General features: G+C 41.2%; 6 protein-coding genes across 7 annotated transcripts in view; 1 reads left to right on the forward strand and 5 right to left on the reverse strand.

Moving 5' to 3' along the window:
- Positions 1-4,346: 4,346 nt before the first annotated feature.
- Positions 4,347-21,630, reverse strand: LOC103369588 (immunoglobulin superfamily DCC subclass member 3). Its single transcript, XM_008298334.1, has 14 exons — positions 21,620-21,630; positions 12,571-12,890; positions 11,967-12,111; positions 11,584-11,714; positions 11,287-11,424; positions 11,048-11,206; positions 6,860-7,025; positions 6,425-6,675; positions 6,064-6,228; positions 5,513-5,701; positions 5,306-5,413; positions 5,102-5,225; positions 4,795-4,885; positions 4,347-4,427 (listed from the first exon to the last, which is right to left on the reverse strand). The coding sequence occupies exons 2-14, from the start codon at positions 12,800-12,802 to the stop codon at positions 4,347-4,349; spliced, it is 1,980 nt and encodes a 659-aa protein (XP_008296556.1). The 5' UTR covers positions 12,803-12,890; positions 21,620-21,630.
- An 818-nt stretch (positions 21,631-22,448) lies between these two features.
- On the forward strand, positions 22,449-26,841 carry polr3glb (RNA polymerase III subunit GL b). The gene is made up of 8 exons (XM_008298335.1): positions 22,449-22,617; positions 24,571-24,759; positions 24,958-25,087; positions 25,314-25,382; positions 25,467-25,523; positions 25,606-25,691; positions 26,299-26,421; positions 26,513-26,841. The coding sequence occupies exons 2-8, from the start codon at positions 24,643-24,645 to the stop codon at positions 26,597-26,599; spliced, it is 669 nt and encodes a 222-aa protein (XP_008296557.1). The 5' UTR covers positions 22,449-22,617; positions 24,571-24,642; the 3' UTR covers positions 26,600-26,841.
- Positions 26,842-32,415: 5,574 nt separating this feature from the next.
- LOC103369590 (thioredoxin-interacting protein) lies at positions 32,416-36,705 on the reverse strand. The gene is made up of 7 exons (XM_008298337.1): positions 36,346-36,705; positions 35,449-35,524; positions 35,206-35,353; positions 34,641-34,853; positions 34,399-34,545; positions 33,366-33,671; positions 32,416-32,865 (listed from the first exon to the last, which is right to left on the reverse strand). Exons 1-7 carry the CDS (start codon positions 36,611-36,613, stop codon positions 32,818-32,820), a joined length of 1,206 nt encoding a protein of 401 aa, XP_008296559.1. The 5' UTR covers positions 36,614-36,705; the 3' UTR covers positions 32,416-32,817.
- A 4,033-nt stretch (positions 36,706-40,738) lies between these two features.
- Positions 40,739-48,929, reverse strand: bnipl (BCL2 interacting protein like). 2 transcript variants are annotated; one of them, XM_008298338.1, is made up of 10 exons: positions 48,356-48,929; positions 45,340-45,420; positions 44,178-44,245; positions 43,796-44,047; positions 43,525-43,725; positions 43,066-43,168; positions 42,836-42,967; positions 42,620-42,706; positions 42,413-42,511; positions 40,739-41,291 (listed from the first exon to the last, which is right to left on the reverse strand). In XM_008298338.1, exons 1-10 carry the CDS (start codon positions 48,397-48,399, stop codon positions 41,267-41,269), a joined length of 1,092 nt encoding a protein of 363 aa, XP_008296560.1. In that variant the 5' UTR covers positions 48,400-48,929; the 3' UTR covers positions 40,739-41,266. The 2 variants fall into 2 exon arrangements, with proteins under 2 accessions (XP_008296560.1, XP_008296561.1); XM_008298339.1 differs by having other exon boundaries at positions 46,571-48,437.
- Positions 48,930-49,072: 143 nt separating this feature from the next.
- Positions 49,073-56,957, reverse strand: prune (prune exopolyphosphatase). Its single transcript, XM_008298341.1, has 9 exons — positions 56,701-56,957; positions 53,377-53,484; positions 53,097-53,299; positions 52,828-53,012; positions 52,474-52,632; positions 51,999-52,090; positions 51,447-51,605; positions 51,222-51,312; positions 49,073-51,142 (listed from the first exon to the last, which is right to left on the reverse strand). Exons 1-9 carry the CDS (start codon positions 56,737-56,739, stop codon positions 50,922-50,924), a joined length of 1,257 nt encoding a protein of 418 aa, XP_008296563.1. The 5' UTR covers positions 56,740-56,957; the 3' UTR covers positions 49,073-50,921.
- A 1,246-nt stretch (positions 56,958-58,203) lies between these two features.
- myo1eb (myosin IEb) overlaps positions 58,204-60,853 on the reverse strand; it is a 15,928-nt gene continuing 13,278 nt past the window's right edge. The window contains exons 22-27 of the mRNA XM_008298342.1: positions 60,477-60,623; positions 60,098-60,255; positions 59,950-60,024; positions 59,681-59,870; positions 59,252-59,415; positions 58,204-58,904 (exon numbers count right to left, since the gene is read on the reverse strand). Coding sequence (XP_008296564.1) covers positions 58,828-58,904; positions 59,252-59,415; positions 59,681-59,870; positions 59,950-60,024; positions 60,098-60,255; positions 60,477-60,623 — 811 coding nt within the window. The 3' untranslated portion in view covers positions 58,204-58,827. The remainder of the gene's footprint in view (positions 58,905-59,251; positions 59,416-59,680; positions 59,871-59,949; positions 60,025-60,097; positions 60,256-60,476; positions 60,624-60,853) is intronic.

The following is a 60,853-nucleotide window of genomic DNA, read 5'->3' on the forward strand; positions in this document are numbered from 1 at the left end:
GAAGGCAGGATTGTGTGTGTGTGGCGGTATCGGATCGGCCAGTTACCACTGTGAAGTAAATCATCCGATACCGTAATTTCGTCCAGTATCGGCCCGATACCGATACCCAGTATCGGATCGGCGCATCTCTAGGAATAGTGTATTAATGATTTACTTTCAGCTGTAGTTGTGAAACAGAGATCTGTCTCGACAAACATCGAGTCGCTCATCAGTCACTGTCTTTCAGCAGCTTTGGACAAAAAAGGGCGAGTGGAGACTTGATTTCTACTTCAAATCAGTTTTATTTGGTTTTTATGTGTCTAAAGAGCAGAAATAGAACAGACAGAAATATAACCTTTCAGATGGTGACAGAAACTTTGAAAAGATCATCTCTAAAACACAGAGAATCAAACCTGAAAAACAAACCGCAGACACTCAGGATGGTTCCAACCATACTCCATTCAAAGTTTGTTTAATTTAAGAGTTCAGGCATAAATTTGGTTTTAGATCAAAACTTCCATATTTCTTTTTTGTCTTCCATCTGTTCTGTTTTAAAAGAGTTTAAAGCTTTGTGTGCTTTTATCTTTATGACACATTATTAAAAGTAAATTGTTTTAAGAGAAAAGAAATCAGTAACATTAAAGCATCACTTTTCTCATTGGTTCTAGCCTTCAGTCACTAACATCTCTACATTTTAGTTTCTACAGCGTGTCGACAGCAGGAGGTAGTCTGAGTTTAAACTAACAATACAATCACCAGGTTTTATAGTAAACAACAGTATGGCTTTGACATCACTTGTATGGCTCATTGTTGAACATGGCTTATTGCTGAATATGGCTTTATTGTTGTATATGGCTAATGTCCTTTGTAAAAGGTCTAAATTAAATCTTAGAGCGAAGTTTAATCAGAGGCTCGACCTTCAGCTGAAAACAACTTATATCAAATTCTAGAAACATTTTCACATCATTCAACTACAAACAGAAAGAATCAGAAAGAGGCAAACAATATAAAACAGGGAGGGAAACATGGGATCAAATGGGAATAATTATAATATTATTAGCAATAATAATAAAAATTTAAATGGTCTTCATTTTGGCAGTTTCCTCTTCACCACCGACGGCAGTGACGGAAAAATAACACTGAACTGAAAGAAGAAAGTTCTAGAAAAAGAACAGCCGAATTTATCATCAACACGTCAAACACTTCAGTTTGTTCTGGTTTAAACCTTCAGAAACACTCGACTCGGTTCTGGGCTGAGACAAAGGCAGCGAGTCACTCCGACCGACTCAGACCTTCAACCTTGGACCCTGAGGACAGCAGAGAGGATGAGGAGACTCAAAAGACTCGATGTGACCTGAGTAGATTCTGTCAGACTATATGATTCGAGACCAAATACGGTTTCAAACCAAACGCGACTTTATACTTGATGCAACTTGATGAGACTAAACGCGACTCAGTGTTTCAGTGTAACTCGACTTCAGTGTCACCGGCATGACTGATGACCTGAACTGAACATGACTCGATATGACCTGATGACTTATTGAGTCTTACTGATGTGGTTTGAAACTGGGTGCGACTTGAGACTTGCCACAACTCAATGAGAATAAATGTGCCTTGATGTGACTTAAGCAATATGTGACTTAAGATTTGATGTTATTGATGACCAGTTAAGTCTCACTGATGTGACTTAAAACGACTTGATGAGACTCAACATGACTTCAAGGCTTATTGTAGCTTGTGACATATCATGTCTATACAAGACTAATGTGACTCAGTGTGAGTCTTATTGACTTGTGACGTGATGAAAACTGAATTCAACATGACTAACTGACTTGACCTGATGACTTTAGTCTTGATGTGACTAGAAGTCAGCGAAACACTAAACAAGATGGGACCTTGAAAGGAACTGATGACTAATCAAGTCTCACTGATGTGACTCGATGAGAACTACATTCAATGTGACATGACTTGGTAAGACAGAACACGACTTGAACCATCACATTTACAGTGGCAGCATTTCTGCATCTGAAGTTTGGAGGTTAAAGTTGCAGTTTGCAGAGTTTTACAGGTCCTCAGGGTCGCCGGTTGACGAGTCAATGAGTCACTTGGCAGCAGAGATCGAAGCCGCAAAGACATTCAACCACACAACAAACTCTCTGTGACTCTAAATACAAACATCATATTAGTGAATCACTGCTGAGCTTTTGGTAAAACGTGTTTCTATAATTATTTGGTTAAACTCATCCTCATGTTTATTATATATGAAAATATATTTTCACTTCTCCATTTTCCAGAGTTTTAATTCAAAATATAAACTGTGACGGCGAGTAAATCTTTTGGTTGGTTTGTTCTTCGACACAGAGTGAAAACAAACAGGGGAAACTATTATTCTTTCTTTGGATGATATTCATCTTGTTTTTTTAAAGGATATTTGGCTGAAACTCTACAGACTACGTGTGCTCTTCATCTACTGGAATCAGTTCACATATTATAAGACATCAGAGGTCGGTTCAAACATGGCTGACTGGGCCGCAGGACGTGGCCACAATCACCAAAATAAAACTTCAAAACTTTCACAAACACTCGGACAGAAAAGGGCCGAGACATCCCGACTGAGACGTCATTGTCCAAACTTTCCTGTTTCACCTGTCTCGCAGGTGTCAAGTGTTCGATGACTGAACTCCTCTTCTCAGGTGGAGGTGAGATACCTGCAGAGGAGGGGACATCTTCATGACATCCATCCTTCAGCCTATCAAACACCTTTAACTCCTCTGCAGGTAAATGTTTGGTTCTCCAGTAAGCTTCAGGACCCAAACGGACTGTGGTTGGTTATTGTTAGCTGTTTTCTGTAGGCACTAACATGAGCCACAGAGTTGAAGCCGATCAGGTGTCTAAAGACCTGCATCATGTCTGTGGAGGTCAGGACTAAAGATCAGAACTGAATAAACACATTATCAGAATGACTAAGATTTACTGAAGAAAACCAGGTTTAGAAGGTAAAAGCTCAGATCTGCAGGATGCTGGTGGATCCTAAACTGTGACAAATAAAATGTGATCTTGTGAATGACCTGGAATCAGTTTCTGGAGTGTAGAAGGTCAAGCTGTAGGGCATGAGCACTGACTCTGAAGGTCAGGTTCCTCACATTCTGCGGCTCAGGACATGGGAAATTATACGAGCTTGGAAAGTTTTTGGAACATTAAAAGTTAAAATATAAGACAAAAATTGCTGTTGGTTTTCTGCTGCAGACAACAATATCTGATGAAGGTTTTCTGACTGTTGAAGGTCTTTGGTCCACCTGCAGAAGGTTGTTTGATCTTTAGTTTGGATCTTTATCAGTTTTGCAAGCCTTTGGGGGACCTGAAGCAGTACTGTACAAAGTCAGGAGGAGTCAGTCCGAAGCTTCCTCTTAGCTGGGATCCTTTTCCCTTCGTTAGCTTTTCTATGGACACATCCATCGCTGGAGGATGTTCAGAGGTTTCAAAGTGAAGGTCAGGCTTCGGTGATGGGACGAACAGGCAGAAACATGGCAACTGGCCCCACAGGGAGCTTTTGGTTTTGAGGTAGGTTAGCTTGACCAGCAGCAGGAGGCTAACGCCTGCCTGTAACTCAGGTGTTTGGCGTTGAGCCGGAGGTAGCTCTCTTTGGAGGTAAGAGTTTGGGGGAGGAGTTGGGGGGTAAGGGAGGCATCCAGCCGACAGTCGACCTCCTGAACTTCCTGATCTGAGGCGAACTCGGTGAGACAGACAAACACTGAAAGGCTAAAGCAGAGTAGAGGAGTGCTAACATCCTCCACAGTCACCAGCCGACCAGAGAAAATAATCTTTCGCTTTGGCTCTGGGCCTCAGAGGACCAACGCTCAGGTGAACCACCTGTCCAGATGTATCCTCTGAGGACCCGACTCTGGTCAGACCGGTGAAAGGCCTCATCGTCTGCGGAAACTTGGCACCGTTGGTGACTAAATTAAAATTAGCCCAAACTGAAAATATAACATTTTGGTTTCAACAGGAGTCGACCAGGACGCAACAACATCAGCATTTGATCCCACAGGGAGCGAGTCATGTGACCGACCGCAGCCGGTTCATTTTAAAGTTCGAATCAGGAGCTTTGGTTTCAATCTGACATCATCATGAATTGGAGTCGAAGCAGGCGGACATCTAAGCTGGTTACAGTTGGTTTGGTGTTTGAAGGTTTTGGTTCTCTGTGGGATCAGATGCTCACTGGACGCTCCTCAGACAAACATCATCACCATTGACAAACATCATCATCATCATCATCATCATAAAGGCTGAAGGCTGTCAGGAAGAGAGGAGGCGACGCCGGCTGGTGGGGTGGGGTAGGGGTAGGTCAGGTGGGGAGGAGGTGGAGTTTATCCGGTGCCTGAGCCGGACTGGACAGGTGGAGTCGGTTCTACCATGACCATCACTGGAGGAGGAGCACAGTCAGCTCTCTGTGGGTGGAGAAAGGGGCAGGAGTTATTGATGACAGGTAGGTGAGCTGCATCATCAGCTCAGGTGTGTTTCCATCAAAAGGAGACTGCAGGTTACTTTAGTTACTCAGATTGTTGATATGGTTCAGATAAAGTTTGAGTTCATCTTGATAAGAATCAGAACTGCAGCAGGTTCCTGACCTGTCAGGTGAGGACTGTGTTGCACCTGTAGAGGCCCCTGACCAGGTGTTTAACTTCTGGACTGAACCATCTTTCATTCATATATGTAGTAAATATAATGCTCATCTCAAACTGCTGGCAGGTTTTGGATTCACAAAATCAAATGGACCTAACATGATAAAATGGATCATCCGGATCACCGAGTTACCTGGCTGAGCTCGATGCTCTCAGGTTTAGGACCTCTGACACCGCTCAGGGTGGGCGGAGTCTCCCAGCTAGCTGCTTTCCTGCAGAAAAGACTGAACAGAGAAGAAAGCGATGATGATAATGACAATGTCCTCACTGGATGTAGATCAGGCAGCTGAGGATGGGGATGAAGATATTGATGGTGATGATGAAGGGTCTACCTGCATCAGTATCCCAGCAGCAGCAGCAGAGGTTGATAAGGACTATGATGAAGAAGATGAAAAAGATAATGATGATGAAGGTGATGATGATGACGAAGGTGGTCCTACCTGCGTCGGTATCCCAGCAACAGCAGCAACAGGCAGCAGAGGATGCAAGCAATGCCGCTGTGGATCCCGACCAGCAGAGTCGACATGGATCCATCAGACTGGGCGCAGTTACAGCTCTGACCAGCTGGGGGAGACATAGCAGATTAGACTGGTTCTACAAGGTCTACTGTTTCTGCTGGTTCGGCTGTAGGTTCGGGCTCCTACCTGTTGCAGAGTTTCCAACTTCTGCCAGAGACACCAGGCGGCGAGTGGATGGACTGTCTCCGTTCCCATTAAATGCCACCAGCTGGATCTCGTAAACAGCCGCCGGTTCTGCAGGAGAACGTTCTGATTATCACCAGTTCAATGATGCATCAGAATCACCAGAAACACTAGTTTATACTAGAAATTAGTGTGTTGTGTTGCTCTGACCCAGGTGTGAGATGGTGTGTGTGTTGATGTGTCCTGGGAAGGTGTCCAGCCTGTGGACATCAGGGTTGGAGACCCCTCGGTACTCCAGTCTGAAACCCTCCAGTTTGCCAGGCTTGCTGGGCAGCTCCCAGTACACTTGCATGGCCGTCTGGTTCAGGACCTTGGTGAAGAAACTGGGAGGACTGGGAACTGTGAGAAGGACAGAGAGGAGCATCTTTAGACCTCCATCTTTTAAATGGGAAGCTGTATTCTGCTGTGAGAGCACCCTCTGGTGGACAGGAGCGTTTACTGCATCCAGCTGTCAGAGAACCACATTACATGCAAATTCTAACAATGTTCTAATCTAACATTCACAGGACATTTTAATGATATTTATTATTTCCAACAATATTCCACTGAGGTTAAAGGTGAAATAAAGCAGAACGTTTCTAATTGGAGGCTGACAGATGCAGATTTTAGTGTTTCCCTCTCCATACAAACAGTAAAGACGCAGACTCAGGTGAAGTTTCAGGTGACAGTCTCAGGTTCAGGTGAAGTGTCAGGTGACCTACCGCCTCCCATTGTGGTGGCCGTGATGCTGTTGGACTGCTGGCTGCCTCCCAGAGCGGAGTAGGCCTTCAGGTAGATGGAGTAGGTGGTGGCAGCTTCCAGGTTGTTGAACTCGTGTCTGAAGGTGGTTTTACTGACGGCCTCCTGCAGCTCAGCGCTGTCTGGCTCTGAGGATGTCACACAGGTGAGACAGGTGTCAGAAAGGTTAGACAGTTGCTGGGTAATCCAGCTCCTACAGCTGCAGACTGATAAAATAATTTTGTCTGATCTTGTTTTGCATAAACACAGTCTAATAATCTCAGGTTTAATCCCTGGTTTTTTCCCAGGTTAAATCTCAGGTTTAATCCCAGGTTTTTATCCCACCTCCCAGCTTCCTGATGTGCAGGACGTATCCGATGATGTGCTGGCTGGCTTGTTCAGTCGGCTGCTCCCAGATCAGCTGCAGGCTGGTGGCACTGAGGGCGGTGGCCTGGAGCCCGGCAGGAGCCTCGGGAAGCTCCGCGCCCTGACTGATGGCGAGGCGGGCGCTGGCCTGGTTGGTCCCGGCGCTGTTCTCAGCAATGCACTGATAGATGGCCTCATCCTCTGCAGTGATGCGGGTGATGGCGAGTGTCCTGCAGGTGGAGTGGGGAACATTTAGAAGTCATCACCATGGAAATGACTTGCATCAGAATTAAACCTCTGACATCTATACAGCTGTTTGAGCTGTCGAGATACAGTCTGGGTGGTCAATAGATTGGTTAACTGATCGGTTAATCAGTCGATTATTCAATCAATCGGTTGGTTGGTTGGGCTTACGTGTTGCCGTTGGTCAGCTTGACGTTTCCGCTAGGCGTCAGCAGTTTGCCATTCTTCAGCCAGATGAGATGCGGTTCCGGGGCACCAGACGCTGTGCAGCTGAAGACAGCGCTGCCTCCTGCTGGTCTGGAGGCGGACTGCGGCCACTGAACGAACTCTGGAGGAGCTGCAGGAACGAAGGTCAGAGTGGGTTTAACAAAAAAAAAAAAAAGACTCAGAAAACATTTTATATAAAGTAAGAAGATTCAAAGTGCAGTATGATTATAAACTTAATTCTGTATCATTATTATTATTATAAGGAGAGGAGCTGCAGCAGGAACTGAATAAAAATACTACAATACAGCTCTGCTTTATGTTTTAAAGTCATGCATACTTCCTGACACTGACCATACAGTTAAAACAGTTTCACTGAAGTAAAGCTGATGATATAATTATAGGATGTAATTAGAAGAATTTATCACTGGATTCACAACAACATGTTAAGCAAGCTGTGCTACTCTAGGAAAACTGAACAAAATACTAGGAACTTTTAATAAAATGCAACATTTATTTTGCACCAAATGTTCCACTTGAAAATTGGAACCAGACTCTGTGATTCACTTGGTTATAATAAATTCTTTCACTTTGTCATCAAACAAACAGCAAACTGAGAGTAAATGTCGGCAGCTTCTATCTACATGAATGAGACGTTAAAAGAAAGAAAAGTTAAAACGTTTCTTATTAAAGTCACAAAGCCTGCAGAGGGTTCAGCTAAAATAAAAAGTTATTTTTCAGTCAACATAAGTGGTGATTCTGTGAGTTTAACAGTTGAAATGCTGCAGCTTCAGAGTGTTTTCAGGCAGATGTTGTACAAAATACATAAGAATTAAAAGAATTGATGCTGCTTTTTCAAAAATGAAGAATCCTGAACCCTGTGATATAAAATAAGTTCAGTGAACAAAGAGACAGAAGGTGGAAACAAAACATGTGGCTGCAGCTGTTCTGTTGCATTTCTCTGCAGTGTCCAGCAGGAGGCAGCAGAAGCTCACAGAACAGACTCACATAATCTGATTCACTTTGTGTTCAGGACGAAACGTTTAAACAATAAACAGAATAAATCTCAGAAATCCCACTCTGACTGTGACCCTGAAGGTGATGTCACATGTTTCACTATTTCAGGTTTGATCTGTTATTTCTGATTTTAAGAGTCAAAGTTTTTATTTCACAGGGATCCAGTTTCATATTGTACATATATTTTCTAAATGACATCACATACTACTGAGTGGTTAGTCATCTTATTATTACTTTAATTATTATGAATCATTTTCATCTTTTTAATTAAATGTCTCTGCTGAGTCTCATACAGATAAAGTTGTATTTCACAGAGCTGTTTAAACTTAACTGTTCTTTTTTAAAATTTTATTTGTTTTCTATAAGTTACACTGTCATCACTCCATAGTCAATAAATCTAATGATTACTGCAATTATTATTTATGTATATTTGTCCTGTTTAAACAGAGTTTTATATTTACTGATCATTTCTGTCTTTAAAAAAAAAAAAAGAAGATTTTTCTTTCTTTTTGTTCTGTTTAAATAAAGTTTCCATCACTAATAATCTGCGTGTGAAACTCTTGAACTTGAACTCGTCATTGACCTCTGACCCCTCCTAGCAGACAGACAGGTGCTGTCTCGCCTCCGTCTCCACGGTGACACACCATCCATAGAAACACTGTGTCTCCATCACCTCACATGACCTCTGGAAGTACCTCCCCCCTCTCTGACTGAAGAGGGGGTTCAGAGTTTCATCATCAGATAAATGAAACTGATTTCACACACTTCAAGAGCAAAACACACACAGACTCACAAAGACACACAATTACATTAGTCTCAACACATAATCTGTTTTCTATAACCAGCTTTGAGCATCAGTATTATGGGATGTATCATAATTTGAAAAAGTAAAACTGCAGCAGTTTAATGTCTATGACACAGAAAAGAATTAAACATTGGTACCCTGGATGTGTTTTCTGATGATTCGCCAGAGAAAATTTAAAAATGGGCATTTTGGGTGAACTTCCGAGGCTCATATCAGCATGTGTGATGGTAGTTGGTCAGAAGAAGTTATAGCAAATGAAAGGTCTCAGTTTTTTGGGGTTTTTTTAAAACTACATTTGACACCAGGATCATCTTCTCGACACAATTCACTCTGTGGAAAAATAATTTTCTCATAAAGTCATAGTTTAACTGAATGGAGCGTCTGGTTTCGCGTCGCTGTTTAAACTATGATACATCCCATAAAATTGATGCTCAAAGTTGTTTTTTTATCAAATGAACAAAAGCCAGATTCAGTCTTAGGTCTGTGACACCTGGATGGATGTAAAACTGATTTGGTTGCAGGTTTTAACAGAACTCAGATGGGTTTTTCAGCCCTGATGAAGTCACTAGGCTCAGAAATGATGGAAAAAATTTAAAAAGTCTCACATTTGGACCCACCTCTATGTACTTCAAGGGCCTGTAGCTCTGAAAATATTCATAGTATGAAGGTAAAACTTTGCATGGCTTCATTAAATGTAGTAAAGTTATGGCAGATTAAAAAAATCAGTTGGTTCTGAGGGAAACTTGGTTTTATATCTTATAGGAACTGACCGTGTTCGTTCTGCAGATAAAAAATTCCTGAATATTTGTCTGCTTCAATTAAACCCTGAGAAACTGAATTAAGGCAGATCAAGCTCCTGACAGACGGAGTTCGGGGTGAATAAAGTCCTCATTGTGAAGTGCGACTCTTATGCTAATACAAATTATAATGAAGCTCTCGTACGGTCACACAAAGACACACACAGACACACAAAGAGCTGCTGACCTCTGACCCCTCCCCTCCTCCTCTGACTGTCTGAGCTGCAACTGAGCGAAACAAGTGCACCCTGAACCCACGGTCCCTCAACACACCACAGCCAAGCTTATCACCATGTTGTTTACATGTTTACACCATGTTTGCCTGTTGTAAACATGATGTAAACATTTTTCGGACTTTCTTTCTCCCCATCAGCAGCTCATACAAACCTTCCAGTTTTACTGATTTTTTTCTTCTGGCTGTTGTCCGTCATAATGTTTAAAATTAATATCTTCATCAAAAAATCGGTTTCTGTAAATAGTAATTTGTTCTTTTACATTTGACTGTATAATTACACATTTTACTGTATTTAAATCAATGAAAAACATAATTTTACAGATATTTGTTGGCATTTTAATTTTGTAATATATATTTACAGCTTTTTACTGATTTGTTGATGTGTCTTTTTTTTTTTTTTTTTTTTAAACTGGATGCAAACTCACAGGATCAGCACTTAAAACCTGAGAAACAAGACTTGAAGCTAAAACATCAGCAGCACCTGATTGTAGAGCTTGACTTGTGCTGAGAATCAAATTAATATTCCATAAAGGTTTTTTAAATGTTGTGTTTATTTTCCCAAATGTTCCAAACAGATGAGAATCTAAAGGTTTTTGGTTTGAATTTCTGCAGAAATTAAATAGTTTTCTACCATCAGAAGCTGAGGATGTCGAAGGTCAACAGACCCACAAACTGACACACACACACACACACACACACACACAAACATCATGAGTTCAAGTTCAACAGTCCGTCTGCTGTCCAATCAGACATCAGTGTCTCTGCAGACTTTATTCTTTGTGCTGTTTCACTGAACTGTCGGATTCACTTTAATCTGATTTAAAGCTGCAGTTTCTGGTCATTTAGGAATTGCAAACTTACAAAATGCGTTTTGTTGCATCATTCTGCTTTTACACTGTAAAATTATTAATTCAGGTTTCTATTCTGTTCATTAAACTCACAGCTGCAAGATGAAAAATCTAATTTTCAGATCAAGCCTTTAGGTTTAAAACATTATTTGGATGATTAATGCAATAAAGTCGCATCAGCTTAGAATTAACTGTAATTTAAACTCAGATTTGTTGGTTGTTGTTTTCAAGATTTATGCACAACTGCAGCTCAAAAACAAAAAAGTTAGGACAGAATGTTGTTGTATAAATTAATTTGCTAAAAGCTGTTACATGAACTAAAACTGATGAAGAAAGTCTAATTTCCTCAACTTCATTTATTTGCTGACTGTCAACTTAAAAACTTATCCATTTTTATTTTACCTCAGTGTGGGTTAAACACGGAAAATAAGTTGGTGAGCTGCAGAACTTTACCTTGAACCACGAGGCGTCCGAGCGCCGTTCTCCTCGACCTGCTGCCCGGCCGATTGGCTGAACAGACGTAAACACCTGAGTGCTGCAGAGTCGCATCAGAGATCATCAGGTTCCCTGTTCCCAGGACCTGGATCCCCTCAACGCCGATGGAACGTCCGTCTGCAGGGACACAGACAGATCATCAATACATCTGATCGATACCTGATCAATAATTGAAAGATGATTGGTCTGTCTGTTACCAAGGCGACTCCAGGACACGATGGGCCGGGGGTTGCCTGTGGCGATGCACTCCAAGATAGCAGTCTGGTGGACGTTGATGGTGAGGTTCTGGGGCCCCGACAGGATGACGGGTTCCTGGTAGATCCTGAAACCTGCAACTGGACCAGAACCAGAGAACCTGATCAACACAGAGACCTCAGAGACCTCCTGGAGGGTCGACAGGTGAAGGCAGGTGGAGCTGCCGTCTCCACACTGACACAGACTTTAACCTCAGTTTGGTCTAAGTTTATTATTTTTTGCCCTCAGTTTCGTCTTACCGGTGACAGACAGCTGGGCCTCGTGGCTGTAGCGAGTGTTGGCGATGTTTGAGGCAACGCAGCGAAACAAACCACTGTCGGTACGACGGACTCCAGTGATCTGCAGGATGCCATTCGGCAGCAGCGTGTACCTGAACATGACAAATACATGCTAAGGTGTGAGCACGATCCACCTCTGATAAAGCCCAGGACAGCTGAGAGAAAGTACCAGAAGCTTTTTCTACAAATTCATGGCCACGTTAAGCACATATTAAGTTAAATATAAAATAGGTACTAATTACATGTTAAACACACGTCAGTTACACGGTAAAAACACGTTAAAACAGGACTTCATGGACTAAACATCTTCATCATACGTGTGTTTTAGCACATGTGGATCATACCTGGGGTCAGTGTTGCCAAGTGGACGGCGGTCTCTCTGCCAGGTGATGTTGGCCTCTGGGATCCCGTTTACCTGACAGGTGAGTCTGGCCACGCCCCCTTCATTCACCACCACGGACTCAGGATGAGACAGGAACTTAGGGAGGGCTGGGGAGGCAGTCACAACATGTTACATGTATGTTTGCCAATATTTCACTCATATTTGTTGCATGTTTACGATATGTTTGTACATTATTGGTATGTTTACTGTTTGTTAGTTGTATGTTTTAGCTATATTGGTTGTATATTTGGTTTATGTTTTATTTATGTTTGTTGGTTGTTTTGTCTATATTAATTGTATGTTTGTTGGATGCATCATGTATGTTTCATATATGTTTATTGTACATTTGTTGTATGTCTCATGTATGTTAGTTGTATGTTTGTTGGATGTTTCATGTATGCTATCTGTATGTTAGTTGGATGCATTGTGTATGTTTCATGTATGTTTACAGTATGTTTGTTGTATGTCTCCTGTATGTTTGTTGTATGCTAACTGTATGTTTGTTGGATCCATCATGTATGTTTACTGTATGTTTATTGTATGTTCCTTGAATGTTTGTTCCTTACATGCGAGCTGCACACGGGCCTTGCGGCTTATCAGCATCCCATAGCGGTTCTGGGCTGCACAGTCGTACTCGCCGGCGTCCGTCTCATTGCTTTCTCGTTTCTTGGAGAAGTTTCTGATGAGCAGTGTGCCATTGCCCAGCACCATCGCCCTGTCGCCAGTCGCCACAGGAATACCATTTCGTCTCCAGGTGATGGAGATGGGCCCCTCCCCCTCCACCTGGCAGTCCAGCATCAGGGGGCGGTCCCTCACCGCGATGACATCATTGGGCTCCGTCAAGAAGGCGAGCTCTGAGGCTCCGAGCACACCTGAGGGGACAGGTGAGTCCGTCAGAGTTCACATCCAGGAAGTACCGATCGAACTACTGATTTTTTTCATTCATTTACTGTTTAATATCTTGGTTGGAAAATGCTGTTAAACTTCACTCATTTTATCTAAATAGTTAAAAATTGTAAAACTCAAAATGTACACTCAAACTGTTAATATTTTTTCTCTGCACTGATTACACCTGACTTTTGTTCTTTCTCACCACAGTTACGTGTTTTCTCTGTGACTTTGTGTTTTCTGATTGTTTTGCAGAATTTCTTGTTTGAATAAACTTATGTGACCAAAAATCTGATTTTGATTCACAAACCTCAAACTTAGTTTCCCTAAAAAGTCATAAATGTAGCTTTCAGTTTGTAATATTTAACCTTCACTTCATCAGAGAATCATTATTTGTTGTTATATATGGGAAAAAAAAATCTTCACATTTCCCAGCTGAAAATAGAAATGATCAAACAAATTTGCTTTCATCAGTTAACAGATGATCAGAACTGCTGCAGATTGTTTTATTTTGTTGATCATCAGTTCTTCACAGCTGAGACTTAAAAAAATATTAACTGCAGGTTGTTTTATTTCTGAGGATCAAATTGGTTTTAAATGACAGAGTTTCAAAAACTTTAATGTCACATCTTCATCTTCTGTCTCCAGTCAGGCTGGTGACCAATGAACCACCACTGATACTCACTGAGAGGAGGAGGATGAAGGTGAAGATGAGGGTGAGGATGAGGGTGAGGATGAAGATGAGGATGATGTCACATGGTCTCTACAGGATTCACTGTTGATCAGAAACAGGTGGGATGAGAACAAACACCTGCAGTCAGAACTCAGGGCCTAAACCTCCTGATAGAATCGATTCAAGCTTTAATTAAGGTTCCTGTTTGGTTCCTCACAGGAACAATAAAGATGAAAACAATAAACATCAGAACCAGCAGAAGAACATCCAGCTGAACACAGATGGAGGTACCAGAGGCTGCAGGTAGATCACCTGAGCTCTGAGCTCAGCAGGTAACATCCTCTACACTGAGAACATCAGAGATTCTGGGTTAAAGCAGAACCAGGATCTTTCCTGAGCCAAAAACCAGAACCAGAGCCTGAACAGAAGTAGAGATTTAGATTTTCTCATTATGTTTGTACAGAAACACAATGAGCAGCAGGGAGTTGGTTATCTAAACCAGATCTGACAGCTGACTCTGTGACTGAACTCCAAAAGTTAAATATCTGGAAGTAATAAAGTTCCAAAAAATAACTTCTTAGCTTCTGCTTGATATTAAAAGTTCAGGTTCTGTACATCAGAATCTTGTAGTTTTTCATATTTGAGGAGTTTGACTTGATGCATCGCAGTGAAACAGTGGAAAAAAATGGGGTTTTTTTGTTTGTTTTTTTGTTGTTTTTTTTAAAGGACAAAAGATTAAAGAAAAGAAAGTGTTATTTTTTATCAGCATCTGAGAAACTCAAACTTTCACTTTTTAACGTTCAGAGCATGTGGAGGTCTTCAGTGGATTCTGGTTTCTCCTGTTTTACTTTCTATTTCAAAAACTGACTTGATAAGTTCTTCCTGTTTTCTCGTTTGTTCTGTTTTCCTGATAATGTGCAGAACTTTGGAAAAAAGACTGGATTTGATTGAAAATCTACAAATATCCTTTTTTCTGTTTTAGGACTTTCAGCTTCTTATTTTATAATTACCATTAAAGTTCAGCTGCTGCTGTGAAATTCAGATCAGAAAATAAACCGATGAGCTCCAGAAGAAATTTACTTCAGGTTTAACTGAATCAGTGAAACTTCTGTTTTCTTTATATTTACGTTTGTGTGTTTCAGGTTGTTTTTGTCTCCCTGCAAATTTGGTTTATTTTTATATTTTATGTGATTTAATCAAAGAATTTTTAATTTTTTTTTAGCTGATATAAATCGTGTTTTGCTGATTGGATGGTTCAGTCCTCCTCGTTCTTCTTCTGTTCTTTTGTTCCTGAAGCTGCACTTGAACTCTGGGCAGTTTGATTGACAGCTCTGTAGCCCCCACCCACTCAGGCTGAATGAGTTTGCAAACAGAGGGAGGTGGGGGAGAAGTGACCTCTGACCTCTGACCTCTGAGCAGCTGATGTCAGACCCGACGTCTGTCTCTGGTTTATTTGTTTGGTTTCACTTTTTATTTCCTCACATTTTAGTAAAAGCAGATTTGATTTGTTCCTTTAAATCAGTTTCAGACAGTAAACTGGAATTAAGAGTTTATATAAAATCTGTGATGTTAGAGCTGTAGTTGTTCTAAGACATTAAATAGAGAAATGCATGACTAATAAGTGTAAAGAACAAATCACTGTAGAATGATGGAGGAAATTTTGTAGAAGAGAAAATAAAAAAATATGTTTGTATGTATTTTAACTGACAAACAGCTGATTCAGATCTTTGTGCTGCTGATTTCAGTCAAACAAAGAAACTGTTTCTAGTTGACATCAAGGCATTTCGGACATTTTAAAAAAAATTTTGAACAAATTTCAAGTTATTTGGTTTTCAAATGAAGCATTTTAATGTCAGATTGTATCTACATGGACTGTTTTCTATGAGCAGATCATTTTCAATAATATCTGAACTGATATTTAACTGTGAGAAACTAAAATCCTGATTTAGATTCTATGAACTGTGCAGCTAATGTTTCTCTCAAGTTCAAGTGAACAATAACAACAAACCCTGTTCAGTTAATTTAAAAAACTCCCTGAAATCAGACTAAATGATGTTCCATCAGACCTTCATTCACAGAAAATCTGCTTTATTTTGTGTTGAGCAGCAGAAACAGTTTGAGCCTGAGTGACTTCATTTTAAAACTAAACCTGAACTCAAGCAGGAACAAACCTCAAATCAACCTCTCCAAACCAACAGCAGCAATTCAATAAACTGTGAACCTGTCAGAGCTTAAAACACGACATCTGAGTTTCTTTATGAATAAATATATGTGAATAAATTATGAATCTGTTCCGTCTGTCGGTCAGTGAACTCATCGTTTTCTTTGTCGCTTTTCAACTTGAACTTGGTCGACTTTCCCAGGCTCCCCCCCATCACCTCTCCTCCCCCATCTCATCATTCAGACGACAAAGTCGCCCCCAGGCTCCCCCGGTACCCCCAAACACCACGACCACCTCCACCCTGATCCTGAACCTTGAACCTCCAGCAGCCTGCAGAGCTGAACCCTGCAGCTCCTCCATCACTCTGGTCCCAGCTGCTCTTTGAGAACATCATGTGGGAGGAGACACGAGACGACAGCAGGACCCCAAATAAAAAATCACGAATCCTCCCCCAGAACCTCGCCCTGAAACTCCTCCGTCTGCAGCGTGAATGAAACAATCAGCACAACAAAAGTGCAGCCAGACACAACAGACACAAAAACCTGCAAAACACTGCGACGCTGCAGCTGCTTCACTTCTGACGATCAAGTTCAAGTTCAAGAACATTCGGTCCTGAACTGTCTCTGCAGACAAACTAAAGCATCCATCTGTGGTTCCTCAGACTGCAGCTCAGTAAATCCTACTTCTACTTCTGAAGAACTTCAATTTAAAAATAATTCGGTTTGCATCAAACCTTGAGTTCAAACAGCTTTAAATTAAATTTGGTTCAACTCACAAACTTCTATGAGTTAATGAGGAATTAACTTTTCTTCTACAATCAACGGTTTGTTTAATAAACGGTTTGTTCAGACTTTAAAGTCTTTCTGAAGTCGATGTGAACAAAATTTCCGTTTTTAAGTTATTGCAATTTAAATTTAGTTTTGAAGCAGCTGCACAGAATTTTTTGTTTAAATTAGACCCAATATTAAGTTGATTCAACTTTATTATGTCTAAATATTTCAGTCGCTGAGGTTTTTCTGGACTAAGAAACTACATTTGTGATCTTTTAGGTCCGTTTTTAATCACGTGATGAGAACAGGCTCCTTATTACTGTTTAGTGTTCACTGACCCCGTTCTGGTTCTGGACCACAGCTGAGCTCAGTGCCACCGAAAGAGTCCATATAGATGCAGGTGTGGTTTAGAAAACAACAACAACAAAAAACAAACCAACACATTCATGTGTTCAGATTCAACATTCCACACATCTAAACCAGAACTGGATTCATTTCATTCAGACAGAACCTTGACTGGACAAATGTTCTCCAGGTTCTTTATTGTCAGAGTTTAACACTGGACTGAGAGAACCCAACAGAACCTCTGTGTGAAGGATTCTGAAACCAAACTGAGTCTCAGGATTGACTCAGTTTTCAGCTGCATCTTCTTGTTTCTGTCAAAACCAGATAAAAATATTTAAAAAAAAAAAAAAGAAAAAAAATGTAATTCCAACATTCTACATTAAATATCCTGGTCTGATGCCAGAACTCCAGTAAATCTAATTTACAGACATAAAGTTTCAAACATATTTTGATGGTTGATGTAATAATTTGCTGTTTGTACTTTAAACTCAAATTTCTGCATCAGTCGATTATTACAACAGTTGAAGATGATCAGTTGACAACTAATCGATTATTTTAATCATCAATGCAGCTTCACATCTTGGACATTTGTGCTTCCTTTACAGTCAGTCTATGTGTCGTTTTGTGTCTTTGTCGTCATGTCTGGTTGTGTTTATGCACTTCCTAAAGTCCAAGATAACAAATGTCTTGTTTTTTTCCCAGAGATATTCTGTTTACTGTCACAGAGGAGGAAAGGAACCAAAGAATATTCACACTAAAGAAGCTGCAATCACAGAATTTAGACTGTTTTTTATTGATAAAGGTATTGAGTTTACTTAATGAGTTAATACTTGATTACAAATCAATTACTGGTTGCACTTCTATTCTGTACCACAGCTGGCATCAACATCAGCCAACAAACACCAAAATCACATCTGCTTCGACTTTATTCTTACATATCAGAACTCAGTCAATCAATAATCAATGAGCAGGTTATCAGTCTGACACGTTTTAACTGCTGAACACAGAAAACAGTCTTTGAATTCCATGAAAACATCAGTAGAACTTCAGAAACATGAACACGTTTGAGCTTAACATTAAAACCTGAATCAACCTGATGTCAGATAAGTCAGGATCAGAGACTACGTTTCCCATGATGCCTGCAGAAGAGCCGTCTGTGTCACTTCTTCGATATTTGGCTGTTTTCAGAGCTGTGAAGTTCAGATGAAACAGAAAGCTGCAGATTCAGAGGACATGGAGGTGAAAATATTTGTAATATTTTCCGTGTTTAAACGCTGAATCTATTCAGCTGCTGCCATGTTTTAACTGAAGGGAAACTCAGAGCTCCAGGAATCTGTTCTTAGATCTCTGGTAGACCATCCACACACTGTAGGATCAGGTATTCAGATTGGTAGAAAACAAGAACTGAACTGTTCCTGCAGCTCAGGTACCAAAAAAAGATTCAAATAACAAAAAATAACCATAAAAATATCGTGATTTTTATGTTTACATGTAGTTTTTCAGTATGTAATGAAAGATATTTACATGTAAAAAAAAACATATAGAAACAGATTAGAAACATATAATCAGATAGATCTAATATAAATGTATTATAGAGATAAAAACTGTACTTTGACAGTTAATCAATGCTTATTAATTTAACTGATGACAACACATGTATTTAATATTTCTGCTATAAAAACTTCAGTAGTTATATCGGAAATCTCTCATTTAACAAACAGATCTGTGAAATTATAAAACCGATACCTTTTCTGTTTATTGTAACTAATTAATTTTAGCAGCATATTTACAGTGATATTGTGTTTCATCTAATAAAAGGAAAATATATATATATATATGAAAAATTTGTGTTTTAACTTCTTTCTCTTTTAACTTCTTGCCAAAATCTTTTTTCTTTGTGATGTTTTTTTTGTAATTTAAATAATATTTTTGTGTTTTTCTGTGAAAACATGTCAACTAAAGAGCAAAAACTACATAAAATTACAGATTTTTAACACCTAAAGCAGCAAATATTCTGTTAACCAACAAAGTGAAGATGGAGACTGAGGCCAGGACGACCTCATGAATCCTCCAGCGGATCAGCTGCTGGATGAAGCTGAACATCGTCTTCAGATTCAGGATTAAATATATTGCCTCCATCTGCGTCCTCATTACAAAGGCTGGAGGGGGGAGCTTCATTTAAAACAGCAGACTGACTGACCCCCCCATCCACGCTCCATTCTGACCTCTAAATCCCGTGAACGACCCCCCCTCCCCTCCTCCCAGGCTAAAGGTCATGAGACTGATATCGAACGTGAACTTCACGCTTTCAATGACACCATCGACCCCCCCAGAACAGAACAGAACAGAACAGAGCAGAACAGAACACAGTAAATCCTTCAGAAGCCTGAGAACCAGACTGAGGTCTCAGGCTAACCCACCACACACACCCCCCACCACCCACCACCCCACAGCAGGTCACATGTTTCCCTTCGTCCATACAATTACTCTAATTGGATCCAATTAAGAAGCTGCTCAGTCATTACAAACAGCTAATTAACCTACATAATCTGTTATCAGAGATCAATAATCTGATCAGACTGAAGGTATCTGCTGTGGATTTGTCCGTTTTCTGCATTCCTGGTTTAAAGTCTGATTTTTCAGCTGGTTCATTGGCTCACTTCATTGTTTTCACCCTCAGTTTGTTGTTTATGTTTCATAAACTCTGCTGCACCTGCCAGAATATTTACTTTCATGTCTAAACAAAAACAAATCTGTAATTTTATGGATTTTTTGCTTTTCATCTGATAGAATCTGAAAGAAAATATGTTGGTTTTATCTTTTTACAGATTTGTCTGTTAAATTACAGATTTCTTACATAATTACTAAAGTTTTTACAACAGAAATATTAAATACATGTTTTCATCAGTTAAATCATGTGATTATGTGTCAAAATACAGTTTTTATCTTCATAAATCATCTATTTTTACATGTACCTGATTATATAATTCTAATGTGATATTGTATATGATTTTGTAAGTCATTTAATAATTTATTTTTATCAAACATTGAAAAGCCACAATCACTCCAGATAAACTTGAATAAAACCTGCAGCTATCCTCATCTATTCATCTCTTTCCTACACTCACTTTATTCTGTTGGCTTCACAGCAGTGTTGGTACACATGATTCTGTGTAATATTAAGGCTAGTAACATTTAATATTATAAATGGATGTGTTCTTGTACGGTTATTTTCTGTTACTTGAAGCTTTTTTTGGTGTCTGAACTGCTGAAATATTTCAGTTTTTTTTTAATCCTGGATAGCAGCTTGATACTGCAGTGTCCACCTGGAGATCTCACAGATCTCAGTGAGCCATTATTATAGTTAGACTTTGTTTAAACTGTTGATGTTTGTAGTAATTTATTTAATTTTTGGATCTTATTTACTGACATTATCTGTTTTCACTGTGAGGCTCTTTGGACGTTTGTTTTTAAAGGGTTCTGTTTTAAATGTGTGAAAAACGGACTCGATGTAAATCATTAATGGAGACTGAGTTTCACACCAACAATGTTTTCAGGAAGAGAAACTCTCCATGAAAATCACACAAATGAATACGAATGAGGGACCTTCTGCTCTGTTCTCACACACACACCTTAGCTCAGGTAAATGTGACCTGAAATCATCAGAACAATATTTTTTCTGTGACTTAAGTCAAACCAGTACAACAGTGTGGGGTTCGTTAACAGGAGCAGCTCTGAGCCAATCAAACTACAGCATCTCCCACACAAACAAACAAACAAACAGCTGGGAGAGCAATAAAATCAGTAATAAAACTGATAGAAGCAGACATAAAGGATTCAGAAAAGTCTGAAGGGTGAAAGAATTAAAACAACAGCTCAGCAAAGTTCAGCTCTGAACCAACTAAACGCTTCCAAACTAACAAACAGTCTGTAAACAAATAAACAATAAACTGAGGAGAGAAGGAGGAACAATTGTAAGAAATAATGAATGATGGAAGAAAGAAGAAACAAATGAGAAAGAAAAGACTGAACCACAAAAGGTAGAAGAGGAAAGTTTAGATGGAGAGACCAAGTGAAGGAAAAAAGACATGAAAGAACAGAAATGGAATAAAAGCAAAAAAATAAAGAAAGGACGGCAGGAAGAGTCACAGAAAAGAGAGAAGAATAAAGATTAAGATGGAAAAGAAATAACTTGATTTAAATAAAGAGCCAGCAGCTGTTTGATCCTGCAAAACATTAAACAGTTTCATTTATTCCATGTTCATATTTCGGTGTTTTCAGTAAATCTTGCTGAGTTTTAAAATTGATATTAAGTGTTTAATCTGCTCTGAGGGATCAGAGATTATTTCAACAGCTTCATATCTGAATTTCACATTTTCTCAATGAGACTCTGGAACATCCTTCTGCAAACCACAAACTACCCAATATTAATCATGATGTTAATATTATTATCAATAATAATGATTAAATAAAGAGTGACAACAGACTACAAACAGAAAACAGCTTTAAAAACTAAATTCAAATGTGAAACATGCAATTGCAGCAGTTCTTTTGAACACTGACTGCAGTTTTAAATAGAATGTTGGTCAGACGTGTTCATAAAATAAAATTAATTTGTCTTTATTCTACTGTGTCACATTTCATGCATTTTATTTGTGATGTTGGATTCAAAGCTGTAGCTGGAATATGAGTTTATGTGAAGCCTCTCTAAATAATCACAGTCATGAAGTAAATATGAGAAGAGAGTCAGACCTGAGCAGCAGAGTCCCTCCAGCAGCAGCAGCAGCAGCAGCAGCTTCCAGCTCCACATCTTCTTCATCTTCAGTAAATCCAAATCATCAGAGACTCAAATATCCAGTCAGATTATAAAATTAATCCTCTGTTTCGTCTTCTGGTTCTTCAGTTTCTGCTTATTTTTCGTCTTCTTTTTTGTAAACTGAGACTCTGAGGATGCAGAAACACTCAGATGCTGCTCATACTGTTGGACTGATTCACACTGATGCTCACTGATGGAGCGGAGGGGCGGGGTCTCTGTCTGAGGGGGGCGGGGCCTGTGACTGATAGACCAGGGGGAGGGGGGAGGGGCTGACCCTGGGGTCGGGTGGTGTGTGTGGGGAGGGTCACCTGAGGTCAATGTGGAGCTGCTGGATTATAACGAAGAGGAATTATACAGAAAGATGGAGGATGGGAGCTGCTTTATGCTATAATGAATATTCCTATTAAATAGATAAATAGGACTTTATGAAATAAATCCTGAACTAAAGAAATTAAATCCTTTATTTATTTCAGAGAGTTTTTATTTTGCAATGACGCATTTATTTATTTCATAGGAATATTTATTTGTATGGCTTTATTGGATATTGAATAAACTGCGATCGAAAGGAGCGACTTTAGACAAGAATAAAATGATGAAAAAAACAGAAGATGGATTCAAAGAAAGAACAGAAGAATGACTAAAAGAGTGAGGGATGGATCAGAGGGACGACAAACAACAAAGAGAAGGAGGCAGAAGAAGCATTAACTGTGTGTAAATCTGACTGGACTCTGGTGTGTGCAGGCTGCTGTTCCACACTGTAACCTGCAGGGGGCAGCGGACCGCACACCGACACCACAGAAGAAGAAGAAGAAGCAGTGATGGCGCGGAGTGGGATGTAAACAAACAGGAGGTAAACAGTCCGGTAAAAACGGACAGAAACTCCTGTTAAAGGTCTGAAGAGATGATGATCCGGTGCGGAGGAAAACCCGATTTATCTGCGGAGCAAGGGACGGATTGAAGGTCAGAGAGACGATGATCAGACTGAGCTGCAACCGAAGAACACAGCTAACAACACTGAGCTAACTGAGCTACTAAAGCTGTATAACTAACTTAACAAATATAGCTAACAGTGTTACTATTACTAATAAAGCTATCTGAACTGAACTTACCAACAGAGCTAATATAACAGAGCAAATAGAGCCAAAGCGAATATACCGAACACAAGTGAACAAAGCTCACACATGATATTACTGTATAACTACCAGTTAATATAAGTGAAAATGCTAATATAGCTAATAGTTAATATAAGATCATTTAAAGAGCTAATAAGTGACAAAGTTAATATAATTACCAGAGTTGATGTCACTAACAAAGCCAATAAAGCTAATAAAACCTACGGCTGCTAATAAAACTAACAAAGCCAATGTAACTAAAGCGAGCTAACAGCTGCTAACAGAGCTAATAAAACTAACGAAGCTAACAGAGCTAACAGTCAATAACAGAGCCTTAGTTTGCTCCTTTCAGGTATCAACATAAACTCGGTGATCTAATTGCTAATAAACTGGTAAAGTTTGAACCCAGCACATCATTTTAACACAGTCACCTCCTCACAACTGATTTTATATAATATAATGACTCTGAATATTCTGTTCACTGAATGAACAAGATTTAGCACTCGGTTAATAAGTCGTGACTCAGTTTTGTGTTCAGACATCCTTTACTGGGTCTTAAAAAAGGTTGAGACCAGTGTCCTCACTAAAAACTGCTCCAACAGATTCAGTACATGTCAGGGAGTAAATGTTTCTGCACACCAGTGTCACCAACATACTTGAGGAGCTACAGCAGCTTTGATGTAACCCTGATACCTGAGAGAACACATCCACTGACTGCAAAACAGCAAAACGTAGATTCAGTTCATATAAATAAACCTTTAACATCAGATAAATACATTGAAAAAAAAAAAAACATTAATAAAATGTAATGACTTTACCTGGACAGGTATGGAGTCTCTTTATATTCCTTGTGTGTTTCTCATCAAGCAGAAACTAAAGTAGAGCATGCAAGGAGAACATGAGCTCACAGAGTCCAACAGAACAAAGGCAGCAGAGCAGCAGGTGCAGCTGCTCATCAAGGTGAGCAGCTGCACCTGTGGGGGGGCGTGGTCTCTACCAGGTACAGGTGAACTCACCTGGAGAGACAGCAGGAGGCAGCAACAGAGGAAATATCAGAGTCAGAGCGGAATAAAACCAAATCCAAAGTGGTTCTGATCCACTCACATTTCAGTGGATTAAAACCAGTGTGTTTGTATTTCACTGATGCAGAAATAGATGTTTCAGAATCAGCTGCTCCTGATCCAGTTAAAGACACAGTTGGTCATTTTCCTGGAAGCTAAACAGGACTTTGTGCCATTAAATCTGGGTTTAATCAAATCCATCTGTTGTTCCAGAGTGACTCAAGCAGAGCAGAACCTTCAGAACCACACAATCAGGATACTTCAATTAAATACATTTTCATAAAACAACAAATTGTAAAGTTTTACAAACTCTAAGAGGGCTGAAGAAGGTCTGTAGATTACTGTATTTACAAGGTGCAAAAAAAACAGTTCTGTCAAAGTCTGTGGGTTTCTGAGGAACATCTGAGATTCTGTTGTGTTCTATAGATTTAAAACAAATAGCAGAACTTTATAAATCAAAAATGTAAGACATATGTTTTCTTGTCTGTAGAAAAATCCATCCAACCTGACTGTACAGGGAACAGAGAATATCTTCTGCTGGTTCCTCAGTGTTTAGGTTTGAGTCAAAGATAAGAACCAGTTTAGGTTCTAAAGGGTATCATCAGAGTCCCTGGTGGAAAACATGATGCACTGGTTCTGTTCTACTTTAAAGAAGTGACACCTTCTGTGTGTTTCATGGTCTAGCACTGCTCTGATATGTTGGTGAGATAAATAAAGTTGTGTTCTGTTGGTTCTGTCAGGATCCAGATTCACCTGAGGCCTCTCTGATCTGGTCCTGGAGGGTCAGTTCTGATCTGGTCCGATCAGCAGCCATGATGGCGAGTCGTGGGCGGAGTCGGAGAACTCTGAGTTTCAGTGTGGACTCAGTCGGCATCAACAGAGGAGAACCTCTTCCTCCGACCCTGCAGCAGCCCACACCTGTGTTCCCTGTAAGACCCGTTCATATGTGTTCTCTGAACCTGTTCACATGTGTTCTATGAGTCAGCTGACACAGACAGGTGTGTGAAGGTGTGTCAGAAGTTACTGCAGTCAGTGATTCTGTGCAGACAGAAGCTGCTTTAAACTGACAGTCTTACTGAAAGTGAATAAAAACAGGCTGAAACATTGACTGCCCTGTTGTTGTCCAGGTGATGGAGCAGAAGCCCCTCCCCCTGACAGGTGGGGAGGAGGCCGAGTACCTGTTGGCTCTGAAACAGGACTTCAGAGGAGCCATGAGGAGTTTACCCTGTTTCATCCAGCCAGCTGCTGCACACAGAGGTCAGAGACACTCAGATGCAGCAGGGTGTAGAGCAGTTACTGTTTTAAAGTCTTATGTGGTGAATTATTGCAAACTGCAACAAAAAATCTACAGACATCCTGTGCTATATCCACACACACAACTACTAATCAGATCAATAACCAATATGTTCCAAGGAGATCAATCAGTTTATATGTGAAACATACACAGAAGGATTATTAACAATCAGTTGCTGTTCCTGTCCAGATGTGGAGCGTTACTCCGATAAATACCACAGCAGTGAGCAGACAGACGGCCTGATGGACTGGACTCCAGGTGAGACTCCACCCGACCAATACATCCTGATCAGTGATCTATACGTCCTGATCAGTGATAAATATGTTTTTGTTGTTGTTTCAGACTGGAAGAGGTTCCCCAGAGAGCTGAGGATCCACGTCAGGAAACCTGCCAAAGACAGTCAGTACTCTCAATGACCTGATTATGCTCAGTAATCTGATTACAGTGTCCGGTATGGTAACTGGACTCTGTGTGTGTTCAGGTGTGTCGGTTGCTCGCTCAGAGGCTCAGTCGACTCAGAAGAAGAAGAAAGTCAAAGAGAAGGAGGAAGTTCTGCTCAAACTGGAGGTGAGCCAGTTCAGCTGGTGGGATTTCCTAGAAACACTTGCAGGAATGTAGAACCTGAACAGGCAGCAGGTCCATCAGAACCTGTTCTGAGCAGAAGCAGAAACATTTCAGATTCTGCTTCCTCAAAAGAATGCAATTGTGTATAATTTCTATTTTCTGTAAAACACAAAACTAAATTCAGTAAACTGACGGGATGTATGTTTGTAAGTAAAAAATGGAAGATGCAAAGTGAAACTTAAACTCTTAAAGTAAAAACAATATTAAGTCACCGTTACTGTTTCTAAGTAAAGCTAATGATTCAGTCAAGTTCATGGTCATGTGTCAGTTTAAGTTTACAAGAAGAAGCTGTGTTTTTTAATGTTTTAGAGACAAACACAAAGTTGATGTTTTTACTAACAGTTGTAGGTAAATGTTTGACCTGTGAGACATTCAGACAAAGTTTCAGTTTTTGATTCTACTTTGATTATTGAAAGGTTTCCTGTTGTAAACTAATAAAGTGACTGAATGTTCAGGTTCCACACTTGTTTTTACAGCCAGTGAGGTCAGAGGACAGACGTAGAGAACCTGAGAATGGATGTTTGAGTTAATGAAGCTGTTTGTTGTTCAGACTCTGCAGAAGAAGGAGGAGCAGCAAAGTGAAGAGGACGAGGAGGATGCAGAGCAGAAGAAGAAGCAGGAGGATGAGGAAGCTGACGGAGACGAGGAGTACGACGAGGAGGAGTTCGAGGAGGTGATTTTACACATGACATGTGATGGATCAAACTGGGATGAAACCAGTCTGTATTGATCATTCAGGACTAACTGAAGGTTCTGTTCTGCAGGAAACTGACTACATCATGTCCTACTTCGACAACGGAGAAGACTTTGGAGGAGACAGTGACGACAACATGGACGAGGCTATTTACTGAAACACCAGCACATACACAGCTTCTGCCATCTCTGATGTGATCAGTCTGATCAGTTCTAAAGCATCCAGCTGCTGCTCTACATCGACCTGTTAGTGAAACAGAGACAGTTTGTAAGAAGAGCTGAGCTGATGAAGGTTTTATCTGAGCATATTTGAATGTTTTTAATGTTTTGTACAAATTTTGATCCGTTCCATCTTGTTCTGACAGAGTTTTGTTGGAATAAACAGCATCACTGAAAACTGTGTGAACAACATGATGTTTGAATCGAATCCATCTTCACAGTTGTGTCAGATTTCACTCAGTCTGCAGGAAAGTTTGGTCGTATTTCATAAAAGTCAGCTGCCGGTGAGAATCTTTAAAACAATGAAATGTCTTTGAATCTCCTGTAAAACTCTGATGCTCTCTCACTGTCTCACACGGAACTCTGCAGAAGTCATGAGGGTGTTCTCCAGACAGCTGAACATCAGTTACCATGGTGATGTGTAGAACTTAGACATAGAACTAGAGTAATTTCCAGTAACTGTCCTTATGTGTCATTTTTGGTTCTAATGTACCACCAAGTTCCTGCAGAACAATGGGCTGTTTTCTATTGCAGGGACCAGTTTTAGGACAGGCTCAGTGGTTAGCACTGTTGCCTCACAGCAAGAAGGTCACCGGTTCACGTCCCGGTGAAGACACCGGGATCTTTCTGCGTGGAGTTTGCATGTTCTCCCCGTGCAGCGTTGGTTCTCTCTGGGTTCTCTAGCTTACTCCCACAAGGTCCAAAAACATGTTGAGGTTAATTGGTGATTCTAAATTGTCCGTAGGTGTGAATGTGAGTGTGCTTGGTTGTCTGTCTCTAAGTGTAGCCCTGTGATAGACTGGTGACCTGTCCAGGGTGTCCCCTGCCTTCACCCTGAGTCAGCTGGGATAGACTCCAGCCCCCCGTGACCCTAGTGAGGATTAAGCTGTGTACAGATAATGGATGGAGTTTTAGGACAGCCTGAACTTTTGAGCATGCTCTGACCTCAAGAACCATCCCTGTAGAACCTTTTTGAGAAACTGTCTCAGTAGAACATCTCTGAGGAACCGTCCATCTAGAATGTTCTTGTAGAACCACTTTCAGGAAAGTCTTTAGAAAGTCGGAGACAACACTTGCTGATTGGTGGATCCTCTCCTTTTGTTTCATGTTTGGAGGATGTTTATTGGAGGAATATTCCATCTCCTTTACTTCCTGTGTGTTGTTGCCTTCTGCAATAGCTCAGAGCAGCTCACCTCCATCCACTGGTTCTACACATAGAACCTGCTTTACACAATCAGTAAATCTGACAGATTTCGCTAAATCATCTGGTGAAACATCCACGCATCAGTACAAAACTAACAGACAGAGGAAACACTACTGAAGTCAGCACAAGTCCGCCGTACGGCAGGAAGCTGCAGGTGAGAAGAGGCAGCCAATCACCTGTTGGCCAGCAGCTGAGCCACCAATCATAAGCTTGTACCTGCACACTCAGTCTGCATCCACACCCACACCTGGACAACACATCAGATCTGCACTGGACAGAACAGGACCAATTAGATGAAGAACAAAGATCTGCAGGATAAAGTCACTGATAATAAATGTTGAACCACAGCGGCAGCGCAACTGTCAGCTGAAATATCAGAAACTGAACCAAAGTTAATGACTTTTGGAAACTGTTGTGATGAAAATGAACAGAAACATTTCATCAGGCTGCCAAAAGGCTCAATGCAGATTCTGCAGTCAGATCAATAAAGAAGCAGGTTTCTCCTCTGCTGAATGTATTCTTACTGTGAATGGAAGCTCTGACTAAAGACTCTGTAAAGTTACAAAATGTCTCCAAACTGGTCAGACTGTTTTATTTACATCCATGCTGCTGCTGTTTTACTTGTCTTCACCTTCATCTGCATTTGTTCACAAAGTAAGAACCATCATCATATGTTTGGTTGTAGTTCGAATTCAACAGTTTACTAATACTTCACTGGAGACATTGTAACAGTTCACCTATTAATTCCGAGGTGACAGTGTCACAACGCTCTATATAAAGGAGACGGGCGGATCTATGCCTCAGCAGGGGTGAAAATCAGACACTTTCATACATTTGTTTTGGCTCAGAGCACAGCCTCTTACTTTACACACTTTACTTTTTTTACCTCCTTTGAATGACAGCTCCGGTCCTCGGCAACTCCGCGAAGCGGTCCGTCCTCCCGTTCCAACACCTTTAGTTATTCCAAGAAGTTCCAACAAGCAAAAATCCATACTCCGCGGCCAGGTAACTCCGGGAAACCTCCAAGTTGGCGTGTGTCGTCATCCCACTACGTGCCCCCGCGCGCGTGCACTGCACTCACCTAAATAGAGGTTCATGCAAAGCCACGCCCCCAACATACATTTGACTCAATAAACAACACCTGTGACCCCAGTGACAAAATCCATCTACACTATTTCACAGACAATCATAAGGCATCAATTCACCCCTGCTGGGTGCCTATGGAGTGAGGACAGACCGGGCCTTTACAACATTTAAAAAAAAAAAAAATGTTGTACCTTGTTTGAGGATTCTGTTTATGGCAAGAATGCCTGTAAGAAAACATTATTAGAAATATGCTGTCAATCTTTGCAATGATAGAATTATAAAGTCCCTCTATTTGTGTTAAATCAGGCTAGAATTAAGGTTGTAGACTGGCCTCCCCAAAGTCCTGACTTAAACCCCATCAAGATCCTGTGGACTGGGATGAAGAAACAAGTCAGGAAGAAAAGAACTTCAGATAACTTCAGTTCCAGAAATGACACCTGAGAAAGTGTACAGACGAAACAGTTCCGAGCTGCATTAGCCTGTGTGCTAACTGCTGTTAGCATCAGTTTGGTTATTAAAGAATAGCTTCACAGTCTACAACATGTTCCTTCACTGTTTAATTCTGTTTCCTCCATCACTAACTCAGGCCCTGTTGCAGGTTTTCCTCCTGTCTTGCAGTCTGATTCCTGCAGGGGGCGCTCTCACAGCTCCACATATAAGAGGCTCTTCACTGAGTTTTACTGAGGAACTTTCTACAGTGTTTATTACACAGAGTTTAAGTGTTCAGTATGAGCTGTTCTGCTGTGATTGGCTGCAGGTGAGCTCAGGTACAGCAGTAGGTGTCACTGTTTCCTAAGTCTAGCCCTGCTCAGTGTCTGCAGGCTACCTGACTCTCAGCTCCTGTTCCTGTCAGCTCAGATTTTCTAAATATGGCAGCAGGAAGAGGAATGGCAGCGCTGACTCAGACAGCAGATCACTCTGAACCAGTGACTGCTGGCCTCAGCCAATCACGCGCACACTGGGGGGACGTTTCTGGCCAATCAGAGCGTAGGACGGAGTTCTGTAGGTCCAAAGACAGAGAAGAAGAAAGAAGAGGAGCTGAAGATTGAGGTCATCTGAAAGTGCTGATGTGGAGGAGGAGTTATTGCTCCAATCTACAAAACACAACCCATTAAACCAGTAAAACCAGTATACAGGTTAAAAGCTGCCCCATATCCATTCATCCATCCATCCATCCATCCAATCTCCAAATACTGCTTAATTCTCACTAAGGTCACGGGGGTGGTGCTATCCGACCCAACTCAGGGTCAAGGCAGGGGTCACCCTGAACAGGTCACCAGTCTATCACAGGGCTACACAGATTGAGAGACAAACAAGCACATTTACATTTATGCCTACGGACAATTCAGAGTCAGCAATTAACCTCAGCATGTCTTTGGACTTTGGTAGAAAGCCGGAGAACATGATGGGAACCCACCGACAGGGAGGTGAATCAGGGAATGGCTCAATAGTAACTAGGTAAAAGAGAAGCTAGCAAATAACTAGGTGAAAGCTGGATGAGTGCTAATTACCTAAAAGATCTTCTAAAAGATAACTACCTAAAAGCTGGTTAAATGCTAACTAGCTTAAAGCTAATGAGCTAAAAGCTATCTTAACACTAACTAGCTAAAATAAAAGTCGCAAATAGCTGAATAAATATTAATTAGCCAAAAAATAAGCTAAAAGTTAATTGCCTAAAAACCGCTAAAAGCTAACTGGCTAAAAGCTAACTGGCTAAAAGCTAACTAGTTAAAAGCTAACAAGCCTAGCCTAGCAGTGTTGTTTTTGTGAGTTTCTGTGGTTAATCAGTTTTAGCTCATGGTTAGCTGATGGATAACTGATTGTTCAGATTCAGATTTGTTTATTTGCCATATGCAGGTTAACACACAGTCAACTATGCAGCAACTATGAGTTAACTGTTAGCTAACCATCAGCTAACAATGAGTAGCTGATGATTAGCTGATGGTTAAATGGTGGTTAGCAAACAGTTAACTGATGCTTAGCTGATGTTTAACTGATGGTTAGCTAATAGCTCCTGGTTAGCTGATAGTTTGCTGATGGTTAGTTCATAGGTGATGGTTAACTGATGGTTAGGTGATGGTTACCTGAATGCTAGCTGATGGTTAACTGATAATTGTTTGATGATTAGCTAAAGTTTTACTGCTGGTTAACTGCTGGTTAGCTGCTGGTTAGTTGGTTTAAATTGCGGCCCGTGACAGAAGAAGAAACAGAACCCGGTTACTTTATATTTTTAGAGACGCTGACATACTTCATGAAGTATGTCAGCGTCTCTGAACCTGCAGGTTCAGAGCTGTTTCTGTTTCAGCACAATAAGCTGCTACGATTTCACAGTTTTATGGATCAAAACAGAAACTAAATTCAGCTCCTGTTTTACTGCTTATAAGGCCAAGCATTGAAATATGTCTCTTTATACAAACACAAATTAGATATTAAAGTTCTATGATATTTATCCAGGCGTTTAATGGCAGATTGAAGTGTGTGTGTGTGTGTGTGTGTGTGTGTGTGTGTGTGTGTGTGTGTGTGTGCAGCTCCTGTGTTGTTATACTGACTGTGAACAGCTGCTGTTGAAGTAAACAACTGATCACGTTTCACTTAGACACATGCACACATTTGTTTCTGCAGTGACTTTGAGTCAAACTTGAACTTAAATCTGAATTTTATACCAAGTTCAAACACTTGTTAAAAACAAAACCCCATGAACAGTTTTTTCTTCTGAATGTTTCTGCTTTATTGAAACATTCAGACTTTCATGTTAGTCTGAAATCATTCAGACTGTTAACATGAAAGTCTGAATATTTTGGTTTTGTTGAAACATTCAGACTTTCATGTTAACAATCTGAAATTGTTCAGACCTTTTTAAATAAAACATAATTACTGAAACATGTCCTCCCCTTTTAAAGACCTAATCTATTTTTGAATTATCTGGAGCTGTAACTTTCTAAGAAGATGATTCTGAGAACGAATGTTGACTTCAGTGAGCAAATATAATTCGGATCCACCTGTTGAGCTCCAAAATAAACCAGACATCTCTGATGTCCAAAGACAGACTGAACTTCAACCCACTTCTGCTTCTTCATGTACAGCCACACTTACTTTAATCCCACATCGTACTTTGTGAACGTGACTCTGCAGTCAGCTGCCAAACCCTTGTTTATGGACTAAAAGTCATGTGCAGTGTCTTTAATAAAGTCGGCAAAAACTGTTTAAACACAGAGCTGAGCTGCTGTTAGATTCTTCCGAATGTAAGCCTGCAGACGTGTTTGACCCAGTTATTATAGGTGCTTTAAATAAACCTCTGCACAGTGACTGCAGCTGCTTGCACCCTCATGTACAGCCAATGTATATAGTATGTACAGTATATATAGTATATGCAATGTATATAGTATACACAGTGCATAAAGTATATACAATTTATATAGTATATGCAGTATAGTATATACAGTAAACAGCATGACGACGCACAGATTTAAGATCTAAAGATGTTTATTGGTGGAATAGAAAAATAAAAATCTTCTTTACAAAATATGTACAGATGTAACATCAGGATACTGCAGTAACAAAAAACAAAAAAACAATCAGAGTCAACAACGAATATAAAAAAACACTTTTCACAACAAACAATTTTTCTGTTGTCTTCTCAGCAACAAAGTACCAAAACAGGCTGCGTCACCACTAGAAAACTGCTGAGTCACTGACACAAAACTGCTGAGTCGCTGTTGTAGCTGAGCTTAGAGCTTTAGTCCTTGTTGGACAGGGAATGACCGACAGGTCAGAGGACCACATATGGAGCTCAGGCTCCGCCCCCAGGCTCTGCCCTCAGTCCCCTCATGGCGGACGTGTCCTCATCTAGTTGTCAACAGAACGTCCTCAGAACACCTTGACTGCCTGAGGATGGCTGACAGCGTCCTTGTCCACCTGACAACAAGAAGGACAATAAAGACAACAATCAGACAAAATATTCATCTTTAATCTCTAATCCAGATATCAGCACATCTCAGTGTCTCATTTCTTCTAATCTATTTCATCTCATTTAATGTTTCTGTTACTTTCTAAATCTCACGTTATCAGGTTTGAATCCTAAATTTATTTCATCTCACCATGTTTAATCCTGATTCATTTAATCTAACCTCGTTATTCTTGTAGAACTGTGACCTAATTCTGTCTCATTTCATTCAATCCAACATTTGCTGTCATCACGTCTTGCTTGTTTCTTTTCTTCTAGAGTTGTAATCTAATTCCATCTCAGTTCATTTTGTCTTATTTCTATCAATTTCCTTCATCTCGTTTTGAATCAATCTCATGCCATCAGGTCTTTTCTCATTTTAAGAGATACATTTTTTTGTTTTGTGTAACATCTCATCCTCCAATCAGACAGACTGAACCAAACTGGACCTGCACAAGGTGGATGTGCTCACCTCGCTGTAGGCGGGGGGAGGGGGGTAGTGGACCTCTGGTGCCCTCATGAAGATCCCACCCTCGTCATCATCGTCGCCATCATCGTAGTCGTGCAGCAGTGGCGTTCTGGGTCCGTCGACCCGCAGGTCTCTGTGGATGTTGCTGTAACTGGGAGGCGCCGAGGGGAAGGAGGACCAGCTGCTCATGGAACCGGCCTGGCTGCTCATGCTGCTGGTTCTGCTGCCAACACCGCTGAATGGGATGGTACCGATGACCAGCGGCAGCTCCAGAACCAGCTTCTCGCTGCCAGGGATGTGCAGGTAGATCTGAGGTGGCGGAGCTTCACGTTAACCTTGATTTAATTGATTTATTTCTTTGATATATTTGAACATTTTGTCAATCGTATGTCAGCTTGTTTTATTTCATCTCATCTGATATTTTCTTTATCTGATCTCAACTTATCTCAAAACTCTTTTTCATTTTATCTTTTTAGATCTCATTTGTTATTTCATCTAATGTCATCATAATAATTCAAACTTTTAATCTGATCTCATATCATCTGTTATGCTGTTTAACAAACTAATTACACACTAATTTTATTTCATTATATTTCAATTTACTTCATGTAATCCGATGTCATTTTGTCAATGTTATCTCGTATTTTATCTTTATTTTATCTAATTTTCATATTTTAACATTTGTTCAAACTTTGTTTATTTTATTCAGGTTCATTGACATCTGTCCCATCTGGATTATTTTGTTGTCATATTTGATCTGTTTATTTTTTTCTCCTGTCATCTTTTTTCATTGTATATCGACTTATTCAGACTAAATTTATCTTATTTTTAGCTCATCTTTTAACTCAGTATTTCACAGAATGTTATCTTGTATTTTATTTAATCTCATGTCAGTGAATTTTATTTTCTCTAAACTCATCTTTTATCGTATCAATGTTATTTCTTCTGTTATTTTCATTTTATCTCAAAATCAAATTTTTACCTTCTCTGACTTGAAACTGTCTTATGTATCCTGATGACATCATCTCTGACTCACCATGAGGGCGTAGTCCACCTTGATGATGTCACAGCCGAGAAGCGTGGGCTTCAGTTTAGGGACCCTGATGGTTTTTCCCTGCCACATGTCGCACATCCCGGAGATGATGTGGTTCCCTCTGACCGCTGACAGCTTCTGACGCAGAACCTGAACCACGAGAACCAGTAGAATCATTAGAACCAGAGCTCAGACCACCTCTGAAGCCTTGAAACCCTCAAGTGTTAAAGCGTGTCCGGGCTTACCTTGGTGCGTTCATCTACCACGTACGAGTGCTTGGCGATGATGGCGGCCTTTGGCACCACGATCCGCGAGCACGTGTTCTCGAACTTAGCATTGATGCTGATGTCTTCACCCTCACAGAACCCCTTCCTGTCTATCTTAGCCGTGATGGACACCTGACCATCAGGGATGAACATGCAGGTGACCTTCTTCTGTTTGGAGGCTGCAGCCGGAGCCTGAGGAGGAGAAGGAGAAAGAAGAAGAATGAATGAATGAATTTCTGTGACTGTGATGTTGAACTGAATCTGATCAGCTTCAATCTGCTGAAATTAACCTGCAGTTTTAAACTTAATCCTACTTTTATATGTTATGAATACAAACTCTGACTTTATATATTTGCATGTTTTCTGCTCTGATGTTTCTTTGTCTTTTACCTATTTTTAAATAAACTAATAAATATATTTTTACGAAGACAAACTGATCTTGTTAAAACTGCAACTGATCAGTGATTGGTGTATTTTCTTATTTAATGTGACATGCTGAAGCACCAGGGTGCAGGTTTGAGTACTGATCAGGTGTGTTCCGTACCAGCAGGTCGGCCTGGTTCACGTCCAGCGGCTCCTCCACCTCAAACTCCTTCTCACACTGTAAAACATTCTGGGAAGGCCTCTGAAGCTCCGCCCTCACGTAGTAACGCACTGAGCCCAACTTTCCTTTGTAGGATGAAACCAGACGCCTGCAAGCAGAGCATAGCAGCGTTAGCGGGGCCATCGAAAATTGATCAATAACTGATCAATAAGTGGCTGATAACTGATCAGATGTCAGTCTCACCCTGGCGCCGGGAGCTCGAAGCCGAACTGGAAGCTGTAGGTTTTGTCAGCCGGCAGCAGGAAGCAGCCGTCAGCATCTGAAACAGCAAAATTGGAATTTAACCACAACCTCTTTAATAATAAAACTTCCTGTTTCTGCTTCATCCTTGTTTTTTTGGGGTTTTTTTTTACAGTGATTCTGAGTTTCCTTGTCATCGACACATCAAAAGATAATGTTTGAACGCAACACCTGTATTTATCTTTATTATTAACACTGACTTCAAGTCCAGTGAATACAGTTAGACAGAGTTCCATCAATCATTCAACAATTGTGTTTTGCAGGAAAATGTTTCAGTTTGCTTCAACCTGCTGAAATGAGGCTGCAGTTCAGATTCACATGTTGTAACCACTGAGGTGTTCTCTTTGAAATCCACACCAGTGCTGTGTGAACCAATCAGAAGTGAGCTCAGTGTCTGTTATGTAACACCAGGTGCCTTGAGCTCAGCTTGTATTATGACTGTCTGTTTAAAACTGCAGAAAATTCATCTGCAGCTTTCTGAAAATAACATGAATCAGTTTTTCTTTGCAGGCTGTGACAGTAAAGTGAGTATTTTGGGTCTCAAACTTTCAAAATCACGTTTAAATAAGTTATAGTGGCAGTAAAAGAGCTAAGTAAAGAACAAATGAATCAGTGATGAAGATACAGTTGATCTGCAGCTCATGTTCTGTTTTTAATCAACATTTAATTAGTGAAACACAGATTAGATTTCAGGACTTTAATTGATGTTCACCCGCAGACGATTCTTTTTTTTTGTCTAATTAATAAAACTGTTTTCCTAACGTAACTGATTCAGTTATTGATGGGTCAGATTAAACAATACCTCCCACTGCAGGTATTTGTGCTCTCGGTGAGCCTCACCTGTGCTCAGCTCCTCCTCCAGCCGCAGCTCCTCCTCATACTTCAGGTATTCCACCTCCTGACTGCGGCCCCTTCGGTTCTTCCCGCCGCGCTGTTCGACGCGGGCGCAGCCGGCGGCGGTGACCCTGAGGCCGGTGAGCCTGCAGGGCTGCGCCGCCTGTAGCTGCACGGAGCCGCTTAGTTTGTCCCCGCTGCTGTAGAAGGAGCGTCCGGGATCAGAGAACTGCAGCTGGAAGAGCCGCAGCTTGGAGCCCGCTGACAGGACCATGACCCGATTAGTATTGTCAATATATTAGAATGAATTAGTGCTAATGAGGTCTGATTCGATGACTACACTGCTGCTACTGATTCACCAGCTTCTGTCGGTAAACAGAGGGGCCGGTTTTATACCGGAGAGACCCGGTGTGTCTCCGTGTGTGTGTGTTACTGTGTGTCCGGTGTCCCGTTACTTCCACACCGAGCAGCACATGCACACAGCGTGGACAAGCCGGGCCCTCGCAGGACGGAGCTCTGTGAGTGGTCAGGTCCAGGTGTGAGCCAATCAGAGGGCAGGGACGACGCGTGGACAGGTAGTGCAGTGGAGGGGGGCGGAGCCTAAAACTGGGAGCCATAAATGAAGACCAGAGTCAATAGAGTGAGAATAGAAACATATTTATGCACACACAAAACACACACACACACACACACACGGCAGACACGTAACTACAGTAAACAGACAACACACACAACAGACACAAATACTTTAAACACACAAAGACACACTGAGCAGCTGTCAGAAAACAACCTCCATGTTTAGAACTGAGTCCAGTCTGTGATTCTCCTCACACCTTTGACCACTGTTACTGTTACTGTTGTTTATACTAAAAATACCACAATGACTGGGGACCTTCAAAATCACAAAGTCTTTGTTTTCCCCCACAGCATCAGTTTTGTGACTAGAAACCAGCTTCCTACTGATTTACACTGCAGAGTTTTAAATCTGAGCGTTAATCCAGTCTAAATCCAAACTTTAATTCAGTTTAAATTTTAGTCTAATTCCCATTTCAATTTGAGCTTTAATCACATTTGAAGTGAGCTCTATTCCAGTTTCAATTTGAGCATTAATCCAGTTTAAACTAGTTTTAATCTTAGTTAAAACTGAGCTGTAATCAAGTTTAAATCCGGTTTTTAATTCAGTTTCAATCTAAATTTCAATCCACTTTGAATCTGTTTTTATATAGATTAAGTGTGAGCTTTTATCCAGTTTAAAGCCAAGCTTTAATCCAGTTAACATCTGAGTTTTAAATAGAGTTTTATTCCAGTTTCAATTTGAGCTTTAATCCAGTTTAAATCAGTTTTCATATTGTTTAAATTCACTACTGGTGTTGAAAAATCCACCCATGGCTGATATCTGATGTCTGAGTTACTGAGTCTGTAAAACCACATAACAAATAAATATTCAGTTATACTGTGCAGAGAAAAAGGACACAAAGCTAGTTGCTGTAAAAGCTAATTGGCTAAAAAAGATAGCTAAATGTTTACTAGCTAACAGGTAACTAGCTATAAAGGGTAGCTAGCTGATAACTAGCTTTATGAGGTAGCTGAACACTAACAGGCTATAAAAGTAAGCAAAAAGCTAAAGCTAACGTTCCTTTCAGAGCAGCCTGTTAGTGCAGTGTGTTTATTGTGAGTTTATAGTCTAGTTTAACTGTCAGGCTTTAATGATGGTTAATGATGGTTAACTGAGTAAAGTGTGTGCTCGCCATAAACAGAGCAGAAGAGTTTGTAAGTTTCAGATGTTTCAGGATGATCAATAAAAGTTTTAAGCTGATTAGTGATTATTGATTTGTTAAAGATTCTAATCTAAACTTCAAACCAGTGAACTTCCTGCTGTGTTTTTTTTTATTTTATTTTATTTTATTTTATTTTTATGAGGTTCTGACTTTAAAAATGAGCTCTCCTTCGCTCACTTGCTGCTTCACATCATGGTGGTTTCTTTGAACCCAGTTTAAATCTAATGCATCAGAACTGTTTGTCTCACAGGTGAGTGCAGTCAGGTGTTCAGAACCAGAGCCAATCAGGTTCAGTCAGTGATACGATACAATCAGGGATCCAAACTGTATCCAGGAAAAGTGAAATAAACCTGTTTCATGGATGTGGTGTTCAGCTGCATGTTTGTGGGAAAACTGTAACAGAGTGTTTGTACTCTGTGTTATTGACGCTTTTAGTGTAACAAAGTATAATGATGAGGATTTTTAGGTTTACAAGGTTCTCAGTCGGCTCTTCAGGAACCTTTGTGGGCCTGCGGGGCCTTCTGAAGGGCCCCCGCAGATCCCAGGACCTCAGTTGGAGCCCCAGCTGTGGTGCAGGCTGCCCCCTGCTGGACAGAAGTTGATACCTGATTTCTAAAATACAGTGAAGTGGAATACTGGCAGCTGATTGGCTGAGTTTGTTCAGGTGAGCAGGCTGATAGTTCTCAGGTGGACTGGGACACCTGAAGCTCTGCCCTTTTTCTACTGTGACACCGGGAGGATGAAGCACCTCAGAATGAGAACAGTTTATTCTGATCTAATTTTAAAAAAAAAAAAAAAAAACAAAAACAGAAAAACAACAACAACTGCTGAACACAGTTATTGTAGCAATAGCAGCAGCTCTGACAGTAACCTGCTGCTGAAACACTGGTGGTAGAAAAATATGCCGAAACACCAAAGAATATTTAGAAAGAGTAATAAAACCTCCCTCATACTTTCTAAAAAATGTCCCAAAAGTTGTAATAAAACACGGTAAAGAAAATAAACACAAATGTCTAAAATATGGATAAAAAGTCCAATAAATGCTAAGATAAATGTATAAAGTGGGAATAAAGGACTGTGAAATAGCTCCAACCTGCTACTAACACACTGACGGGTAATAATCTGATCATATGTCAGTCAGAGAAATTAACCAAATTTTTACTGATGTAGGAGTTTAATGCTGCAGTTGGATATTTTTACTTTGCTGTATTTAACTGAAGTAGAGCATCTGAATATTCGTTTTACCTCTGATCAACAATCACGTGTGTACTGTGTAAAACAGTCTGACCTGAACGGATCAATCAGTCAGCTGCTTTAAAACCAAAAGTCAGTTTTGTTTGTGATGTTCAGTGATTATTGACTCACCAGCTGCTGATGTTCAGTCTGAATCCAGTGGAACCTGAATCTGAAAACAGAACAAAGAAGCTGCAGCATCTGAAGCTGTTCAGATGTTCCTCTGTTAGCTATTGGAGGCTGCTCTCAGGTGTGGTTCTGCCACCTGCTGGATATTTAGAGCTCTGCGCTGAACTTTACTGAAAAAAAACATCACAGCTAGAATTGTTTTGGTTTTAAAACAATCTGAGAAAGTGCTGCAAGGTTCTAGTAATGTTTTTATCAGGAAGCTTTCTTTTAGTTCCCAGAATGTTCTCTTTTAAAGGCCGAATAAAGTTCCTAAAAAACATTAAAAAATGAAATTCAAATGTTCAAAAAACATTTTTAAAATGTTGCAATGAGAATGTCCTTACTTTGTTATCATGTAACACCATGAGAATATTTTATAGAAGAATGTTCTACAGCAACATCTCCGGAACATCCTCAGAACATTACAGGATGAATGTTCCACCTTTGGTAATATATCACATGATCGGAACAATCTGTCTTCTGAGGCTTTGATAACATCTTGAAAACATTTTTCTGAATCTTGGTTTGAGGACGTTCTTCTTTTGTTCTCATGGAACATAATCTGACAAGATCCTCCAAACATCCTTTGAATGTTAAAACATTCTGTGTCAGTTCACTTTTACCTTCATGGAGATATTACACTGTAAAATAAATCCTGTAAAAACTATTAAGATCTGACAGAAGAAATAGATTAACCAGTGGAATGTTCAAAAACTGTGAGAGTAACCTAAAATATCTGTAAAATAAAGTGTTTTTTAAAAATATTTAACTACAATGAAACTGTCCAACTGTATTTTCACACATTGTTAAAGAAATCATTTATTACATTACAGATTATTGGTGTGAATGTTATTTAGTTTTGGCCTGTTTTTGATTGTTTGTTTTTTACCATTACCTATTAAATTTAAAAAAAAATAATAATCAGCTGTTTTACTGGTTATCATCTGCAATTTCCCAAAACAGGAAAAATCAGTAAAATTGTTAAAGAAATTTTTATCAAGCTAAAAACAGTTTTTTTTCCCCAGTGTGCATGAAATGAGAATTATCCTTAAAACTTTCTTTCAAAATTTGATTAGAATATTTTCCTTAAATCATTATTAGAACTTGTAAATAATCTGAGCCAACATTGTGGGAACGTTCCCTGCTCCACTGTTTCAGTCTGAAACACTCACACCTACCAGAACCAGAACCATGAAACACAGCAGAGAGTGGACCTGTAGAACCTGTTTGATCGGTGCTTTTATTACAGGTGGGCAGCAGGTAAAACACATGTTCCTGCAGCTGGATATTAAAACCAAATTAAACCCAGATTAACCAACCTGATCAGCAGCTGTGTTTGTTCAGAAGCATGAAGGCAGCAGAGAAACAAGCTGGAGGCTTTACCCTGTTGCTATGACAACAGGTTCAGATGGTCAACACGCAGAAACATCAGGATGCTGCTGATTTCTCAGTAAAACCAACTTCTGGTGTTTTTAAACATCCGAAACAGTTCAAACAAACCTCCCAGATCAGTTAAAGGAAAAGTCACTCAGAGTCTGAACACTGCTGTTCTTATCTCAGATTAAAGAGGAGACAGTCAGGACGTCTCCACGTGTTCCTCAGAGAACCTGATGTTCTTCTGTATGTTGGAGAACGCTGATCTCCTCCAACACTCAGGCAGCATCAGTAACAACTCTCAGTCTGTTCGTCTGTACAGCAGCTGGACAGACGTTCTCCTGATTAACTCCGACCTCCAGATTCATCCACTGTCATCTGTTCTGCTTCTCATCAAACCTGCAGGTAGACATCAGAAGAACCAGAACATCAGCTCACTATGGGAACAAAAGCTGAGGAGCTGAAACCAACACAACTGTCTGCTGCAGAACTCTTCCTACATCCAGTCACAGTTATCATGCCAACAAATAAACCAGGAAACGTGAACGTTCTCCTGCAGCTCAACTGATCTGAAATAAAATCCAGACTCTTATTCTGACACTCAGAACAAAGTAGCATCAAGTTCTAAACACAAGGTTCAGCAAAAATTTAACCAAAATATCAACGTGAAATAAAACAGAACCTGTAGAACCATGACAGATAAAGGCAGCGATCAGTGGAGTTACAGCAGACTTACAACAGAGTAAAAGCAGAGTTAGTGTTCTTACTGGTGGGTTCCTCAGAGCTTCAGTAGAATGAAATTGGACTTTTTGGTTCTGAAGATGGTTCACTTTGACTCATCTGCTTCAGTTCTAACTGACTGGTGGGGAGTTCCAGTATTTACTGCAAACTCAAATGACTCATGGCCCATTAACAATCCAAAGCTCACGTGACTTGTTAATGTTTGTGAAAGATGCTGCTCCAGTTGATGTTTTCCTTCACTCTTCTCTTAAACTATCTCCTCTTTCCAGAATGTGGACTTTACTGTCCATCACCACTATTACAAGTTAGGTAATCCCTCACACGGCAGTTTCACAACCACACACATGGCAGTTTGAAGACTATTTACAAGTTGAGTCATCACACACATTGCCGTTTCACCACCATTTATGCCTTCAGTCATGTAGTTTTTCTGCCATTACCACCTTCGGTTATCCATTACCTGGCAGTGTAGTCATCATCAACACTTTCAGTTGTCCCTCATCTGATAGTGTTAGCACTAATTACACCTTCAGTCAGCCATCACCTGGCAGTTTCACAACAATTACACCTTCAGTCAGTCATCACCTGGCAGTTTCACACCATGAGTCATGTGATTTAAGAATGACAGGACTCATGAGCGTGAGAATAAATACCTGGGACTCCTTATCAGGCAGAACTGAGGAGCTTCCTGAATGGCGTTGAAGTTTCTTCTAGCACTTACAATAGAAGTCCAGTTAAGTTCTGCAGCTCTGAGGATCACAGTGAACTTCAGGACTTACTGTCGGATGGCGTCTGGAATCTGTAGTCGGTCTGTGGGGATCAATTCGGAGAGCTGCTGTAGACTCTGAACGAAGCGGATCTTCCTGCTGAACTTCTCGCTGTGGACACAGTGTTGCTATTGTGATTCTGTGTCTCTGTTGGTGTGTGTGTTTGTGTGTGTGTGTGTGTGTGTGTGTGTGTGTGTGTGTGCATGTGTGTGTTCAGACCTGATGAAAGGTTTCACCACAGTGATCAGAGCTTTAATGTACCAGGCAGGATGGACGACTAGCAGCCCCTTCAGGTCCTTCTTCAACCTAACAGACAGACAGGTAGGGTAGACAGACAGAATGACCCCTCTGTTGCCATGAAAACAAGGTGCACTCTATCCTTAAAAGTGCTGGCTCTGCCCCTCAGGGCTGTCCAGGTGAGTGAACCTAGCGTACCTCCTGTCAATGGAGGTGTAGCAGTTGTGAAGCCATTTCATGGCTGGCAATTTGTTCCTGGGAGCCATGGCACACAAGTAGACCAGCAGGTAGTTCTCCGACACCATCAGGTCCAACGTTCCCACAATGTACCTGCAGGTAAACAAGTACACTGTTACACCTGTGCCAGGTGTTTACCAGGTGTTCATGTAATGCTCATACTTCATTCCTGTTTACAGATCCAGACTCACCTGAACAGGTTGTCCATGACGTACTCGTAGTCCTCCACTGTGTTCTCTGGCAGGTAACAGGAAGTGAACAGGATGATGGCGTTCATACCGTCCCCATAATAACCTGATGACCAATCACATACAGAGGAGCCACACTTTGCCTTCAGATTCCACCAGACAAACAAGTCATGCTTACAGTGACACAGCTGCACAGCACATATGACCTCTCTCTGCTGTGTGTCATGTGTGTTACAGGTAAGTTTCAGGTGCATTTCAGGTGTGTCTTTCATACATTTTAGGTGTGTTTCAGGTCTGTCATAGATGTTTTCCAGGTGTGTTCCAGGTGCGTTTTAGGTGTGTTTTAGGTGCGTTTTAGGTGTGTTTTAGTGTGTTTCAGGCAAGTTTAAGGGTTTTTTTTTCCAGTCTGTTTTAGGTGTGTTTCGGGTCTGTTATTTTTCAGGTGTGTTTTTAATCTCTGACCTCCGTGTGACAGGACCTGCAGGTACGGCTCCAGGACACTCATGTTGACGTGGTACTCATGTCCAGCGATGCAGAACCTTCTCCAGCGGCGCCCCTTGCTGTCCACCTGATCTAGCTCCATTAGACCCTCAGATGACACAGTTGGGCTTGTGGCCACGCCCATGGCCCCGCCCCTGCCCCTCCCCATGCGAGGCAGGTCATCTGTTAGACAGAGGTCAGATGTCAGGTATCAGACTGGTAAATTCTCGTCTCTAGGAAGTTTATGTCACACCTTCCCACTCCAGGTCAGGGTTGCTGTCAGGCAGCGTTCCCGTCTCGCTGTCCGACGGTGTCTCCAGAGCTTCCAGGTTGATGTCGAGAGATGGCGTCTCATCTGGTGTTGCAGACAGTGCTGCTGCTGAAAAGCTGTCATTCAGGTCGTGAGAGTCGCGGCCGCTCAAAGTGAGACTGAGAGATGGAGCCACCAGACGCTTCTTTGCCACGCCCCCGACGGTACCTGATAGGGCAAGGCTGGTGGGCGGGGCTAAGGTGAGAACAGGGGGCAGGGAAGGAAACACAGAGTTAAGAGTGAGCTATATAGCTAAACGTTTTCTTTTTTTCTTTTCAGTGATTCTAACTAAAACAAAGTTGTAAAACAGGAACTCTATTTTCACCTGGTGCTCTGGCATCCCTTTCTGGACTCTCGACATCCTCCGGACTCCCACAGTCCTCTGGTAGTGGTCTGAACCATCAACACCAAACACCGAACCAGAGAGATAAAAAATATGAGGGTCATTTTGAAGGACTCTTCTGTCTATTAAACACAGATGTTTGTTAGCATTTATCAGTGTTGACATCTGTTAGCTTCGGTTAGCATCAAACAGGGTTAAAGTCTATTAGCATCATACAGTGTCGGTTAGCATCTGTCAGTGTTAGCATCTGTTGGCCCCTGTTAGCATCCATTAATATTAGCATCAGTTAGCATGTTACTGTCTATTAGCATCTATCGCTCCATATCCATCAGAGTTACCCTCTGTTGGCATCTATTAGCTTTCATCAGTACTACCTTCTGTTAGTGTTACTGTCTATTAGCATTTATTAGCGTCAATGAATGTTATGTCTGCTAGCATCTTTTAGTGTCTGTTAGCATTCTTCTGTGTTAGCCTCTGTTAACATCTGTCAGTATGGATTAGCATCCATTAATTTCTGTCAGTATTAGTCAGCATCAGTTAGCGTCAGTGTTAGTCAAGTTAGCCTCCATCTGCTGTTCCTCTGTCTCTGTTTAGCAATGTGTTACAGAGGAAGCTTAGAGGTGAATTCTAACTATCAGTGTCAGTATCACTATACTCATATAACTGTCAGGGTCACTTAGCATATGTTAGCACTGATTAGTCTCTGGAAGGATCAATGTCTGTATGAGTAAGTATCAGTTAAAAACTGCCAGTATGAAATAGCATTTGTTAGGATTGGTTAAGCATCCGTCAGTTTTAGCATCAGTTTCCCTCTGTTAGCATCCATCAGTGTCAGTTAGCCACTGTCAGTATCAGTAATCATCTTTTTGCTGTGGTTGGCCTCTGTAAGTTTCCATCAGTGTCAGTATTGGATAGTACCAGTTGGCCGCTGTAAATGCCTTTTGGCAGCAGTTAGCATCTGTCAGTATCATTTAGCATCAGTTATCCTCTGTTAGCATTTCTTAACATTTGTTAGCATCCATCAGTTAACGTCAGTGCTAGCATTACTTAGCCACAATTAGCCTCTATCAGTATGTTTTCAGCAGTGTGTTTCAGGTAAAGCTGACAGGTGATGTCTGACTTTAGCTGCCAGAGAAGGCCTGACCTGGGGAAGCCATCGTCCTGCCACTCCTCCCTCAGCTCCATGTCCTGGATGTTGTTTGGCTCTGCGGCTCCTGGAGCAGCTCTGTAGGAATCAAACACAAGCAACATCTCTGAATGAAATCTTTTCTCAGATTGAACGATAACATCTGAATGTTTTAGCACCTGATCCGGTTTGTGTACACAGTGACAGGCCACACAGGAGAAAATTGGTAAAAAAAAAAATATATATATGGATATAGACTAAACAATATATACAGAAAATGTGCAACAATATTTACAACTGAGAATAAAGGTTTGAATATGAAAACACTACAGTAAACAGATTGAAATATAAAGTGACTGTCGTGTGGTTGTTGTGACGTATAAATGTGTGAGTATTGAGTTTGCGTATGTCTTTTCTTCTGCAAGTTTAAGTGCTCATAATTACAAATAAAATAAAGAACATGAAGAGCTAAAAACTAAAACTAAAAACTGACTGATTTATTTCAGTCAGCAGAACAAAGTGATGTCTTCAAACATCAGATAATCTGAATACAGTTGAACTTCAAGAGTCTATAAATTCATTGAATAGCAGCAACGTCACTGATTTCAGAACAAAATCTGTGAAGGAAGCCAAACATCAGGTTTACAGTTTAGAGATTCATCAGCCCGACGTCATCTGGTGAAGTTGTTTATTATAACAGGTGGAACCACATTGAGAGGACAGGACAGTGTGTTCAGGGACACTCTGGACTCCTGACAATCAGCTGCTGTTTGACGTTGACTCCAGATTTAAAGCTTCTCAGTTTTTGTCTCCATTTCAGGTGAAACTAGAATCAGGACTTTGATCTGCCGCAGTTTGTTGCTGTTTTAATCACTGAGTATTCAGGTCCAGCACTGTAGTAAAAGTACTACCAGAAACAGTCGAGTAATGTCATTGAAAGCACTCATTGTCACTTTTTCAGCTGTAAAACTTGTTGATGTCATGTGGATGTATTGACCGGCAGCAACTGATCAATATTTTTTTTTTAATCAATCCGCTGATTAGTTTTTGATTAACAGACCTGTTTAGTTGGTAAATGTATGAAAATAAACCTGACAAAGCCACAGATCTCCTCAGCGACGCCTGTATAACACTTGCCACACACAGCTGTCAGCTCACTCTCAAATCAGACTCCATTCACTTTTCTGTCATTTTAAGCTTCTTCTTGGTTTTCCTGTTAAACGGAAAGGTGCAGTCAGGTGATTCTCACCTGTCAGGTCTGGCAGGTAACACTCCTCAGTTCGGCATGTTAGTCTGGAGAACGTCGCGTCGTTCTCTGAAAATCTATATCTGATCAGACTAAACAAACCTGCTCACTCAGACTGACGCACCTGAGCAGGTGAGGGGGGGCGGGGCTCTATTGTACCTCTGTTTGTTGTTGTTGAGAGGAGACACCCAGCCAGGTAACCACACCCGTGTATATGTGTTTGTCTGCAGGTCACAGGTGACGGAGATCAGGTGTGCAGCAGAAAGTGGGTGGTCCTCTTCAGGTGAGGGCTCTCATGTTTCCACTGTGTTGCCTTCATTGCCTGGCTGGGAAAAACCAACACTAAACATCCAGCCAGGAGAATGAGCCAGACTGGTCTGTGCAGGTGTGCTTACTTAGTGGGCTCCAGGGGTCCCTGATGAAGTTCTGCATAAAATGAAGAAGGTTCTGGAGGAAAGTCCAGGGTTCTAAATGAGATTATCACGAATACTTGAGGAGACTGCACCTGTGTTTGAGGAGGTTCCAGCGTTCCTAAGACGATCCCAATGTTACTTGAGAGGTGTTCTAAGGAGGTTCTAAGACTCTTGACACAGGCTTAGGGTTTCTTCCGGAGGTTCCAGGGTTCTTGATGGATTTTTCAGGGGTACTTGAAAAGGCTGCAATAGTGTTTGAAGAGGTTTCAGGTGTTTTTGAGGAGGTTCCAGGGTCGTTGAAAGAGTTCCAGGGTTCCTAAGCAGGTCGACAGTTTACCCGAGGAGGTTCGAAGACTCTTTCAGGAAGGCTAATGGGTGTGGGAGGTTCCAGATGCTTGCGGAGGTTTTAAATAAAACAAAGAAGGTTCCTGAAGAACCTTTAGGGTTCTTGAGGGGTTTCCATGGTTTCCTGAGGCAGCACCAGATTGGTGGAATGGGTTCAAGGGTTCTTAGGAGGGTCCAAATTTTACCTGAGAGGAATTTGGGTGTTATAAGGAGGTTCTATGACTCTTTAGATGGGCTTTGTGTCTGGATGAGGTTTCAGGGTTTTTTAAGTTTTTGAAGGGTTCCTAAGAGAGAGTAAAGTTTACCTGAGAGGAATGCAGGAGTTCTAAGGAGGTTCTAACATACTTGACACGTTCTTGGGGTATCTGTAAGATGTTCAGCTGTTCTTAGTGCGGTTTCCATAAGTACTTATGGAGGTTCCAAGAGTCCTTAAAAAGCTGCAATTGAGGTTGAAGAGGGAAAAAGTGATTTTGAAGGGAACCCTGGGTACTTGAAGGGAGTCATGGTTTCCTGAGGAACTTCAAGAGGTCCTATGAGTGCTTAAAGGGGTTCCTCATGAGGCATCAGATATACTGAAGTAGCATCTTGAGGTATTTTCAGGTTTGTTGATTTCCATTCTTGGTATAGCATAAGCATTTGATGAGATTGAAATGGCGTTTGAAGAGCTTCCAGGTTGCTTGAAATGTTTTCAGGGTTCCAAGTGTTACCTGAGAGTAGTTCAGATGTTCTAAAGAGGTTCTCTTTTAGGGAGTTCAACTTCTCTTTAAGAGATTCCAGGTTCGTGAGGAACCTCCAGGGTTCTTGCAGGGTTTCCATGAGTTCTCGAGGCAACTTAGCAACATGGCAGTGAAAGCATTATGGCGATGCCTTCACTGACCCTCAGGCGGAACCAATGTCAGCATCAAAAACACAGACAGAAGTTCCTGTTTTTACAGGAACAGGAAACACAGACATGCACATGCGCACACACATACACACACACACACACACACAGATACTCGATCCGTTTGGTTCTAAATATTTAACGTACCTGTTGTCTGTATGTCCACCCGTGTCCTCAGCAGTGGAGCTCATGATGGCACAGTGACGTCACGGCGTGTTCTGACCGGCACCTATGACCTGCTGGATGTCTGCCTGTGTGTTTCCTCTCTCTCTCTCTCTCTCTCTCTCTCTGAGCTTCACTCTGACTCTATGGGACTCACTCGCCCTGTCTGTCTGCATTTCACAGCAGAGCTGCCGTCTCATTGGTCAATGCTCACCTGCTCTGTGCAGACAGGTGAGGGACAAAGGAGCTGCAGTCTGACTTCATTAAGATCAACCAATCAGCTGCACAGGTTATTTAAAGTAAGAGGAAGACGCAGGAGCCCTCAGGATCCTAAAGCCTGCCGTCTCCAGTTTGATGCAAACAGATTGTTTTGTTTTTTTTAAACGACCAGCAAACATGAGTAAAGAAAGTAAATGTTTCTGAGCTGCAAGTTGGAAATAGACAATAAAATCAGTTGTTTGTTCAACTTTAATAATCAGAAGTCAAATATTTGTCTTTATTATAATCACAAATCAACTGGCGACCTGTCCAGGGCGTCCCCTGCCTTCGTCCTAAGTCCGCTGGGATAGACTCCAGCCTCCCACGACCCCAGTGCAGATTAAGCGGTGTATAGATAATGGATGGATGGATAATCAGAAATCAGTCGTCTCTTAGTTTTAGTCAAATGTTTTTTTAAGTGAGGCGAAATGATGCACGGATATCTGCAGTCAGTGTTTTTATTTGGAAGCTGTTGGTCAAATTTTTTGACAAAATAATAGATTTTTTAAATCTAAATGATGACACATTGAAGTCAAACACTTTACCTGTAGCTTTAAATTACAAAAGTAAAGCCTGTTTGTTATGATTTGGAACATGAAGCTTCAGTTAAAGCAAAGAAATCAAGAATGTGAGAAGCTATTCATGTTTCTGTGGTTTTAAAATGATCCTGATTCTGACATTTGACTTCAGTTTCAACACAAACACAAATACAGATTATATGAGAACCAGGTTTCAGGTCAAAAACTTAAACTGCAGAAGCTGGAATCAGAAAAGCTCAAACCAACCGTCACAAATGTTTCCACGTCTCTAACAGTTTGTTGTAACTTCCTATTTCTACAGATATCCTTTTCCTATTTCACAATTAAAGCCCTGCCCTTTTTGGAGCCCTTATTGTGAAAATCCTGCCATTGTGATCAGACTAAAGCTGCAGTTTGTGGTTTAGCTGAAACTTTATTTTAAACCTGAAGGTTTTCATTTGGAAACAGATGATTGTCTTTGGAATTGTCTCATTTTAAATTTCATCCTATAAAAACAAAACAACATCCACCTGCTGATTCTTATCAAGTAATATGTTTGTTGCTGATTGTAGAAGGTAAAACTGAACTCAGTGGGATGAAGTGCATTAAATTCTATTCACTAATATTTCCTCATAGGATCATTCTGGTGTATTCAGCCTGGTGTGCTTCCATTAGTGTATCTGTTGTGTATCTGTGGGTCACGCTGAGTTTATCTCTGATTTATAAGTAGAGGAGGAGGCTGGAAGAGACTCAGACTCATCTGGTGAGCAGAGAGCAGGCAAACTGACTAAACCAGTGAAGAAAAATAATACCACATTCAGTTACAAGTTACAAAACATTGTAATCAGGGTTTTAACTTCAAGCAATTCAATGAACACAATCAACTGTGATCATAAAAAGTTCAGCTCACAGAAAAAAGTCTGATGGATAAACTCACCTGGGTTAAGGTAAGTGTGACTTCAGAACTCCTTATTAACTCTGTTTAATCTAATGTTTGGTCTCAGCTGTCTGAGCTGCTGCAGTAACTGATGGAAACTAGAGGCTTCTCTGTCTGTGAGGCATTTAGGGAACATCTGGAAACTGCAGCATCTACTGATGACTGTGAGGCGTTTAGGGAACCGCGTCACAATTGAATAATGAAGATAAAGCATAACATCCCACAGCCAACATATTCATCCACTGCTTCAGGCAGAGTTAGTCAAACCCACAGGCACACAACAGACACACTAATGAGCAACAACCAGAATAAACCTTTAAATCTGTGAAGCTCCTCTGCGGTCTATTTTCTGTTTTTTCTTGGAGAACTGAGGTTCTGGTTCTGTTTCTGTGATCTGGTGCTGATTTCTTTGTGTGTAGACAGATTCAGGTTCTGTGATGTTCTGTTCTGTGAGCAGGTTCTGGCTCAGCTGTTTGAAATGAAGCTCAGTGTGTCTGTTCATGTTGTCTTTATTTGTGTCTCTGATGTTGGTTCTGTTAAAAAACAAACACTGACAGGTTCTCTGACTGCAGATCTGATGTGACCTGAACTCTCAGTTTGGCATCAACTGTTTTTGGCTGATAAACTCCTGAAGAACACTGATCCCACTGACAGCTGACTCTTATTCTGAAGGTTAGATCTGCTGCATCTGGAACTTTTGGATCTGAATCGGTAAGATCTTTTTGATCTGGATCAGAACCTGTTGGTTCTGTTGGACCTGGATCAGATAGATCAGAACCAGCTGGATCTTTTCACTTCGTGGTTCCTTCGCTGTCGGAGCGTCCTGGTGATTGACAGGTCAGTTGTTAGCCATCTTGCTGAACTTCTCCTCCAAGTCTTGGGCACTGATGCTGGGCAGCCCCCCATCCAGAGGACAGCCCTCCACCAGGCTGTTCATTGGGGTGGGAGGGACCCCAGACTCTTCCTCCTCACCGTCTCCAAGGCGACCGTCTCCGTCCCGCTCCCTCAGGAAGTCCTTCACGATGGGGAGGAGCTTCTTCCTGGATGCCAGAGTGTTTCCTGGGAGACAGAAACTGTGGTAAGAGAGGACCAATAAGGGCTGCTCACTGTGTTTACCTGCTGTTTTACAGGATGTTACCCTGCTGATAGGCTGACAGGAGACGATGGGGGCAGCTGATTGGACAGAGGTCGAGGGCGGGGCTACGGGCCTGCTCCAGGTACTGGCTCACCTGAGGAGAGAAGACACCTGGATCGTCATGACAACACTGACAAACACAACTCACAACTGTGTGTAGTATAGTGTGTATCAGTGTGTGGTACAGTATGTTGTACAGCATGTAGTAGTATGTAGTACAGTGTGTACCTGGTCCCTGCAAGTGGCGCTGTGGCTGAACACAGCAAGCTCTCTGATTGGCTCTTTGTTCTCAGTGAAAGAGATTGTCATCAGCAGCAGCAAATCAAATCCAAACTTCTGACAGAAACCTGAAAGCTCTGTCTCCAACTCCACCCTCTGCAGGAACTCCTGACACACACAAACACCCACAAACACATGTAAATACACACACACACACACACACACACACATAAATACACGCACACGTGTCCAAAGACAAACTACTGACTGTGAGAATAAATTCTGAGCATAAAGTCCTGCCGCTCTCTGACTCCACCTGCTGGCCGACTGACATCACTGCAGCTGATTGGTCAGCAGGGGCTGCAGGTACATGATGCTCAGCTGCAGTCACTGTACTTCTGTGTAGAATTGTGTGGTATAATGTCGTAATGTGTGCAGCAGTGTTAAAGCTTAGCACAGAAAACAGCACAGTTTGTAGTACATTGTGTAGAGCAATATGTTGTACATGGTGTAGCACAGTGTGTAGTACAATATATAGTACAGTGTGTACTGCTGACTGACCTCCAGAGTGACATAGAGAACGGAGATGGCAAGATTCAAACTTCCTGAAACAGCTTTCATGTCCTTCAACAACATCTGCTCAGTGTTCAGACCTAAGGACAAAACACTGCAATAAATACTACAAATACAGCAAAGAAATACTACAAACATTGCATTTGTTCAGTGTTTAGCCCTAAGGACAAAATACTGCTATAAATACTATTAATATTACAAGAAATACTACAAATATGGCAAGCTATACCACAAATACTGCAATAAATACTACAAATACCTCATTAATATTATGAATACCACAAGAAATACTGCTAATACTGCATTACTACTACAAACACTGCATCTCCACCGTGTTTATACCTGAAGAGAAAATCCTACAACAATACTTGAAATAAATACTATAAGTACCTCAGTGTACTACAGGTGAGTGTGGTCTAACTGTGCAGACCTGCAGTGGTCCTGAGGTTCAGGTGAGACTCACCTGAGACATCAAACTTGGCATTCTGCAGCGCCTGGAACAGAGCGCCTCTTGGTGGCAGAGAAGGGAAGCGTGTCTCCAGTGCAGCAGCAAACTGACTGTCTTTAGGAGTCACTTTACCTGCAGCAGGTGACATGTTGACGCAGTCCAGCACCACCGCAGCTGCGCACACACACACAAAAAAACATTTAGTAATCAATACTTTTTAGGGCAGAGCGAGCCTCATCAATAATCTGTAAATTCAAACAGGAGGTACAGAAATCTAATGTGTCTGACCAAGTGTGTGTGATCAGATATTGAATATCGGTGTGTCTGACCAGGTATTGATATATCAGGTGTGTCTGACTAGGTGAGTACCGTAGAGCAGCTGGGCGAGCTGCTGGTCCAGGATTTGTGGAGCTTTCTGGATGATGCGTTCAGTTACCAAGGTAGCGCAGGATCCCACTGTCTCCACGGTAACAGGACACGAGGGGGAGGGCTCTCTCTCCTGCAGGTGGTGGTCGATCACCTCCACCACCGCCGCCTCCAGGTCACTGTCTGAACTGCAGGTGAGAGGCGAATTGATGACACAGGTGTGCTCACACCCACCTACATTTCAAGGCTACCTGTCAGGTGTTTGTGCTTACCTGGGCAGCACGTTGTGGTCAACCAGTGTCAGCTGCAAGCGTCCGTCTCGCTGCAGTGATTGCAGGTCCAGGTGGTCCCTGAACAGCAGCAGGTCTGGAGACAAACCGGTCTGACGCAGCAGGAAAACATTATCTGATCGCAGCAGCAGCTCCGACTGACGGATGTTGAGCAGCGGCAAAGCGAGCATCTCACTGTGTAGAGTCTGACAGAGAGAGAGAGCGACAGAGAGACTTCAGACCCTGCTGATGAATCCTGGCAGCTGATTGGACGGTGACTCACCTTGGACAGGAAGTAGGCGTAGGCCAGAGCTGACACCATAGAGTCCAGGTCGCAGGCCTCATTCCCCAGAACAACGTGGAACCCTGGAGCCGCCGGACCCGTGTTTGCCTGGGGGATGAAGACCAGGACGGACCACACAGACAATTTTATAAACACCGCACAAAAAAACAGGATCGGAACCTCACAGGTTCTATATACGACACTCAGAACCACTTAGTGCCACCAGAACAGCAGAACCTGAGACCAAAACAAACTTCTCTGTCCCCTCACTTTATTAAGAACCAGAGAGGCTGTGAATACCAGAGTATCAACAAATAATCCAAACACTGTAAAATATACTGATACATTTATCGAACCTTTATCGACCCTTTAAATCACCTGAATAATACTTCTCAGATCTGGTTCCATGTCAGTGAAGAACTTGAATTTATGTGTCCAGTCACTGTGAATGAATGCGGTTTTAGATCTACTACAACTACCAGAATCGCACCAAAGTATCTCTGAAGAGTTAAAAAACACACATAAATGTTTAATTCAAGTTACATGTCATGGTTTTATCTGTGATTTCATGTGTATTTTTTTACAAGGTTGTACAAATTGCTTTCATTACTTGCTATTTGTTTTGTTTAAACTGTTCTGAAAAAAAAAATGTATCTTGTATTGTGTTACTTAATTTTTGTTATAATCATTTAGATTATAAAGGTCAGTAAGTTCTATACAGTTGTGTAAGTTTTGGTATTTTTATTTTTTATTTTTTTAATTAATTTTTATTTAACCAGGAAAAGGTTCATTGAGATTAAAAATCTCTTTTTCAAGAATGTCCTGGCCAAGATCAGCAGCAGTACAATTGACAGACACACAAGGTCACAACAGCAGCCACACAGACATCATACTCATAATACATGGTGAAATTACATTTTGAACATAAGAAACGAACATATCAGCAGAGATCAGAAACATAACTAGCAAAATAATCATCTGTCAAAACATCTACGGACTGATTTTCCCTCTAAGTCATTTAGAAAGACTTTCAAAGTATTTCAAGAAACCAGCTCTTGAAATTTCAGGTCTTTTTGCAAAGTGTTCCAGGTAGAGGGAGCAGCGAATTTAAAAGCTTTCTTTCCCCGTTCAGGTCTAGCCTTGGGAACAGACAGTAACAGTAGATCCTGGGACTGCAGACTGTAACCACTTGCAGCTTTTACACAAATAAAAACCTGTAAATAACAAGGAAGCAAGCCTAAAATACATTTATAAATTAAAATATGCCAGTGTTTTTTCCTTCGTGTGGTCAAATCTGATCATCCAACACCAGAGTACAACAAACAATGACGTGTAATAGACTTAAAATTGCTGAGAAACCTTAAAGCGCCGTGATGACCTGAATCTAAAACACTCAGGCTTTGAGCGGAAGCATTCATATATACTGTATCGCCATAATCCAACACAGTGATAAAAGTGGCGGCAAAAAGTCTCTTTTTGGCCTCAAAGGACAGACAAGACTTGATTCTAATGTTAAAAACCCAGTTTCAATTTTAGCCTCGTTGCCGGCTGCTGGATGTTTGGTGTGAAAGAGAGACAGTGATCGATTACAATTCCAATATATTCATACTGAGACACCATTTTAATCTGTACACCCTGAGAAGAGGTGATGGTAGGCAGATTCTGTGGTTTTGACTTGGAATTTGAGAACAACATGGATTTGGTTTTGCTTGAATTTAAAACAAGTTTTAAGTCATAGACATTTGACTGGACAATATTAAAAGCAGTTTGCAGCTGAGATAGAGCCAGTTCTGGTGTGGATGCTGAGGTGTATATCACACTATCATCTGCATAAAAATGAAAATTGGCATAGGAAACATTATCTGTAATGTTACTTATGTATATGATAAAGAAGAGTGGTCCTAGAACCGGCCCCTGTGGAACACCCTTGGTAATTTCAAAACAACTGGAAGTGAGGCCGTTTGCTTGAAAATGCTGAGTTCTATGTGAGAGATAGTTGTCAAACCAGCTGACAGAATGCGGAGAAAGTCGGAATCTGAGAAGTCTTTGTTTTAGAAGTGTGTGATCAACTGTATCAAAGGCTTTGGAGAGGTCAATGAAAAGAGCTGCACAATGATGCTTACTGTTAAGAGAGTCAATGAAGTCAATTATTACTTTTAAAGCTGCAGTAGTTGTATTATGTGATTTCCTAAAACCAGATTGATAAACAGATAAAATATTGTTGTTGTTAGGAAATTCCTTGAGTTTATTACTGATTAGTTGTTTCTGAACTTTAGCCAAGACAGACAGTTTGGAAATGGGATGGTAATTATTCAATCCTGAGGGATCACACTCTTCAAACAGGGGGAGAACATATGCAGATTTCCACATGCTGGAGATTTCATTGGTTATAAGAGACAGCTTAAAATTATATGTTAAAGGTGAAGCAATAAAATCAGCTGCTAAGTGTAAAAAATTAGGCTCTAATAAAATAGCAAGACCAGCTGATTTAGAGGTGTTCAAGAGTCTCAGGGCTTTATGCACCGTAAAGCTGGTAAAAACACAGATGTATTGTTTATAAACTTTAATCAGATCTTATTTGGACCTGAAGCAATAAGTTGATTAATCACTGAATTGCCAGCTTTTATTCTAATCATCAAAAACTGTAATAATCAATTGATTACTTGGAGTAAACTTTTAATGAAAACGCTTGAAATTCTCTAATAAACATAAATGTTGAGGTTAAAACTGTACAACTTTATAACATGTCATATTTACCTGACTGATTTAAATACTAAACCCTTACGATATTAACAATTATGCAAACTTACCTGACTGACTCAGTATTAGAACTTTAGAAAATAAAGATTTTATTTATTTATTTTTACTGTTTTTTCTTTCTCTTTCTTTCTAGCTGCACAGAAATCATTACTGAGTTCAGACAGTTATATATTAAGACACTAATATATTAATATCCATTTAATTTATCTGAATAGCTTACTGCATGAATCAGGTTTAATTAAAAGTTTAATTGATTCACTTCTGACTACATTATTGAAATGTGTTGTGTTCTAACCTGAAGGTGTGGCTGATGCTAACCTGACCGCGCCCATGTTAAATAAATCAAAGCAGAACAATAAACAACTGTACACCGCTGCTGTGACACTGTGTGGGCTATCAGGCTAACGTTACACTGACGGCTTGCTGTGCTAACGGCTAACACTGTGTGAGCTAACAGGCTAACGTTAGACTGACGACTAGCTGTGCTAATGGCTAACACTGTGTGAGCTAACAGGCTAACGTTACATTGACGACCAGCTGTGCTCAAAGCTAACAGAATGTTACCTTCACGGCCCGCTGGCAGCTCGTCAGGAACTCCTCCATCACTGTTAGCTGTTAGCCGCTAGCCGTCCCGCTCTGACCGCCTCTGACCCGCCAACTGCTCTCTCTCTGACCGGGTAACTGCTCCGGTAAACGGCGAGAGCCGGTTCACCGGGCGACGGGCTGTCAGTCACACACGGTCCCGTTAACGTAACGGTCAGCAGGCTGCAGGTAACCATAGACTGTCTGTAACGGACCAGGTAAAAGGTCAGGGTGCGTTCAGGGACACAGCTAAAGCTCGGAAATGTTCCGGCTGCTGACAGAATAAACCACCACGTGAGTATGAACCAAAACCAACGAAGAACAACATTAGGGAACATGTACAGCACCAGAGTCAAACTATACAGTAAAAATCATTCACAAAGTGCATTTGTGCATCACAAGAAGGTCATATTTCTGAAACAGAGATGTACATTTTTATTTTATGTGAATATATCAGTTTTATGAGAAACAATGTTTTGAAAGTAAAGTTTATCTTTCCTCAAAATACATTACTTATTCATTTCATTTCTGTTGTAACATTGCATTTTAAAAATTTAATTTTGGGATATAATAATAAATTACAAAGGAACACTTTGGGATTAAAGTCAAACCTACAAGAGTTACATTACTAATTAGTTGTAAAGCGGGTAAAAAACAAACTGTCAGAATACACATACATAAACATGCAACTGAAATATGACATGTTTTACCTATTGTATTTTTGGGGTCATTATATGACATTGCAATATTTTTCAAAAAATATTCAAACATTATTCTCTTTTTTTTTCTTCTTGGCAGCAGCTATGAAAGTGAAAAATGTCAGATCAATTATAGTCCATACCAATTAAACTAAAAGCTTGGTGGTTAGCTCTGTTGCCTCGCAGCGAGAAGATCCCTGGTTCACGTCCCAACTAGGACGCCCAGGATCGTTCTGCATGGAGTTTGCATGTTCTCCCCGTGCAGCATAGGTTCTCTCCAGGCTCTCTGGATTCCTTTTATTGCCACAGTCCAAAAACATGTTGAGGTCAATTGGTGATTCTAAATTGTATATAAATGTGAGTGTGCTTGGTTATCTGTCTCTAAGTGTAGATAGACTGGCGACCTGTCCAGGGTGTCCCCTGCCTTTGCTCTAAGTCAGCTGGGATAGACTCCAGACCACCACGACCCTAGTGAGGATTAAGTGGTGTATAGATAATGAATGGATGGACAAACCTCCTGAGGTACAGAACTCTGGGTAATGTAGTTTCCTGCAATTTCACTTTGTGTGAAAAATATCTAATTACATTCCAGTTGCATAAAGCTGACCAGTTTATGTTCTGAGTGGACTATATGTGCATGTGTAACACTCAGGTACTCAGACAGGTGAAATGTCAGTTTATTGGCTGTTCCAGGATTAGCTGGAGGATCTGAATTAAGACAAACTCACCATTAGCTCACTGACAAAAACCCTGAACAAGACCTGGGCACAAAACAAACCGGACAGCATTTCAGTGTAAAAATGTTTAATCATTTATAAAGATTATGTTTCTATTAAATCCGTATTTCATCTTTTAATCAGAGATAAAATGTTTGATGTGTTTTCAGCAGTGATGTTTTACATGTTCAGAAGAATAAAAGAAGTTTGTTTTACATGTTTAAGCTCCAGGGTGACTTTCACTTTCTGATCATCTTGTCTGTGTTTGACACTTGAAACCCCAGGCATGTTTGATCTTTTTGTCTATTCTGTATCTGTAATGAACACTGGGGCCTACAGGGAGCACTGACAGGACAAAACACGATATCAGGTGGTAACACTGACATGAGAATTTATCAAGACGATGTTTTTAAAGACACCTGAGATGATCAGAGACTGTAGTCACACAGACACATTTAGGCCAACTGGATGCAACATGAGATTTGAAGCCATGTGAGGACCATTTAGCAGGACAGTGAGCAGTGTTATGGGGACACTTTGAGTCCAGAAGTCAGCAGGTAGAAACACCTGAACCTGACCTTCGACCTCTGCGGCCCTGGTTGACTGATGGCTGCTACTCGTGTTTGTTAACGTTCAGGTTTCTGTTGACCCAGTGGTGGCAGCAGGTTGGTGACCTCTGACCCCAGACAGAAAGTCTAGATCTTCTCCACGTAGTTTCCGGGGAACATGCCCTCTCTGCCACGCAGCCGACCAAACCACCAACCAGACGGATCTGCATGAACACAAAGATGCTGCTGAGGATGACAGGCCTGATTGATGCTAGCAGCAGTGCTAAAAGCAGCATTAGCAAGCAGACCTATCAACAGTATTAGGCATAGTGCCAACGGCAGCAGTAGCACTGGCACTACAGTATTAACAACATAAGCAACAGTAGTAGCAGCTGTAAAAACACTGCTGTATTAGCAGCATTAGCTGTAGTACTACAGCATTATCAGTGATACTACAGTAGTAGCAGTATTAGCAGTAGTCCTACCCTATCAGCAGCAGTACTACAGTATGAGTAGCACTGCAAGTAGTACTGCAGTATATGCAGTAGCACAGTATAAGTATTAGCGGCACCTTCAGTGAGTATCTCGATGACGTCATCAGCGTTGAAGCTTAGCTCATCGGTGTCCTGGGCATCGTAGGCATACAGTGCTCGACAATGTGGAGTTCTTGGCTTTGGTTTGGGTCGGCCCGCCCCAGGAACAGGCTTCACCTCCTTCGACCGCCGCCGCTGCAGCCTGCAGGCAACACGTAGAGATTACTGTACTCTGTACACCAAGCTTACTGGTTGTAATGGTTAAACAGGTGACACTTGGTTTAGGTAGTCAGGTTATATTGATTATACTGATTACACTGGTTCTACCAGTGACCCTGGTTTTACTGGTTCTGCTGATTCTGCTGATGACCTTGATTCTTTAGGTTCTACTGGTGATCTTTGTTCTAAAGGTTTTACTGGTTGTTCTGATTTTGCTGGTGACCCTCCGTCATTCCAGGTGGTCTTACCCTGCAGCGCCCTGGTCAGGGACGTCCATGAAGCCCATGTCATGGTGTTGGGTGCGTGGGTTGTCTCGGCGGTGCTGGCTCTGGAAGCGGGGCAGCGTGGGCTGCTCCATGCTGGATTGCTGCCTCAGTAAGGAGCCTCTGGAGGAGGAGGCGCCTCCCCTTGGAGCCCTGCCCCCTCTGGAGTGAGGAGCTGAAGAAATAAAACAACCTTTAGAGCCCCAAATCCACCTGGATGCAAACATTCTGACCCTTGGAGATTTAACCCATACCTGAGTTGTACTGGCCCGTGGGTGGAGCCTGGTGGCCCATGTAGCGGCTCTTGCGGTTGTCCTTCCTTGTCGGTCCTGCAGATCAAACGGACAGATAGTGAGGTGGAGTGAAGAGCACTCTACTATGGTGACTGTATCGAGGACTTACTGGAGTTCTTAGGTAGACCTGGTCCAATGGAGACCTGCAGGACCTTCCCACTGGGCTTCAGGACCACCTCGTCCCCCTGACCCCCCTGAAACTGGATCTGCCTGGACCCTGAGGAGCTGAAAGGACCCCAGCCACCTTTTTTCACCTTAAACTCCAGACTGGACGGGGACAGTGGATGGAGACAGTTAGTGTGAAGAAGTAGGAGGGGTTTTTCTTCTGTACAATAAAATACTATCAGGCCTTTACCTCAGATGACTGATGTTGTGAACTGGTTCTATTTTACTCAATCTGAATTGAACTGAACATGTGTGTTTATATGTATATGTGTTTACTGTACTGCACAGATAACATGAGGGTGTCGACTGAGTTTGTTACTGACAGGTTGTTGAATTTCAGTGGCAGCTTCTTCTCCGTTTTCTCCTGATAACGTTTTACTAGCAGACTGAGGAACTCTGTCTTAAAGATGCTCTGAAGAACGCTGTCGTACTCCTCCTCGTGAACTATGAAGAAGTCATCCTGCAGAGTGCTGAGAGACAGACAAATGGACACTCAGGTGTTTTTATGTTCTCTCATAGCAAACAAGTTACATGCTTCACTGTCCAAATGTTCTGGTACATGTTTATAATTCTGATCCTGGTAGAAGGTCTAGTTCCAGTCGTAGCTCTGGTCTAGTGGCCCTGAGTCCACTTTCTTTCCAGTTTCACAATGGTCTTGGTCAGGGGTGGGCAATCCTGGTCCTCGAGGGCCACAATCCTG

This window comes from Stegastes partitus, unplaced genomic scaffold, assembly GCF_000690725.1.
Source record: "Stegastes partitus isolate 25-593 unplaced genomic scaffold, Stegastes_partitus-1.0.2 Scaffold1307, whole genome shotgun sequence".
Lineage (NCBI taxonomy): Eukaryota > Metazoa > Chordata > Actinopteri > Pomacentridae > Stegastes > Stegastes partitus.

Coding starts and splice junctions, on each gene's coding strand:
- polr3glb (XM_008298335.1), top strand. CDS start 24,643: ATGATGGCGAGTCGTGGGCGGAGTCGGAGAACTCTGAGTTTCAGTGTG. Junction 24,760..24,957: donor AGCCCACACCTGTGTTCCCT/GTAAGACCCGTT, acceptor GTTGTTGTCCAG/GTGATGGAGCAGAAGCCCCT. Junction 25,383..25,466: donor CCTGATGGACTGGACTCCAG/GTGAGACTCCAC, acceptor TTGTTGTTTCAG/ACTGGAAGAGGTTCCCCAGA.
- LOC103369590 (XM_008298337.1), bottom strand. CDS start 36,613: ATGGTCCTGTCAGCGGGCTCCAAGCTGCGGCTCTTCCAGCTGCAGTTC. Junction 35,525..36,345: donor GGAGGAGGAGCTGAGCACAG/GTGAGGCTCACC, acceptor TTGCTGTTTCAG/ATGCTGACGGCTGCTTCCTG. Junction 34,854..35,205: donor TGAACCAGGCCGACCTGCTG/GTACGGAACACA, acceptor TCTCCTCCTCAG/GCTCCGGCTGCAGCCTCCAA.
- bnipl (XM_008298338.1), bottom strand. CDS start 48,399: ATGAGCTCCACTGCTGAGGACACGGGTGGACATACAGACAACAG. Junction 44,048..44,177: donor AAGGGATGCCAGAGCACCAG/GTGAAAATAGAG, acceptor TTCTCACCTTAG/CCCCGCCCACCAGCCTTGCC. Junction 43,726..43,795: donor CCCTGACCTGGAGTGGGAAG/GTGTGACATAAA, acceptor TCTGTCTAACAG/ATGACCTGCCTCGCATGGGG.
- LOC103369588 (XM_008298334.1), bottom strand. CDS start 12,802: ATGCTGGACTGCCAGGTGGAGGGGGAGGGGCCCATCTCCATCACCTGG. Junction 11,207..11,286: donor CGTGTCCTGGAGTCGCCTTG/GTAACAGACAGA, acceptor GTGTCCCTGCAG/ACGGACGTTCCATCGGCGTT. Junction 5,414..5,512: donor ACACACCATCTCACACCTGG/GTCAGAGCAACA, acceptor GTTCTCCTGCAG/AACCGGCGGCTGTTTACGAG.
- prune (XM_008298341.1), bottom strand. CDS start 56,739: ATGGAGGAGTTCCTGACGAGCTGCCAGCGGGCCGTGAAG. Junction 53,013..53,096: donor GACCACAACGTGCTGCCCAG/GTAAGCACAAAC, acceptor TCTCACCTGCAG/TTCAGACAGTGACCTGGAGG. Junction 51,143..51,221: donor CCTGTCAGCCTATCAGCAGG/GTAACATCCTGT, acceptor TCTGTCTCCCAG/GAAACACTCTGGCATCCAGG.